The sequence below is a fragment of the Liolophura sinensis genome, chromosome 10 (genome assembly GCF_032854445.1).
Source record: "Liolophura sinensis isolate JHLJ2023 chromosome 10, CUHK_Ljap_v2, whole genome shotgun sequence".
In the NCBI taxonomy this organism is placed as follows: Eukaryota; Metazoa; Mollusca; class Polyplacophora; order Chitonida; family Chitonidae; genus Liolophura; species Liolophura sinensis.
Genome location: NC_088304.1, coordinates 34,281,048 through 34,353,136, shown reverse-complemented (window position 1 = coordinate 34,353,136; position 72,089 = coordinate 34,281,048). Strand labels below are relative to the sequence as shown.

Here is a 72,089-nt window from a genome sequence, read left to right as displayed (position 1 = left end):
TTGTTGAAATCTCTAACGTTGTTGTTGAAATCTGCAATGTGAGGAGTATGGGATTGTGTCCGAAAGTTTTATTTCCTGAAAACTGGATAGTAAGAAACAAGAAATAGAAAAGAAAACAATATACCTGGAATGGAATAGAATACGTGCATATATGTGCAGCGGCCGAGGATTTTGCCTAAAGAAATTGTCAACATAGGCGACAGGTGGTGTAAGTTGGTTAATGGCAAATTTTCCCTGAGTTGCTTTCATAATGTTAACTCTCCAGATTCATTATGATTCTGAACAGGCCCTGACGTAGAGTTAATATCCTGTATAACACGCTTATATCTGACAAGCGAAACAGGGTTGAGTCAGTTCTGTTCTGTCTTGTCTTCACTACGCCATCTTTTCTAACGAAGGCCTGAACAGACCTGTGGCACGGGTGTATCCAAAATACTATACTCAAGAATTGTTCACTTATGCGGCAAAGACCAGTCATCTGGTTGCGGGAAGCATGAAGCACGAATCAGATATCCAAATCCTTGGGTTAACAGGTCTTAGCTTCGCACTATCTTGGCGCTATCTTATCTGACATTTCTTTTCTTGACATGGCTATTGTTCATGTGACTTTTCTGGATATGAAATTCTGACCGTTGACATAAGTTCTGACTTGACGGTTGATGTAACTGCTGAAATAAGTTGTGGCGTGATTGTTGACATAAGTTCTGACTTGACTGTTGATGTAACTGTTGACATAAGTTCTGACGTAACTGTTGACATAAGTTCTGACGTGACTGTTGATGTAACTGTTGACATAAGTTCTGACGTGGCTAAAAACATAAGTTCTGACTTGACTCTTGATGTAACTGTTGACATAAGTTATGACGTAACTGTTGACACATGTTGTGACGTGACTGATGACATGAGTTGTGACGTGACTGATGACGTGAGTTCTGAAATGACTGTTGGCATAAGTTGTGACGTGATTTTTGACATAAGTCTTGATGTGAATATTGACATAAGTTCTGACGTGACTGTTGAAATAAGTTCTTATCTGACTGTTGCCATGACTGTTGACATAATTCTGGCGTGACTGTTAACCTGTCTGCTGACATGGCTGTTGACATAAGTTCTTGCTTGACTGTTGGCATGACTGTTGATATAAGTTTTGACATGACTACTGACATAGATCCTGACATGACTGCTTAACATAAATTCTGACGTGACTTTTGACAAGTTATGACGTGATTGTTGACATAAGTTCTGACTTCACCGTTGACATAAGTTCTGACGTGCATGTTGACATAAGTTCTCAGGTGAATGTTGACACAAATCGTGACATGACTGCTGACATCAGTTCTGACATGACCGTTGATGTAAGTGTTGAAATAAGTTCTGACGTGACTGTTGATGTAACTGTTGGAATAAGTTATGACGTGACTGTTGGCATAAGTTATGACGTGACTGTTGGCATAAGTTCTGACTTGACTGTTGATGTAACTGATGAAATAAGTTCTGACGTGACTGCTGACATATGTTCTGACGTGACTGTTGGCATAAGTCCTGGCGTGACTGTTGACATAAGTTCTGACATGACTGTTGATGTAACTGTTGAAATAAGTTCTGACGTGGCTGTTGACATAAGTTCTGACGTGACTGTTGACGTAAGTTCTGACGTAACTGTTGACATATAGTATATACAGGGATGATAATTCCTACAGATCAACTGCTGGCGGCTAAGATGAGTAGATTTAATTTGTTGATGTTTTGAATGAATAGCCTCCTAATAATCTGTTTATAAAAACACACCAAGAAGTAGAAAATAACTTCAGAAGTAAGTCCAAATCTTGAATTTATGCGTTGAAGCAGCCATAATGGTCAACAATTGCAAGGCCAATTCCCAAAATACTTAACATTTCTACTAAAGAACTAAGAAAGTTTATACAGTACGCAAATGAGACGGAATCATGTACAGTGAAGCAGTCAACAGTTTTCAATGATGTTGGAAAGACGCAAGGTATGCTCTAGGCGATTGAGTGAAATCAGTCTTCAAATCGAGTCCCATTCTAGTAAGTAAGTTGTTAATTATAAAATATGTTAGAAATGCTTCACTCAGAATTAGGTTATGAGGAGCGGAGTGCCATGCGTGTAACTCCCACTCGAGAAGAGCAAAGATGCCGTTTGAACCAGAGATACGACTATCTACAACCTCTGTAATTTGTCGCGAGTTTTTGATTGTGATGAATAGTGACCGATTTGTCCCCGGTTAAAATAATTGCAGTCACATCTAAACTGACCTATCGACACTTACGGCATTTCAGTTTATGGGCGGTAGTCACGTGAGTACATAAGACATGCGCTATGCGACAAAACTGTGTATACGATTCCTGAGTTCAATCTTGCTTAGGTTGCAGCTGTTCACTGTGAATGCACAAACGACACCTGCGACCAAAAGCCTGGCGATTGCTGACGATGTTTTAATTCACAAAATTCACAAAGATCCTTCACGACTTCTCCAGTGTCTCTATAGTAATGTTAAACAATGAATGTTGAAAAGGAATGTTAAACGAAGGATGTAAGCTTAAAGCCTGAAGAGTACAGACTTGTAGGTTTCATGCTCCGAGTTTCACAACTACAACCTACTTCAGTTTATTGATGTATTTATAGGATACCTGTTTTGATTCATTGATTCATTGATTGATTTATTCGATGATTAACTCATTGTTGCTTAACGAAATATTCAAAAAGTCTTCAGTTCTGAGATGTTTTGTATGTGATGTATTTATGAAATGGCGCGTTCCACCCATGCAACAGGATGAGGGCGGATGAGCAATAGATTGACATAAATGTTGCGGGGTCAAGTTGCCCGGCAGCTCGAATGCACAACAAAGCTATGGGTTTCCATAGCTAACTGAAATGAACTCAGTCTTTGGCTAAAACTCCTTCACGCAAGAACCTTTCGATGATCTAATTCTTGATGATAAAATGATGAGCTGCCTACATTTTATAATTATTATACATCTATACGTATCGTATCTGCGTCGTACATGTTACAGACTGGTACTACTCACGCCAAATTGGTTGGCTGTCCCAATATTAAAGATACATCTTGGAATTTGTGATATCTTAGAAAGATATAATTATTATTACACGCGTAAATAAATGGATAACTTTCGGAATAAAAATAAACTTGTCCGACAGAAGAGCAAATAGCCACTATCATGTATCCTTGTTCGTAAGTACCGCACGGGAAACGTACAGCTGTTTACTGCACGTGACATTGTCACTACCACGTGACATTAATACTACCAAATTGAAACCATCAAGATGTAAAAGATGACACGAGTTTTTGAGTGGACTAGATCGCTCGGACTTTTTTGCCAACGTAAACATACCGTCAACAAAAACAGGTCTTTAGAAACTCTAAATCGAGTTTTTACAAAGGTATCAATCATTTGGATGAGTGGACTCGAATCAGTTGGCGAAATGAAGAGGAGCAGATTTCTTAACCGCATCATAATCCGGTTGTTTTTAACGCTAGTGTGCTTTGATGTCAGACAAAGATTAGAGGATTTGTTTTTTGTAACGCCTGAGACAAAACTGATCAGATGACTGCTGTCTAGATTGATTGACTGCATTATTTTGCCCATTGTATCATCACCATTCAGGATGTCCTGGCTGCTCTACCAGTTAGACTCCGTTCTACATGGGGAGTAATTAACATGGACCAAATCACACTTCGTCCTACAGAGGGAGTAATTAACATGGACCAAGCCACACTCCGTCCTACAGAGGGGTTAATTAACATGGACCAAGTGACACTCCGTCCTACAGAGGGCGTAATTAACATGGACCAAAACACACTCCGTCCTACCGGGGAAGTAATTAGCATGAACCATATGACATTCCGCCCTACAGAGGGAGTAATTAACATGGACCAAATCACGCTCCGTCCTACGGAGGGAGTAATTAGCATGAAACAAATCACACTCCGACCTACACGGGGAGTAATTAACATAGACCAAATCACACTCCGTCCTCCATGGGGAGTAATTAACATGGACCAAATCACACTCTACCCTACAGGGGAAGTAATTAACATGGACTATATCACACTTCATCCTACAGAGGGAGTAATTAACATGGACCAAATCACACTCCGTCCTACAGGGGAAGTAATTAACATGGACTATATCACACTTCGTCCGACAGAGGGAGTAATTAACATGGACCAAATCACATTCCGCCCTACAGAGGGAGTAATTAACATGGACCAATCACACTCCACCCTAAAGGATAAGTAATTAACATGGACCATATCACACTCCATCCTACAGGGGAAGTAATTAACATGGACTATATCACACTTCGTCCTACAGAGAGACTAATTAACATGGGCCAAATCACACTCTGGAGAAGTAATTAACATGGACCATATCACATTCCGTCCGACAGAGGGAGTAATTAACATGGACCATATCACACTTCGTCCTACAGAGGGAGTAATTAAGATGGATCAGATCACTTTCCGTCCTACAGAGAGAGTAATTAACATGGACCAAATCACACTCCGTTCTACAGAGAGAGTAATTAACATGGACGAAATCACACTCCGTCCTGCAGAGAAAGTAATTAACATGGCCCATATCAAACTTCGTCTTACGGGGAAGTAAATAGCATGGACCAAATCACACTCCGTCCTACAGGGTGCGTAATTAACATGGCCCAAATCAAACTTCGTCTTACGGGGAAGTAAATAGGATGGACCAAATCACACAGCCCTATGGAGTGTGTAATTAGCATGGACCAAAGCACACTTATTCCAATAGTGGGAGAAATTAACATGAACCAAAGCACTCTCCTTCAGGGGTAGAAATTAATATAGCCCAGAACACACTCCGCCCTAAAGAGAGAGTAATCAACTGTAATAACATAGGCCAAATAACACTCCTTTCTACAGCGGGAGAAATTAGCATGGACCAAAACACACTCCGTCCTGCAGGGGTAGTAATTAATGTTGGACCAATTAGGGGAAACTGAGAAATTCATTAACAAAATGAAAAGCTCTTGAAATAAGTTATCATTTAGTGAAACTGTTTCGTTGTTTCACTTTTCCTTTTTTAAGCATCTTTGTTTTAAAAAATTCAGAACTGATTCTCGCTGAGCTCAAGCACGAAAAGTGCTCAGATAAATACATCAGTTTGTGTGAGTACTCACATGGGTCTTCCATATATAAGCCTGTGGTTTTTGGGAAGCTGTCGTGATCGATAAGCTAAGGTGTTTGCTTTTAAATCGCCAGAATAGCCCAAATCCGGGTTCAGTCCATTAGTAACTTGCCAAAGGCCAATGGTTTACTACTTCGGTTTCCGCCTAACAGTGACGGCCATATACAGCATACCCTAATTCTTGAAATATTTGGGGCAACTGGTCTTCTCTTTTCAGGCGATATACATGTAATTGTAGCAGGAATATTTAGTTTCTTTTTTTTTTCACATGGTTAGTCCATCTAATGAACAGCATATTCATATCTTTTCTTTTCCAAAAAACTGGGAGAAAAATGTAATTCTTTGCTTCCGGCACTACTCATATCTGTTCTAAAATTAGGGAAGAATTAGGGTAGATGGGTGTATTGACGAAACACCTGATAAATATAGAGCAGCTTGATTTCCTTGTTTGATGTTTAGTTGTGACAAAGATTGATTACGTATTGTTTGTTTTTTTTTTTCGTTGACGATTAACCAATTAGTCGATGAAAGACACGGCTGATTAGTGCTGAAAGCATCTTGAATGCATGTTTACTACTGATGTTTTATTTATTTATTTATTTATTTATTTATTTTATTGGTGTTTTACGCCGAACTCAAGAATATTTCACTTACACTTACACTTATGGTGAGAGGAAACCTGGCAGAGCTAGGGGGAAACCCACGACCATCCGCAGGTTGCTGGCAAACCTTCCCACGTACTGCCGGAGAGGAAGCCATCATGAGCTGGACTTGAACCCACAGCGACCGCAATGGTGAGAGACTCCTGGGTCATTACGCTACGCTAACGCGCTAACCAACTGAGCCACGGAGGCCCCCTTACTTATGTTTTATCTTGTTTGGTAGTGGAGGGGATGTAATATTCTTGTGATGTTATGTCTGATCTTTACAGCTCCGAAATGTACACATTTCTACATGTGTCTGAATAGCTCTCATTAAGTTTTATTTATTTATTTATTTATTTATTTATTTATTTATTTATTTATTTATTTATTTGTTTGTTTGTTTGTTTGTTTGTTTATTTATTTCATTGGAATTTTACGCCGTACCCACGAATATTTTACTTTTGTGACGGCGGCCAGCATTGTGGTGGGAAAAGCACGACCATCCGCAGGTTGCCGCACAACGACCGCATTAGTAAGAGGTATCCCTCTCATTAAGTTGTATTTATTTACTTATTTTTTTGATTGGTGTATTACACATTATGGTGGGAGGAAACCCTTTCAGAGCCCAGGGGCATTAAGTTGTAACGGATGTTACAAGTAACGTGCAGATTACTTAGTATTTGAATTAAGGCAGTGCCCCTTTGTGGCGTTATCATTTCGTATTTTGCATATACGCATTGTAGATGTTTCAGAATGCTCGAGGTTTCCCCCGGCCTGCCCGGTTTCCTCCCGCAACAACATTGTCCGATCTCGTATAAGTGAAATATTCTTGGGTACGGCATAAAACACAATCAAATAAATCGAATGATCGACAATGTATTCTTCTTGGTTCCTCAGTATTATATGGTGCAACTGTGTATTCGATCGGATGAACGGATGTGAAGAATTAAAAGCGAAGGGCAAACATTCATGTAAACATCTATATGACAAGCAAAACGTTGGCCAGACAACAAATTTGATAAGATCCGGCTAACTGTACACAAACATATACTCTTATAAACAAATACTATACTCTTACTCAAACGAGGTTTCTTTCAAGCTATTCATCATTTTTTTTTATCAACATTACAAGTTATATGATCGCTTTGGAGGCGTTTGTGAAGGTCTAGTCAGGAATAAAGAATTACTTTACCCGGAAATTCTGGAGACAAGTTCCATGCTGTTCACTACAACAGTGTTTCTTTTGTGCCAGTTAAACGTCGCCACCAGATGGCTACAATATCGCCAAACTATGCAAACTGCAAGCATCTGACATTAATATTATTTAATTCAGTCCATATAAGACATATTTAATAAATGACGAACAGTTTTGCACATACAGGTCAATGATATTTCTATTCAAGATTATATCATTTTTTGTTTTCTTTCATTTTAATTATGCAATGAGGCCAAAACAACTTCTTAACCGCAATTTACATTGCCGATGCACAGTAAGGGTGGTGCGGGGTGCCAGTACAACGTAAATCCCGTTATGTAATATGCACGCTTCACTGAATGTTGCCATACATTATGTTCGTACAGTGTCACATCTCATCCATGCCATTTACTTGATTGACATATAACTACTGACACACAGGGAATTCAGTTAGGTTCAAAGCTGCACAGAGAAAAAAACAACGCATAATATGTTGCTTCTATCTTTAACTATATTAATACTCAAAAACAATTGCCGTTGCCGTTGGGAAACTTGCATTATTACGGCTAACCGTAAGACCACCTGTTAAAGCTGTTCTTATTTATTTATTTATTTATTTATTTATTATATGTGGTTGGAGTTTTACACTATACTCTAGAATACTTCATATATACGACGGTAGTCATTGTAGTGGGAGGAAACCGGGCAGAGCATGGAGGAAACCCACGACCATCCACAGGCTTCCCACAGACCTTCCCACATACGGCTGTTTTTTTAAGACTTATTTTGTTACATATATGTATCTATGCGTCGAAACAGACAATCATATACAAGCCGTGCACCAAGATGGACGTTCCCGTTCAATAATCGCAATGCCAATTAGCAAAATGACGTTTAACACAAACTACCAAAGAAGCAAGACAGTAAATAAAGTGCGAACTTAGGGCAGAATCGTACAGAGAGAGGGAGTCAACAGTTTTCAGTTTGTTTGGAAAGACGCAAGGTATGTTCTAGGTGGCGGAGTGAAATCAGTATTCAAACCGTGTACCATGTTAGAATGTAAGTTCTATAAGTAGAATACATGCTCGATAATCGCGAAGCACAGTGCCAGAGATTCTGGTTGCTCTGTCCATATTTTTACATACAAGAGAATTACACTCATTGTAAAACTTAAGACTGAAGGCGTTTGATGCAATACACTTGACCGCATTTATTTCAGTAAAAGAAAATTTATATTTCTATACAATTTTAAGTTTAAATGGTCTCGTTGCATCTCGTATATTTTTTATAAAACATCAATGGTCTCGCTGTGAATTCAGGCCCAGCTTATGCTGTTTTCCTTTAGGGCCGTACTTGAGAATGGATGGTCGTGGGTTTTCCCGGGCTTTGTGCGGTTTCCTCCCAGCATAGTGCTGTCTACCGTCGTATAAGTAAATATTCTTGAATACGGAACAAAACACCAATAAAATAAATAAATCAAATTTAAAAAAAAAAACAACAGGAAAAAGTCGATGTTTCCTGTCGAATCTTACCTTGAATTACTCTTTTAATGATAAACAAAGAGATCTTAGAACAACAGTTTTGAAAGAGTATTAAAATCTTAATTTAAGAAACAGCAATCTGGTGCAGACCAGCAACTCCGACACATGACTCCATGTAGACGAAGTTTGCACTGAGCCTATAATGCTGGCCGCCGTCTTATAAGTGAAATATTCTTGAGTACGGGGTAAAACACCAATCAAATAAATTTATAAATAAATTTTGTCCGAGCATCAGAACTAAAACATACAAGGTCTGAGTTTCACGACAATAAATGTAACAGAGCGTCAAACATCAGCGGCGTAAGCGTGGGACATGGCCAACCGATCCCAGAGATACGTATTAGTATATGTTAACAACAGATATTAAAACATACGATAGTGTTTCGCTGTGCACTTTTTAAAAACAGGCCGCTAAAATCAACGGGTAAAGCAGTACCCAGTCTCAACAGGCCCATTGGGCATCTGAAAGATATGACAGCAAAAATAATAACGCATGATTCAGTGCAAAAAACGTTCAAGCTGGTGTCAAGTCCACTAGAAAAATAGCTTTAACAACTTCCCATGATAAAATTTTAAATGATAAATAAACAGGTCATTGTGAAGCACTAAGCCTCTCTGCCGACGGCAAGACATACTAGGTGTAAATTAGTACGTGTGTACAGATGACGTCTTGGGGTTGATGAAGTGTGATGATGGTTGGACTGTCACCTTATCCTTAAGGCTAGCAGATGAGTTGATTATGGTAAAAAATAACCACAAGGGATTTTGGTCCGAAATTCACAGGGAGTTCCGCTCACGAGACATGTTATGGTGCGTCGGATCATTGTCAGTGGACAGAGATCCCGTTACTGATACGTGGAGTTAATATGTAAGGCCGTGGGCCGGAGACTAAGGTAAACAACCAACATTCAATCGTGGTCATTTGTCGATGCTTCTGACACATCTCATGTTTTAGCCCCGTGGGAGAGATGCATTTAAAACATATTTCATGTCCGCCATTTTGATCAGCTGTAGGCAGTATCGATGTCCCAAGAAAACAGAGAGTCTAAAGTCATTGTTGTGCGTATGTCTACACTCCGCCGTTGAGCTATAGAAGTAATTCAGAGCCTACATATGTCAAAAATGATGAACTTCATGTCAAAAAGTCAAACACAGCTGCAATTAATTGTTTTACTTTGCTACTAAGTTCAAAATTTGTATTTTGATCCTTTACTCCTTAACTATGAACAATGAAGAATTTGTGCTCTTGTCTGTTCTGAGTGTGGCTTTTTAAGGAACGTAAAGAACTACATGTACAGTAGAGCAAGGAAAGTTGCAAAAGTTTCTAAATTCACGCATGTACATGTATACCATCCTGAAATGAACATCTTCCGTTATAGCTCGTGTGCGTTTATCTTTTTAGGAGAGGCCATTTGTGAATTCCCTCGCTATCACAAATGGAAAAGATTGGGCCAGTAACTTGTCAAAGGTTGGTGGTTTACCCTGGACACTCCGGTTTCGTCCATCTCCAAATGACCGCAATCGTATAAGTCTTATTTCATTATCTACATGGCAGGCTGCGTGTATACGCCTAATGTTGTGTCGTGTTTTACATATACATATGTGATGCCTGTATACCTATAGGGACCCAAGGATAACAGAGCCGATATATGTAACATTAGGACTTAAAACGGCATTTTTCACTAACCTAGGAAGAGAGGTAAGCATACCTTTAGTAAACAGACCTTGACAGTCGCCTGCAGCTTTTATATTAATGCATCAATTTATGTATTTACACTGCCTACTACTTCCTGGCCATATGCACAAGTAGTCTGTTGTAACGGTATACCCCACATGTGATGTGTACACTCGTGTTCATAGACAACAAGCAAGACCATGGCTCTGCCTTTTTTTTCAAAGTCGACATCTTTGTTTTTGTGGCTAAACTACAAGTAACATAATTGAGATGTGCTTAGAAAAGACAAGATTGAATAGGAAAATGTTATCAGTGTGATGATTTGGGGTGTACAACCGCGAAATTGAAGATGCAACGCGTTAGCTATCCATGCATTAAGCACGACAATAGTAGATGTGCAGATGTGAGAATGGGCTAACGCTGGCTAACCCGGTACAAAAGGCTTATTAGTGGCTGGACGACCCCACCCCAACTCACCTGTCTGCTTCAAATTCATCTCAAGCTTCATTATTCTACAGGTGTTTTATTCTTGTGCACATAATCGTTCTGCACTACACAAAACACGTTCTTACAACTGATACTTTAATTTGGACATTTTTTTCTCTTGTGCTTTTAATATCCGCATGTACAGAATCGTTCAGGCATATAAGAGTAACATTGGAAGGAATTAACAAATCGCCTTCATGTTAATAGCACATTACATAAAGTTTTTGTTTACCATGTTTTTGTGTCCTGTGATGTTGATAGCCATGTTATGTTTGAGTGAATGCGAAAGAGCAATGTTGTCTATACATTTAACGCAAAAAACTCGAAAACACAAAAATGGCGTATTCTTTTATTGGTGGAAGTACTAACTAGATATATCTAGGACGATTGGGAATGAGTGCTGTTAAAATTGGCACTTGTTGCTGCCTGGCTTAGCGCTCAGCAATGAGAGGTTAGAGCAAGGAGACAGGACTGGTTGGCCCGGTGTCAATATAATAGAACTGGGTGGGGTGTCATGTTTGATGTCTTCGGCATAATACTGCTTTGGCGGCAGCACTTTGGCAGCATGGACTCGCCCTGCCACAAGAACACACAATATATTTACACACATCTCGTCGCCATATGACTGAAAATTGTTAAGTACGACCTAAAACCCCAATCATACATACATAAACTACCAATATATGTATGAATTGTTCATTTGGAGTTAGCGATCCTCTCTGGCTCAGGCGCAAGGTGGCTGTCCGCGATTGTCAACGGCTTGGCCAACGGGGTGGTTTGCTTGAACGTAGCTCTCGCTGTTTCGTCGGAAACTTCATGTGTTAGGCAACTGGTGAAAGTTGTTGGTTTCCTATCGTCTGCACAAAACCCTGACTGCCGTCATTCGAATTTTTAAAATCTTATCTACTACGTTAAACACCACCAAATCAAATTTAATTTAGTTTATGAATGAATTGTGAACAATGTTAACACATATTCTATAAAGACACTTTTGTTCAAATCTTGATTTCTGAATCTTGATGTAAAAACTTACGGAATGGTGGTCACATACCAGTCGCTGATGCCCGAGAAAACCGATACCCTGTTGAAGACAACTCAACATCTACCGTCGTCTGTCTTCACACTCGTGCGTATGAGGCCCCAGGGCACTTGACGGACAGGCCCTCAGGATCATGCAGCTGTAGCGGAGGTGGTGGACAGGCCCTTAGGATCACGAAGCTGAAGGGCACGTGGCGGACAGGCCCCCAGGATGACGAAGCTGTAGGGTCGGTGGCGTACAGACCTTCAGGATCACGAAGCTGTAGCGGAGGTGGTGGACAGGCCCCCAGGATCACGAAGCTGAAGGGTAAGTGGCGGACAGGCTTCCAGGATGACGAAGCTGTAGGGTCGGTGGCGCACAGACCTTCAGGATCACGAAGCTGTAGCGGACGTGGCGGACAGGCCTCCAGGATCACGAAGCTGTAGGGCACGAATTGGACAGGACCTCAGGATCACGCAGCTGTAGGACCTGAGTGGCAGACAGTTGACAGACCGTTGAAACAATTGTGAAACAGTTATTTAAACAACAACCAAATGAATAAATAAATAAATAAATAAATATAAGTGTTTCGGATTTCAAGGATGTTAATCGAAGTTCACGTATCACGCCGGCCGATATGTTTCGAACCAAATTCACGTGAGAACGGCGCCCGCTGTGGTTGTTTTTGCGGACGTTATGCACATGGCAGAGTCCTTGCTTTGTCTTATGAGTTTTCTTGTCCTTATCAAGGCAGGCTGAACTGGCACATACCTGAGCGCTTTGCTATTATCTGGGTGATAGGAAATACCTTGACAGTGCCCACCACTCCACCAACACAGCCAATATTTTATTCTTGTTTAATGCCATGCTCAAGATTTTTTCATTTATATATATACGGTCAGTTCTATGGTTAAGGCATGAGTGAACCATTGACCATTGCCAACCTACTGACGAATAATCACGTATGTTACGCACAGACGTCAAGTAGGTAGAAGAAAAAAGGTCTTAAACGAACGTTACTCTGCGCAAGCGGCCAAGGCCTCAGTGAATAGTAAGAGAGAGGGGATGAACAAATTCTCTGTCCCAGTTCGGTTTAAAACCGCAGCCCAGGTGTCCTAGGTATTTAAAGAAATATGGACACTATATTGGAGGAAGACAAGTTATACTGATTTTCCTTACTATTTATGTAGTTAGTGTCAACTTAAACCCCCAAAATATATATCCACTGAGGTGTGCGTGGTAACAGTTCATACCACCACATTCAGCTTGCACTCTTCTCTACAATATATCAAAAATCAGCCTAGCATGACCAACAGTTTTGGAGCTGCTGTTGCTGGAGGTGAAGTCATAGCACTGTATCACCGTAGTAACCTTCAGGTGGGTGTGAAATAGCACTGACGAAAACATATTCAGTTCTGTTCAAAAACACAAAATTGTGATATACTGTAACGAAGTGCAACATAATAGTACAGAAAAAGTGTATAAACAAATTAAAATGTCTGCGTGGCAGTTTTATCCAATCAGTGCTTCTTCACTCTTCGCTTGCAACTCTTGAACCCAATTGACGGAACTGCACATGTGTAACCTTAAACGAAGGCTGCGCTAGAGGCCTCACGAGCGTGGTCTATCGCTTTTTGTCACCAAGGCCCCAACAGCTTTACCACAAGTAAATCATACATCAGTACACTTACTTTATTTAGTACTTGAATTAAAATGGTGATCAACTCTGGTAAAAGGCTATAGCTGTGGTACACGTACATTACTGTACATGTAACCGAGAAATACAAAAGCACTTAAATGTCATACTGCAGTACACGCACACGTAGAGAGGCATATATATTGGAGAGGCAACATGCTTTTACATACAGTACATATATGTCCTACGTTGAAACAAGACTAAACTGATCAAGGTCCGCGCACCCATACACGTACGTGTACATGAACGCGTGCAGGTGTATGTCGCCGAGGTAACAATGTTTTGTGTCCGCCATTGACCCCAGACAGACAAAACAGGTTTGCGAATCCCCTGGGTCGTTGGTGTGTAATCCTCCTGGGTACACTAAAGGTGACCATAGGTGCTAAGTTTGTATACCACGCATTTCTCCCCGACGTGTTATGTTATAATCTTTGCACATAAGATTAATGGGTTTAATAAGGAGCTAAATTTAAACTCAACGCCTCTGGAGAAATCGACAACACAAAACATAAGGCACAAAACAAGACGTTTAATTAAATCATGTTTCAAGGCAAATCGTACATGGGCTACACGTAGGCCTAATTATTTTTTAACAACACGCTTTAAATTTTCTGTGTTAATTAAAAGACTCGTCTGATTGTCCCATAGGAGATTGTCCTGGTAAAATAACACTGAGTGACTGATGATGATTTTGTGTGAAAACGTTTGTATGCCTGCCAGTTCGTGCTCTTTAAGCTACTTTCCCAATGGTGACGACTATTTTCCTGGCCTTTGCACGTCTACAGCCGGCTTGAAATGGGCCTCTACTTATGCCAACTTTTAATTCCCCTAGTTATATCTTGGCATCTTGGCGTCGTTCTTGTTGAGGCTTGTATACTCAGAAAGCTTTCCTGACAATTTTGAACATGTTCAAAACTGTCGTGTAACTGGGTCACGACTTTTCTAGCTTGTGCCATAATTTATTCGTGCAATGATAGTGATTCGGTGGCAAACATGGGAATCTGGCCTGGTTTTGTCGTCATTAGGTGACCAAGTAGAGGAAGGTGATTGATAGACCAAGGCTAAGCTCCAAAGGCTGCTAGTTACTGGTCACCGCACACTAAATCTTGGAAACAGACAATGTGATGGCAATGACGGAAATGGTGTGAAGGCGCCAAAAACGTCATTTCGGGTTATGCCTTGAAACAGTCTTTAACGCTCTTGTTTAGTTTTGTTTGCCGAGTGACCGCGATGGACTACGACAAATGGATGGCGAACACTCACGGAATGGTCGTAAACAGTCGGGGAATATTGTCGTGGTCAGTGGAAGAGGGGCTTAAGGCCCAGTCATATCAGAACTAGAACTACCTACGACCTCTGTGGTTTGTAGAGATGTTTTGTTACCGTGGTCACTCGCGGTTGATGTTAACATCGACTCTCGCAGGACTTTATCTAGTGCAGTCATGCGATTGCATGAAATCAAAGCCACTTTGTGACAAGACTATTCATACGATTAACGAAGATCGAACTCGAACACAGCTCATCCGACAAAGCCCGATTGATTACAGTTAGTCAGGATTTATGTTTGTCACAGCTGATAGGGTTTTTGCCCGTGAGCAAAAACTTCCTGTGACTCACGATATCTTCATATTCTTCAAAAAAAGCAAAAATCTCCCTCGATTTGTAGCACGATCGCTCCAAGATCTGCGACCATTACTCTCGAGTATTCGCCCGCAGGTTGTCTTATCTAGTCGTAAGTATCCAGCTCTCGGTGGTTTAGCTCCAAGTCACGCAAGTCACGGGGGGAGGCGGAGCTGTTTCTCGAACCGGTCGTAACGTTACGCCAGTCTGTACACCACAACGTCCCATACTGACGACATCCGCAGATATGAGGCTTAATGATGAAAGATTGGAATTCTTTGCCAGAGGACACAAGGAGACACAAGGAGGTGGTGATGAGGCTGTGACGTCCCTTCGCGTTGCTGGGAACCCCTCCCAGCTGCTGGGGAAAGAAATGTCCAGATTTTGACGGTCGACCTATGTTAAGATTTTACTGCTGCTTTTTAATAAGCTGGGCCAAGTATGTGACAAAGCTTATTGACCAAGGGATGTTTGGGGCTGAGTATCAGCACTGTTAACAATGTCGTTTATGGAAAATTAATAGGTATCAGGCCATTTAACCCGGCGTTTTATATCAAAAATTGTGGTTGTGAAAGTAGAGTGAGGTGAACAATACTGCTCTGCTAGAAGGCTGTATGACTGCTTCTCATGGGTGTTAGGACCTTTAGAATAACACCACACAAACTGTCTCGATTACTTTCATTTTCACAATTGTTTCGTTCATATCTCGACAGTGCCGCCTCACTGGAACGTCATTTCAAAGACACCTCACATGAGACCACAGTCGATCAAGTTATAATGACACCTGGTCGACTTGATCTGTCCCTTGGAAGAGTCACACCACGAAGCGAAAAAAAACAAGGGTAAAATAAATAACACTTTGCCGACATTTAAATTTCATTAAAAGAATTAACAAAGTTACAGTGTTTTAAGTTTTTACTAGATTGAACCAGGACTGTTGTCCAAACCTGTTGTCCAGTTTACGGAAAGTACTTGGATTACATCTATATCATGCTGAGGTCTCCAACTCTTAGGTCTGATCCGAAGCTGAACATTTCCCGGACCACCAGATTTTGAAGTATGTGTGGTTGGGGGTGAACGTCATACTTAACAATTTTTCAGTCACGTGCCTTCTTGTAACAGGCTCCTGCGGCCACTGAAGCATCATCCAAAGACACTAGACAAGACATCCCATGCAACCAATCATGTCTCCTTCCTCTGTCAGTGCTGAGCACCAAGCTCGGTACTACCAAGTACCATTTTTAAAGTCTTTGGTATGAGGAAGTCGTAACCATTAGGTAACCATTATTCAACCGAAGCGGTTAGATTATGACGTACTTATAATAATAAATGTATATTAGTATATTAAATACATACGTTCTTAATTTAAATTCATGTCTAAAGTACCATTGGGCTCTGTCTAGTTTTCTCCCACCATATTTGTTGGGTGCCGTCGTATATATACAATGAAATATTCTTGAGTAGGTTTAATGTCCATAAATAAAATATTCAAATTATCACAATAATTCTATCAATGAAAACTTCCTGTCTTGCGTAAATAATCTGTACTTATAAATAGATACTAAAATTAAAACTAAAGTTTAAGTGAATGTGTAAAGAACGGATGAATGAATACGGTACATTAGAAGCTTATCTGTGAAATCTATTGCTCATGAGGCCGTAACTCCGTAGCCAAACACCTGGGGCCGTAAACACAAATTCAATTTTGACTTGAGTCAAGTCTTGAAATTCAACATGAACGCTTTTTTTTACCCTTAGAATTATACTTTGAGTATTATACTATAAGTTTTATAGACTTTTTACCCAAAAGTGTCATAATTTTTTCAACGTCGACATTCGCTTCTGGTGTCCATTTTTCTACACAGTGTTAAGTTCTGCCTGAAGTACATCAAAGTATTTTGGAGATGTACTTGCACTGTGCAGTAAGTGGTTTTAAGCCTGTTGAGATACCTCAATAAAACTGAACTCCATTGATTTAACACTGATCTATTTTTTGCGACGATGATGTTTATGGGTCAAGAAAGTCTGTAGAAGCAACTAGCCTTCGCCAGATACCTAAATGTGCTCCCCTACCACCTAAAGCCTCAACCGTAACACGCGACCTCAACTCAAGATGTACCGAACGGAAGACGTTGGTCCCATTTGATTCCAGAGCACGACGTAAAACGCAACCACATAAATGAATATTTTTCACCAGTTGGTTTGGATTAATTGGGTTTAATGTGGCATTTTACATTATCTCAGTCAAGAGAGAACCATGAGAGTGTCAGTGGGGATATATTTATAATGTTGACTCAATGGAACACAATGCCGTAGACACAAGACACGACACACCACCCCACCCAGTCACATTAAACTGACACTGGGCTGATCAACACTTGGTCCATTCGCCAAACGAGGTAGGGCCAAGATTATGTACATTAAAATCTTAGGCATGACTTGACTTCAACCCAGCGCCAGTTGAGGAGGGGGAGTCCCCGATATTACAGTGATAAAACCACAAGCGAGATGCCCGTTTATCAGTAAGATCGATTTGTATTTTCGTTCACAACGTACTTTCTGAGATTTGAATCCGCCTCCTTTAGAAAAGGAAAGTTTACATTAGAAAAAATAACACAAGTCAATACTGTCCTCGTATCACACATTTGAACGCGGCATTTAAAGTACGATAAGGTCACTGCAGTTGCGTAGTAAAAAGACAAACTGGTAATGAAGCTGAATAATGGTATTAACAGTCTAAGAAACACGATGATCACTTGAAAGAAGGGCGCCAACCCTAGACAGACTGACCTCTGGCCCCCTGGGGATTATTCTGTCCCTAAGTAAACATGGTATTTAACCCACAATAAAGTCATTTAGATGTTTCGGTCGGGATCGCTGACGATTGGATTGACGGGGCGGGCGGGGGGCGTTGTCATCTTTGGCACTCGGCAATGCTGAAATGGAATCATGTTATTTCTGGCACACTGGCTTCTTGGTAGTGGGGTGGTATAATGTGGATGCCGAGTGTCCGTCATCATCAGGTGTGGACAACACAGCAGGTATTTATGGTGAAACGGATGGAGACGGAGTAGCTGGACATGCAGACTCTTCTTCCTCTGAAGAGTCTACAGGAGTCCAGGAGGTGATCTGAGACTTCAGGCCGAAACACTGTGGCACTATAAAGCACTCCGACCACGATACCAGTCGCCATCCATAGTAGCAACAAGACCTCGGTCCCGAGACTTGTTACGATCGGAATGGAGGTAAACTAGATCGCCGATTTATATATCTGGTATCCCAGATGTTCTACCGGGAGGAGCTTTGGCTGTTTCGCTGTATGAGTAATTTTTAATACGGCCTGCATGCTGTTGCAAAATAAGCTGGCTATCCGTTACTGGAATCGGGGCATTGGTCCCTCTGGAGCGACATTTCTCATGCCCATATTCCTCTGATTCTGGAGTTAAGGCGGGCACTGACAATGGACAGGTGTATGTGGGATATCATACCACCCAACGGGTCCTGGTGTAGTAGCTCTGACTGCGATTCCAGGATGACCCTTTCGGCCACTGGGTTCCTAGTAATGTTTTTGACTCGTCCGAGTTCAATGGCTATTCTGTGTTTCTGGAGAAGTTGGTCATTGACGAGTGGTTTAAAGCCTGATGTATTGTGTGTTCTGATGTTCACCGTAGTTCACCGTAGAGTCGAAGGAGGTCATCACGTATACTCCCGTGTGTATCATCATTCAGGAATGCAGTACAGGTGAAACAAGTCACACATTCTCGGATAAGTAGGATGAGTTGTCGTTCTATCTTCAGTACATCGGTAGCACATGATATACCTATTCCTCCCCTAGGTCCCTCAGTATTCTGTTCCACTACGTGGCGTGATATCGGATGTGTAGTAAGGTGAGTAATCCGTCCAAAATCTGTCGCGGAACTACGATGCATTCACTGTCAGGTGCGAATGGGTCACTGCGGCGAGTAACAAGGAGACCATCTTTGGCAATGGTGATGGAGTCAAGGTATCGCTTTAAGTCTTTAATGACAGTTAACTTCTTGGAAGGGCGGTTACCGTGTTTGGGGTGGGCATGAGCGCGACGTAAATCGGGGCATTCGGACTGAAGGGTCAGTCAGGGAGAGCGAGTTGTCAAAGGGAGTTTAGTCACGCCACTGAAAATGTCTTAGGTGAACGCAGATGAACAAGGGAACTTTCAGAACGCTGCACAAACGAGGAGACTTGACAAGACGACGTGTCACAGCAAGAGGCATTTCTACTGGCGAAGTCTGAAGGAACATCAGCGGAACCAGTTAGGTGGCGGATGGAAGCCTGGTATCGGATTCCTTGGGATATGCTAATTATAAAATTATAATTCTTAAGTTCCAACTCCATGCTGAAAACCATTTAACAACGAGTCAAGGGTCAAATGTTCATATCCCAAGGTATCTTGAGGTAAAAAAAATTCCTCGCATGCGATATGACCGATAAAAGTCATAATTAGCGTTAATTAGACCGTTCTTAAGTGGCTTAGTGCATGACCTGGGGACTTTAGAATTGGTTTTTAGTGAACACGTTGACTTGAGGAATGTATACACCGAGTTTCATCCTCGCACGCGATCCTGACTGATAAAATTTGTTTTGGGGTACTTTCCACCCCGCCTCTAGAGGACTGTGCACGGCAGCCGCACTTAAGAATCACCATTTTGGCGTATTCAATGTGTTAAACCTTTCGTACGCGACCTGACGGATAAAACTCTGCTAGCTCCCGCACTATGTCTTTTGACACAGCCGTCTGTGACTATCCCGAGTTGGTCCTCTGAACGAGGAAGAACAATGGATAAGGCCTGCAGCCCAAATGAAAAGTTTGGAGTTGTTCATCATACCACAAGAGTTTATCGTTTGACTGACGATCAGCGGTGAGAGGATCTATTGGAGACAAGATGCTAGAGCAGCATGGGATTACTCGAGCAAACATCTTGTAAACGCCGATGCATGAGCGCAGGCCATGGACAGTTTGTTAGAACAGGGCAAGGCGCCAGGACAGCTGTACGGTGAAGGCTAGCATGAACTGATCCTTCACGCCAGATCCAACCTAATATGAAGACTGACGAGGGGGCGATGTCTGCCTTGGGAGCGGACAGGCGCAAATTGTTCTTCTTTAGAGTTTGAAGGAGTCTTTCCCATATTGACAGCAATTTGTCTGGTGTTTGTGCACCACAGTATAGATCGTCCACTAGTTTGGCGACTGTGCCCTACTCAAGGAAATCTCCCAGAACGTTGCACCCAAGTTCCTCTAAGGCGGTCTCTGAGCCTGGCCTTCCCATTGCGGACTGGGCATAAACAAGGACGCCACAAAACGGAGTAGCGACACCGCAATATTTTATTGAGCCTTCAGACGGATTTGGCAGAATGCACTTGAGAGATCAGTAGTTATTATATTGAGCCCACGATAGCACAGCGGTAAACCACTAGCGAGCTATCCGTATATCAGTAAGATCGACTTGTATTTTCATTCACAACGTACAAACCCAAAACGTAAAGCAACAACAACGGGAAGAGAGATAGCGCGCTCCTGTTTAAACGGGGGGTGGGGGAGAGCTTATATATATGGCATGTCAAGTTATATGTAATACAAATAACATATTGGCGTAGGGTTTACCTCATACTAGGACGAGGCAAACACTCTATCTACTATGCTACCGCAGCCTGTTGTAAATAAATAAATCACTTCACAAAGAACTGTGTAGCAAATCCATGCAGGAAAAACTAGGTGGAAGACATATTTTAATCGGCATATGTTGTTTTAACAAGTCGAGAAAGAAACCGAGCTGTATAGAGACATTCAAGGGAGGAACTTTATTTGAAATTGTTATATCATTATTACACTCCAGGCCACCGACGTTGTGCAGTGGTGCTTGTAAACAATATTAATATTAACACAAACAATACAGTCTTCAGGGTTATCTCCCTTGTACTGTACATAGACATATCTCATTACAGTGCTTTGCCGTCATGACTGAAAAACTGCTGTCCTCAGGACATTTGAGTCGGTGATTTCAAGCAGTTCTCAAATAAAGACCATTACAGTTTAAGCTATTCAAAATCAGAATGTTTCTCTTTCAAACATCTCCTTTTTTATGCAGTCGCAGGAACGTCAATTTTCGAGAAGCTTATCAGAGTTATCGAGTGTTTCTGTTATTAAATGTTGTCAAACGACTTCGTTATACTGGTACTTAACAATTTCTATATACATATATAGCATGACCTCATACACTTTATTTAGAGATCAACTTTCTAATTCCCTTGCTAACATCTCCCAGCGTCACAGATGTCATAAAATAACTGCACAGTCTTCAACCAGTTAAACATGTTGGAACCCATTGTGGGTAACCATAGTTGATAACAGGTTACAGTGAGAGTAAAACGCTTACTGAACTGAAACAACATGGAGTAGACGATCTTCGGCAGTTAAGTGTGATACCACAAGATACCTCTGTGATGCTGTTACACTGGATTACCTTTCAGGATTAAAGGATTCATGGACATGTACCAGGTAGACGAATTACACGCCATTATGAAATTAGCTCTCATACTTCATGTTGGACATGCGACCTTGTATTGAAATATAACTACCACCTACCTATCCACCCTCCTGTCCCCACCCTTCCTTTACTGTTCCTCAAAAAAGATGCCTTAATGTGGAAGAAGGCAGAGGAAATGTGACGGAAAGACACTGATGTACCTATAGGGGTCTTACTTTTATACTGTGTAAGACTTCCACATTTAGGAATGGCGCCTAGTCTATGCTTGTATACGTTTACCGCCATTTTTACGTGGTGCCTTAGTGCTAATTCCGTCATAATGCATTATCCCACATATGTGATTTTATCTAATCACTTTATTAAGAACCTGATGTGATAGTATACAACATGTTCACTGTTAGCCATTTTTTTTTTACCTTTATTCCTGACAAATAACCATGCCATATGTTTCTGCTTTCTGCCCTAAAACATTTCTCCCTGGGCATCATAGCAACTCAGACGTACTTACATTCACTTGCATTAACTTCTTAATGCCGTAAATTAACTTTGATGTGGATAGAAATGTAGTGTTGTCATTGGTACATGTTTTAAGTGGCTTATAATGTGTTTTAGAACAATTCTTGCGCGACACTATCACATCTAAAAAAAAGATAGAAAACACACAGAAAATTTTTAGAATAAGCTTTATGTGCTTGGACGATAATCGTGTCAAATACCAGTTAGGGTCAGCAGAACAAGGTGACTTGCAGACTAATCTAAGTCGGTATCTGTTGCCTGAAAGTCATTTGTTTTCTGTACTACACATTCTTAATGGCTCGCGCCCCGCGAAAGCATTGTTCATGTTGCAGGCGATGGAGGCCTGGTCAAAGAAATATTGGGCTCGATTCCAGCTCTCAGTTGTTCGACTGCGATATTTAATCCGAATCTGGCTGAACAGTCACATCAGGACCTTGAAAGAAATAAATTACTTGAAGCCAGTCAGAACTTTTTATGAACATTTTATGACTCAAGTTATCCGGAGGGCGTGCTTCACTAGTTACTTGTGGAAATAAACACCACGATGTTGTTGATACTTTAGGATCAAAAAAGTATTTAAATCAGTTTCATATCATCAGATTTATGATTTGTATGGTTGGTAGTTAGCCTTTAGCCTTATTGCATTTATAATGAGATTAAGAATTGCAGCCTGGCTATAGCTGGACAAGTACCTGCAATTCATACTCTATGGGAGATAACTTTGCTGGCCCTCAGTCAATACTAGCAGGTTAATAAATCTCGATTCTTCCATGCCCGTAGACTGAAATATCATTGCATTTATATTGAGACTAAGAATTACACCAGACTTCATCTGGATTTACACTTGTATTTCATACTCTAAGGGAGATAACTTTGCTTTATTTTCACTGGCAGGTAAATAAGCCATCAGAAGTAGTTTGGAGTGAAAGTGGGTGGAATCTGGATGCTATTGTATAAGTAACATGCAGAGCTAATGAAGTAATCTCCAGCAGTATAATTCCTTCAGGGGGCGGGCCGTGGTCTAGTTGTTGGGGGTGCTTTTCTTTAATTCAATCGCTAGGACACACGAGATGCGGGTTCAAACCTAGCTAGGAACTTAGTAGATTCTCCCGCTCTCACTGCTTGTGGAGCCATGGTAACAATATCACCGCCTTACCTGGATAAATAACATCGCAGCCGCTAAATGTTTAATTATGTACATTCCAATGGCTAGAACACATGGGGTGCCAGTTTAAATCAGGATTTTGGTAGGGAATTTGTAGATCCTGTCAATGTTTGATGGGTTTCAGTAACAAGCATTCGACGGCACATTCGCTGAAGACCATTTGTCTTCGATCGATAGTTTTGTCCGTACGTCAGTACTTGTACTTCACAATCAAAACGCCAGATATTTCATTATCGACAATATGATTATATACTAGCATGGTAAACGATTTGAATACTGATTTCATTCATTCGCCTAAAACATACTTTGCGTCTTTCCAACATCATTGTTGACTGCTTCTCTTTCCATGTCCGTTCTATTTGTGTACTCCGTGTACTTTCTTAGCACCTTGGTAGTTTGTGTTAATCGTCATTTTGGGAATTGGCCTTGCGATTTTTGACCTGGAACATACATCTTGGTGGACGGCTCGTATACGAATGAATGTTTCGAGGCATAGATTCAAAAGATATTCCACAGGTTTACGATTGCAACATTGCTTAAAATTTTGGTCATAGAACTAGAAGCTTCCGCTTCTGTTATTTTGTAGTTAAAATTCAGTTTTAGACGTAAAGGTACTTGCTCCCACTTATCAGCATACATTTAAAACTTTAAATTTTTGGGTGAAAAAAATTTGCAAACCCAACAATTATTTCATTAAACGTCCAAACACGAACTTTCACATTTTGTTAACAGAGGACGGCAGAATTGTTTAAATGTTACCACGAATCCAAAGTAAATGTGAAGTTCCCGTCTCTATCAACTCAGTAGTCCATTTGTCAGTTAGCATAGTTTATACAAGACTACAATGGCGTTATTAACTTATTTGTGTTTACAAGCGTATCTTAAAAAGTTAAAAACATGGACACAAATGAGCAAAACTGTCAAAACGAGCATTACAGTAAAGGAAAGACGAAAACAAGATGGTCCATAACAGAAATTATCTGCTGACAAAAAACGATCGTAAAGGTTGCCGACAAAAAATTGAAACATCAAACAAAAACCAGCAGACAGGCATAAGAAACAACCGATGATGAATGAGAAATGCTGATGTCCGAACTGCATAGTCAATAGTGTGCATGGAATGGTAAATCCTAAGGAGAGGGCCAACCCAAGCAAAAGCGTTACGGCGTACAAGATGGTTTCTGTGGGACCCAGAACCAGCAGAAACAGCCCCAACGCCGTGCTCAAGGAACCCACCAAAACGAGACAGAATCCGCATGTCTGTGTCCTAAATTTGTCAAAAACAACCCCAGCGATTGCTCGTCCGGTTATTATGGTAACAGAGAGAGCATATACCAGACGGACAGACTGTGGTATCTTCTGGGCATGCGCTATAGAGGTCACATTGATCATGTATGTGTACATTATACTGTACATTATGACCGACGGCCAGAACGTCAAATGAAATTGACAAGACTTGATCAATGTCCTCACATCCCGATCCGACTGAAGTTTGTCAATGCCCGTCGTCTGGCTGCTGCTGCTATGGTTTTGTAACGACATCGAGGACGCTACATGCCCCTCCTCCCCTTCGCTCGCATGCGCGGGCCTACATCCGCCATTTTGAACACGATGAATGATAAAACTTAATCCAAGGGAAGTGCTTTGGCCAATAGCCGCAGTGAGAAAAAATCCAGCGAGGTCATCGGAAAAGAAATGCTCTAAGATTTCTCCATAGAATATCTTAGCAGAAGAGCTGGCAGCCAAGCTAATTCCCACGAGCTTGCCCGTGTTTTGCTCCGTGAAGCTGTTCACAAGGTTGTCCAACAGTCGTGTGAATCCGTTAATTTCGGCCGCACCTGAAATGAACGAATAACAAATCAAATAAAGCTTCTTCACTTGTGTAATATATACTCCTGTAATTAAGGTACCGGTATATTAATTTATCGCCTTATTCATCACACGTCATAAAATGACATGGTTCCAAAAAATTATAACGGCAATTGCTAGGAATATTTTCCCAAACTTTCCAAAAAAACTTGGGATTGAGTTACTGTAAACTATGAAGTAAAGGTCAGTATAATACGAAATCGTGAAAGGGGGGCATTTTTGAATTATTTTGTTTTTGGCCATAGACAAAAAGAGAATAAAACAATTATCTTCTTATTTGAAAAATTACTCGTGGCAAGCTGGATAACACAGATGAGGAATGGCCAGTGCTGTAAGACGTCCCTGTAGACAACTGCAATCCACATTGATAGGACGGATGCCGTGGTGAAGAACCAAAGGAGAAAGCACCACAGCGCATGACCGAGCCTGGCGTACAGAAAGAGGTCCACCAGTGACAGTCCCAGTCCGATCACTCCAGATCCGGCCACCAGCTCAACTGTGAACAATCAAAACGCGGGGAACGTTTAGTCCAAAACTTTGTCGGTCATACCCCTTACAGCTCATACGTCGCTTTCACTCCTCGCTTTACATAAGTGCCACCACAGAAATTTTGTACAGAGATCTTGAACAACGGCAAGGCCATTGGGGTCACAGTGATGAGGCAGGAAGTTATGTCAGAAACGCCAACAATCCATCTCAACCTTTGTCTCTAACAATACTTCATACACATGCATTCCCTTGATCTGAGTATGATGATCCTAACCCAAAGCTAAAATAATTTTATTGATGAATGTTGATTACATAGTTTCGCGGAAGGATACACGCGATGAAGCTTAGCTTAAACAAAGCTACGAGCTTCCCAAAGGCTCCAAAGGTTAAGTTCGAATAGTGGTGGCAGTGATGTAAAGAGAAAGGTACTATGTTGTTGGGCACGTTGAATATAGCACAGGAATGTTCATTCACTGGGAGTGGAAGTACTTGGGGGTACAAGTGACAAACTGTATTGTGATGAATAGAGGATTTAGTTCTTCGGCCGTAAACAAAGGACTACAGCATAGAGAGTAGCAATGACAGTGTAAAAGTTGGCAAATGGTCACACGTAACGTGTTAAATGCAGCCTATTTTCAGTTTACCTCTTTTAGGAATTTTGTTCCTACTGTTTATGTAAATGCTTTAAAGAGTGGCAACTTATACACTCCCTATAGCACATTGGTGGAAGCATAATAGGTTAAAAGGCAGTGGTTTAATTGCAATTTGTCAGACGGCACCTACAAATGGTCGTCGGTTTCCCCCCAACCGATCACAAAGAGCTAAATCAAACTATTTCACTAATATGGCTGCAGTTATTTTCATGAGTTAACAACCGGCCTTGAACATTCTCAAACGTGAATCAAGGCGCCACAACAGACATTCGTACACAGGCCGTCAACCAAAATGGACGTTCCAGGTCAACAATCGTAAGGTCATTTCCCAACGCGACAACCAACACAAACCAGACAAAAAACTAAGAAAGTATGTAAAGTATGAAATTAATTCATCCAAAGAGAAAGCAGTCAGCAGTTTTCACATAAGCACAGCTGTCGGTATATTCAACAAAAACATATACATTTGTTTATCGTATATTCCCTTCCACACTTAAATCTGTCAGCTTTCCTCTGCATGGACAAAACCCATTCCACTCCTTGAAACGCTTTTGTACTTGAAAATATTATTTGACGATAGATTCCTCCGTCATAGACATGGTGGAAAAGCATTTTATTTCAAATGGTATTGTCATTTTTAATTTCGCCTCGTGGCCTACGTATATATCACCATGCATCACCACTGCGTGTATGATACCGACAAATTTAATGTAGACATTACGGCCCACATGTAGCTGTTAAGCTGTAGAATTCAGTGCCTGATGACCAGTTCAACGGCACCGATACATTAACTTTTCTCTAATATTTATGTTGAAATTACCTCCAGTTTATAGACAGGAAACACTCTCTAACTCTTGTGAAAACTTTTCAAATTATAGTAATGTTATTTACACAAAATATTTCAATACTCTCCCAGAACAGAACCTTTTTAATGATTTGGTCATGTTAATGAGTTACGGAATCACAAGTATCCTCAGTAAGCTATCGATCTTCGCCTTATACGTACTCAGAAAAAACTCTAGACAAAGACGTAGCTAGAACAGCGAGAGCTAGATTCGAACTCTCATCGGTCAAGGTTTTGATAGTTGCAGCCAAACGCCGATCTGGTAGAACGTCCGCGTCGGTAGCGGTATATTCAGGGTCAATCCTGGATCGAGTCACACCTAAGACCTTAAAAGATAAAGTTGTAACTTCCTCGCTTAACGTTCAGCATGAAGGGGATAGTGCAACGATTGGTTGACCCATATCAGTATAATGGCTCGGGCGGGGCTGCATACTTGCCTTCGGTAAGGCGTCTCAGTGAAGCAGCACTAGATAAAAGAGCGGTGGAAATCCGTCCTGCAACAAGTAGGCACATTACATGCACTCTAAGGATTCCTTCGTCGTCATATGACTGAAAAATTGTTAAGTACGACGTTAAACACCAAGCACTCACACACTCACACAAACGCCGATCGGAAACAGTGACGCTCATGCACAAAGCTTGGAGAAACCACCGCCTACGATAGCGATATGCTTCTCCCAACAAAGCCGCTGTCAAGCCGGCACGAGCTGGATTCGAGCTAGCGTTTGTGTAATTTAAGGCTTATCTTGAGTTTGGCTGAAGTTGAACGACTGTTTCAGACGAACTGCGTAGACATTGAAGGTAAGTTCCACACCAAGGTTCATGAAGCCGACTAAGATGACCATCAGTCCAAGCCAAACTAAGCAAACTTTTCCATGTGGAAATTTATTTCTCATTGTTATAATCTGTAACAATCTTTACAGATAAAGAGTTCGTCCTCGAAACTCTCCTATTGTTTTCTTGGAAAATGGTGGGATCAGGTGCTCTCGAAACGTGTGTAAAACCAACATATCACAGAAATTGTTATTCGCTGCGGCAGTTCAGTGTGCTTTTTCAGTATCTAGATGGCAGGCTGCGTGTGTGCACATAATGTAGTGATGTACACACATGCTGTCCGTATGCCTATACTGACCATTATGATCAAAGGGCTGTTAATGTACATGTACTAAGATTTTGACAGTCGCCTGCAGCCCTTGTATTATGCATTTATTTTTGTTTTTTTATTTTTTACAGTTCAATGGTTTCGTCAGAGGACGTTTTTGTTTTTCTTGCTAAACTTCATGAAATTGAGAGGTGTTTAGAAAAGACAGACTGAATGGGAAAGTGTTATCAACGATGATTTGACGACCCAGTGTAAACATTATTTATGGTGTTGCCTCACGGGAAGGCCAAGCCGAAGATACCAGACACAACGCCAAACCCTGACCAATGGTCAAGCTATTCCCCTGAATTATGTATTCGAGGTATTCACATTCTGTGAAATTGTTATATCATTACTACATTTCCAGGCCACAGACGTGGTGCAGTGGTACCGTGCCGTCATGACTCAAAAAAATGCATCCTCTGGGTGGGTATCTTAGTGTTAATTCCATCTGCCTAAAATATGCCATACAGGTGAATTTATCTGCTCTGTTTATCAAACACCTGATATGATAGTTAAGAACGTGTTCACCCTCATGCAACCATTCCTGACCATTAACCATGCATGGCTGTATGTTTCTGCCATAATACATTTCTCCATAGGCAATATAAACACCCAGACGTACTTACTTTCACTTGGATTAACTTCTAAATGCCATAACTTTAAGTTTTTTGCATGGTTCCATTACATTTAGGAAAAATAGAACAAATACAGAAGTATCAGAATAAGTATAATGCGCTTATACGGTAATCGTGTCAGATAAACAGTTAGGGTGAGCGGAGCAGCGAGATTTATTTTGTAGTTAAGCTTGTATTTGTTGTTTTAAGTTTATTTCTGCTTCTGCATGACACATTCCCACGAACTCGCGCTCCCCGAAAGCGTTGGTCTTGTTGCAGGCAATGGACGCCTGGTCAAAGTAACCTCGAAATTATCTCTCGTTTGTTCGACTGCGATATTTAGTCAGAATTTGACAGTACAGTCGTATCAAATAAGACTATGTGAATGTAAATGCTTAAAAAGTAACAACTTACACGCGCCCTAGCGCCAAGGCAGGAAGAGAACTAAGTATAAATGCAGCTATGTTAATTGCAATTCTTTCCACGCCATTCGTCTAGAATTACTCGTGTCATAACACAAAATAGAAGAGCATAGAGAGTAAAACCAGATGACAGTGTAATAGTTGGCAAATGATCACACGTAAAACCTTTGAACTCTCACCTCTTGTCAGTTTATCTCATTTAATATTTTATCCTAACTGTTCATAGGTTTACCAGGGCAGGCCTACTCAGACTTGGATCTGAGATCTGTTGTATTCTTCACATCTTAGCTTTCAGAGATCTGTACACTTCCATTTACTAACCTGGAACTCGGCCCATCCGCGCGTTGTGTTCCTTAACATGTCGAAGCTGTAAGCTAAAGATTCATGCAATCCTTCAGTAATTCTTACTTCACATCATCTAGTCATTCGTACATAATAAAGCTCTTAAATTTACAATGAACACAAATGTAGGCGACATGTTACATCAACAGCAAGACAAAATTGGCTAGCCGCATACTTTTAATTTGAGTCAGCCGCACTCGGCATCGTCCGGGAAAAGATAACCTTTTGTGGGTTGATTTAAACCAATGAGATGTACTCAGTCTGAAAGGCCATTGACAAATTGTATGGGAGTCTGAACTTTAATTTCTTTTAAATTAACTTTAATAATGAACAGAAAGGAAATATCATCAATTATTGTAAAGAAAGGAGATGATCTTAATTTTGGGAAGAGCAGCTGAGTCCACCAGAGCAATGGAGTCACGTGATTCGAAGATGGCGGTTCGCAAAGTTTTGATGCTGTCTGAATGGATGCGTCGGTTACATTTGTGTTCATTGCGGTGATGTGGTCTGTATTATTTCCGCATCATGCGGTGATATGAATTCAAAATTACTTCAAGATCACGGGACACCTCCTTTTCTGGCGTACAGCGTTGGCACCTTGAAGACAAGGCAGATGACATGCAGGACCGTCCCCGTTAGTGAATGGAAGCTAAGCTCTGAACATGGCCAACCGATCTCAGAGCTAACCCAAACTACCTCACTGATACGACTGTAGTTATTTTCATTAGTGAAGAAGCCAGAGTGCCTGGAGTAAAATAAGACACATAGCATAAATGTTCACCCGCAGATGGAGATATCAGGCAGACGAGTACTTCCAGCGCCATTTGTCACTTATTGCAATCAAGAATGCGAGAACAATGGGATTTTCATTCCGCTGCATAGGCCTGTTAAAGGTCTTCCATTTAGTGTTGGCTGGTATCTTCATCGGGTTTTTCAAGTTAAGTTCAAATATATATAACGCTAGAGAGTAGGGCTTCCGTCTTTCCAAAAAGACATTGAACACTTTTGACTACTTTCCTGTGCATGATGCCGTCCTATTTTCATACTTTATATACTTTCTTAGTTCTTTGGTACTTTGTGCAAAATGTCGTTTTGATAATTGGCCTAGCGATTATTGACCTAAAACGTCCATATTGGTTGACGGCTGGTATACGAATATCTGTTTCGACGCTGATTAATGTCATCAGTGAGAGTTTTCTGCTTAAGCATTCAAGATAGAATTGAAGTCACATGATAAAGGATATCAATTAAAAAAATAACATGATATGTGTTAGGAGATTTCATGGGATGAACTAGTCAAGATTAACCTATAAGTGGGTGGAACCACAGTAGAATTGCAAAAACAGTTATGGGAGGCGAAGAGAGAAAGATCAGCAAATATCGTGGCGTTGGAGAATATAGAAATACCCTCTGGGTAAAGCGGAAAACCAGGGCGTCGAAGCATATACCATATCAAATTCAATAATATAAAGACTACAACACAGAGAGTAAAACCAGAGGAGCAACGACAGCTTGGCAAATGGTCGCAGATATTAAGGTAAAATGAGGCCACTTGACAACTGACCTCAGTTAGCGTTTTGTTCTTACTGTTCACGTAATTTCTTCAATGCATATCTGTTTCGCGATCACAAATAGTGCGGTAAAATGCAATTATTAATACTGATTTATTGGTTGAATTTTCCAGGCGTTCAATAATTACTTTAGGGAAGAAATGAAAGATCCACGTAGTAGCAGTATGTTATCTAGACCTACGTCTAGCAGCCCTTTTTAGAGAGTGACAAAAACAAAAGACTGGAGCAGATCGTGGACTAGTAATTAGAGGCATTGATTTTTCAATCGCTAGGACACGTGGTGCGGGTTTAAACTCAATCTTTGATACTGAATTATAGATTCTCCCACTCTCACTGCTTATGGTTCCTTATGCGGACGTTTGCGCACTTAAACATCTATTCAGAGCAACTTCTACCAATATGGTGTGCATTTCTGTGCGTGGAAAGCTCATCAGTAACTTGCCAATTTGCCATGGTTTAAGCCGGGCCCTCTAATTTCCACAACCATTAAAATTCACCGCCATCGCGTAAGTGTATGGCACCAAGAAACAGTATGAGCTGCATATGGAATCTGGACCGTATAAGCACAGCTGTTCGTATAAGTGACAAAAAAGAACATATACATCTGTTCACTCCCTCCAAGCCAATATCTTTCAGTTTTAGGGAGCATGCGTGAAAAAATTATATCCACAGATCGTAAAGTTTTTTATTTGAAAATATTATTTGACGATAGATTGCTCATGTTCGACATCTGCCACTTATAGAGCCAATAAACCATGGACCTTGGATTTGAAAAGTATCACAAGCATTTTATTTCAAACGATATTGTCATTTTTGATTTCTTATATATATATATGTGTGTGTGTGTGTGTGTCACCATATGTTGCCATTACATGCTTGATGACGACAAATAAGACCTAAATGCTACCTGACTTACATGTAGCTGTTAAACTGTCATATTCTAAACATTGTCTCTGATGAACAGCTCAACGGACCGAATACAGTACCTTTTCTCTAACATTCATATAATTACATCAAATCTATAGACAAATAATACTCTCTAATATTTCCTAGTCAAAACTTTCCAAATTGCAGTAATGCTATCTAAACATATAGTTTCATACTTTCCCAGAACAACCATTTTAGTGACGTGTACAGTAGTTATTCCTTTATGGGTGTCTTTTATTCGAATATATTTTGTAACGAAATAATAAATAAAATGTTATGTCAGTAGCATATATGTGATCATCATATCGCAATATATTAGCTGCCGGTTTATGCACATGCTCTTTCAAATTTTACACATTATGTACAAAACATTTCGTAAAACTATTCTGATAAATATCCCTAGGAATGTGCAAAGCCATTTTTAATGTCCATAGGCCTAATTTTAATATTTACACATCTTTTTGAGAGTTTCTACATTTTATTGCTCTTCACTATTGCTATTTATACTTAGCCTACGCTTTCAAGCTTCCGTGACGCTATAGGTTATGCTTGTCAAATTTCACCAGTCATTCATACATGAGCTCACTCTTCTTACAATCTGTACAGATTTATTGCAATTCCTATCTAGCCTGTAAGTGGACATCAGTATGTTCGACCATACTCCTTACAATACATACGTCGCCCTCACAGCCACCACGAGCAAATTTTGTACAGAATTCCTTCAATGCCGAGGTCACTGGGGTCATAGTCATCAGGCAGAAAGTGACGTTTCAAGTTTTGTTTCTATTAATGCTCTGTGCATTTCTCTTTATCTAAAGTATGGTCAACATCATTTTAACGATCACCTGACACAGTTTTATTGATGAATGGTGATTATAGGTCCGTGCAAGCACACCAGTAGATAGGCTATACATAAACGAACCCACGTTTGAGCCAAAGTTTGTCTAGTGGTGGCAGTGATGTAAAGCGAGCGTAATGCGGCACATAACCCTGAAGGTGTATGAAGTTGGACTTGGAAATAAACTAAAATAAATGAATGTTAAAAGAATCCAACTCGTCTGACCAACGAAAAGAAGAAAATTGACAGGAATAGCCAGGTTTAGTGAAACCCTGAATGGTACAGCTGAATCTTTTCATTCCTCCTTTGTGTTGTACCCGACGCTATAATTATTACAGTTATTTCGTAGTTTTCATTTGACTGTCTTTTCGTTTTTCGTATATTTGACGTCATTCGTTTATTTAGTTGCTGGTGGTTCGAGGCCCTATCGTAGAAGAGTCCACCTTTATATCGGTACATTAAAAATAAATGACCTGTTAATTTTAACATGAAGTCTGTTGTTTGAGTGATGCTAGAATCTATTCTGCTATTGCGACACATTATTCTTTTGAATACAACACACACTTTCTGTTTATTCAACATAAGTATTCTATTAGCCTAACAGAAGATTATGTTGAATACGACAGAGTATTATCTTACAACAACAGAATATATGCTATGAGTGTAGTCAGGTTTATAGATGGATTGGCGGATTACCCCGGGCAGAGTCTGCAGACTGACAGATTGATTGATTGATTGATTGATTCATTGGTGTTTACTGCCGTACTCAAGAATATTTCACTAATTTATGTATAGGTTTGGAGAAAAAACCACTTCTGTTAGCTATAGTACCGCTGTCAAACCAGGACAAATTCGATACGAGCTAGCGTTTGTGTAATTTAAACCTTACCTTGCGTTTGGCTGAAGTTGAACGCCTGTTTCAGAGGAACTGCGTAGACATTGAAGGACATTTCCATACCAAGGTTCATGAAGCCGACCAAGCTGATCATCAGTCCAAGCCAAACTAAGCAAACATTTCCCTGTGGAAATTTGTCACTCATGGCTATAATCTGTGGCAATTCTTAATAACTATGATACTACCCGATGTAGGTAAAGCCCTAGATTAGCTGAGCTACAAACATCGTGATTGCTGCGAAATAAAATCAGACGTCATTGGCCCCGGTGAAATGCGCCCATGTTCCCAGATGGTTCCACGCCTACCGGCTGCCGTCGATCATACACGTGGCGTTCGGATAATAATGTTTCTCTGTAATTGATACCATTTTGCAAAAACTTATTAATAAAAGTTTTTTTCCACAACCATTTTTGTTCTATTAACTTAGATTGTGAAATTGGATTTGTGATGAACGAATGATGACTTCAAAGTCTGAATATGTAATTTGATCTACACAAATACTTTGATCTATTAATATACTTCCATCTATACTATACATCATAAAGTGTATTGCATTTTGTGACAAAAGCGTTTTTCTGTAGAAGCCATCTCGCTATATCTTGACAGTATCAAATGTACGCGCGAGTTTCTTTAGAAGTGTATATGAACCAAAATGAACACAACCGTGCTCGAATTCGCTCACGTGCGACTGGTAACGAGCTCACGCGTTTTTGTTTAAAAAAAATGGCACGTGTACTTGGGAAATTCCCCAAAATCCCAAGTGCATACTAGTACGTTGCTCGCGCATGCTTATGCGCCGTTCTGCTTCATTTAAAAGCACAAACATCACGCTAGCAGGATATTTTGATAGATAATAAATGTCCTGATAGACAGATGGCTAGTGGGCGCTACTGGCTGTGCTACATTTCAAATACTTGACTGATAAAAAGGAATAACAACGGCTTCAATTACGTTTTAGCTTGTAGACTTACAGTCGCTTACTAGATGAGAGGTAGAACTTGCTGTCAGCTCATATACTGCATGCCCTCACTTTGATTGCAAACGTCAAACCTAACTACCAATCAGGATTGTCGTTTCAGTATACAAATGAGTGAATTTGTAAATGAGAAATAAATTTTGTTTGGTCGAGCGGTAGGCGGGCTGAGAATATTTGTATCTAGTAAGCCTTAAGTTAGTAGCCTACACGAACTGACTTTTCTATTTTGGCAAAAATCGATGTGAGCAAGCGAGTATGCTTAAAAGGATACAGAATCGTTTCTGACTGGCTGGTGGAAAGTCCCGGCTATGCTTGAGCTAAGCTGAATTTTAGCTATGGTGGCTTTATTCAAGCGTGACCAAAGGTGCAGGGTTTAGCCCAGGAAACCCTATCTCGACTGTCAGCGAATCTGCATCGATTCTGTGTCCCTTCAACGTTCCAAAATACAACCCAGTTAACCATCAGGCGAGATATTTCGTCTTCGCTGACATAGTTAAAGACTGCGGTCGCTGTGAGTTTAAGTCCAGCTCATCCTGGCTTCCTCTCAGGGCGTAGGGGGAAAGGTCAGTATGCAACCTGCGGATGGTCATGGGTTTTCCCCGGACTCTGTCCAGTTTCCGCCCACCACAATGAGAAAGCAGCCATAAAATTCCCGGCATAGCTTGACAGTCCTTCCTGTGTCTTCAGCTGGCAAACCTGCCACTCGCAGCCTCATCACCCACCCGACATCTTATGTTCTCTCGCCAAAAACTTTCATCAGTAAAGCTTATACTTGCCCAAAGTTAAGACAATTTTCGGTATTTTAATGTCAAGCATGCACCTGTACACCAAAACTAGCGGCCTTCCTGTGTCTTCAGCTGGCAAACCTGCCACTCGCAGCCTCATCACCATCCGACATCTTATGTTCTCTCGCCAAAAACTTTCATCAATAAAGCTTATACTTGCCCAAAGTTAAGACAATTTTCGGCATTTTAATGTCAAGCATGCACCTGTACACCAAAACTAGCGGCCTTCCTGTGTCTTCAGCTGGCAAACCTGCCACTCGCAGCCTCATCACCCACCCGACATCTTATGTTCTCTCGCCAAAAACTTTCACCAGTAAAGCTTATACTTGCTCAAAGTTTAAACAATTTTCGGTATTTTAATGTCAAGCATGCACCTGTACACCAAAACTAGCGGCCTGCCATGAAAAAGACTTTATACCCTAAAATACACAGAATTGCATTCGGAAGTTCTAAAAGGGCGAAGAGTTGTGATTCTACAATACTCTTGGTTACTCTTACCTGCTCCCTGTTACTCTCGTCTGCATACAAAGACAATCCGTTTTAGTCATGTACATGAACACCGATTTTTTTTATGCCGTACTCACGAATTTACGACATAATTAACACGACAGTTAGTTTAAAGAGTGAAGGAGACAAAAAAACCCGTAGTAACCCACCACCCTTCGTCGTGAAAACCTCCATGGTCAATCCTCCATATCTGTGTGGTGATCGAAATGGAAAAGCGTCCATATTGTAAACTGTAAACCCTGGTTCAGTCCCCAGTAAGGTCATTTTTACTCATGACAGTCCGCAGGTTTAGTTCGTGTTGAATAGAAGGGCATAGACCGTGGTGGACAGAGTGGCAATGTACTGTACCTGATTTGGAGCCATGTCTGATGTATTTGCTTGACCTTACTATGGCGTACCATACAGGCAGCATTATAAGCATGTCGTCATTGGAACCCGTTTGCTATAATGGCTTATTTATTTCTTAGATTGTTGTTAAAGGCTACACTCTAGAATTTTACATGATGAGGGTTAACTTTATGGGTGGTGGGAACCGGAGTGTCCTGGGAAAACGACGAACACGTCCATGGCGAACTTTCTCACATGTTATACTGTGAGAAAAGTTTGGGTCAGCTGACTCAAAAATTTGAGTTATATAGTTAAACTAATTCATCTCAGAAAACTAAGTCATAAGATCCGATCGACTGGGCCATGAAAGACTACAGTGAGTCTGCAATGTAACCAGATGAGTTTCAAGACTCAGCTGATCTGGTCATATGACCAAGTTTTCTGAGTTGAATTAGTTCAGTTATATAACTCAGATTTTTGAGCTAGTTGACTCAAATTATTCTCTCCAAAAAAAAAATACTTTGCTTTATAAAGTACAGACTTTTGCACGCTAGAAGACTGGAAATGTATTTCTCTGCCCATGGTCAGGATTGAACCCTCGCCTACACTATGCCTTGGGATTAGGAGTCATGATGCATTTTACCATTTGGAGTCTCCAAAGAAAATGACTGCAAGTCGGCTTGGCTATGTATTTAAAGAGGGCACAGACGATTTGTTCTTGCTGACAACAGTCGTCTAGCAGTGCTGATGCCCTTTCATAACGAACGAAAAGGTATCCCGTGGGTGCAAACCACCGCCCCAGCAAATTGTGTAAATTTAACAGGGGCAATACTTTGCATTCCTCACAAACCGTTCTGATATTTATTCTCTATTTATACACTTGTGCAATACATATGGCTTACCATATTCCTGTTCTACATCAAAAAACCGGAGTGAAGAATCGCCTCAGGAGGCTATACCGGCGTTTTCAGACTTTTATTTTAAAGCACCTTAAATAATCACCAGTTACAAATTTTCAGCCTTGCTTGTCCACGTGTTACCGGAAATTACTTCTAAAATTTATAAAGGAGGTTGCATTTATAACTTTTACAAACCTCAGAATCAGTTCAACCCCATAAATAATACAAGTCTGATATTTGCTGAATGACAGTCGTTTGAGCTAATCTTTTGATTTGATAAATGAAAAGTTCATTTGATTAATGAATATGAATTTTGGGTCGTCGAACTCCATGCATTCATCATTTGCATATAACCCTGGACCGGATCAACATCAAATTTGATTGGTGTTTTACGCCGCACTCAAGAATATTTTACTAATACGACAGCGGTCAGAATTATGGTGGGAGGAAACCGGGAAACCCACTCAAAATTTAGGTTTGTTTCTCAGCTCAAGGTCAGCCTGTGCACAATATTTCATCCAAAAGCGTGCAAAACGTTTCCTTTAACGTTGCTGACGATAAATAACCATCACATCATACATAATTTGATTCACATTTTTTATTAAGCCGTAAAATCTTTTAAGAATGGAAAGACATAATTTCTTCCAGCAACAGAATAGGACCTGCGCTGGAGCTATACAGAAAGCCATGCTTAACACCAACTGGGACTAGACTACATGCTGGGACAACAGAGCACGAACAAGGATGGCTTAAGTTGAATACTCCTCGTCACCTGAACTAATTTGCATAAAGTGACAATCTTTTATATGAAAAAAAATATATATATAACCTACAAAGTTGATAAATAATACATCGTTCGAGTTCAAACATTTGTCAGGAAGAGTAATCTTGTCAATTTTTGCTGTGTACTATTTAGAAAACAAGCCCAAATTAGCCATAGCCGCGATATCGTGGTACATGATTTCCTGTCCCCTTACACTAAGTCCCTTGGTTATGTGAATTGGCCATGCTAAACGGTAGGAGGCCCATTTTGAAAAGATACAATGTCAACAATTGAACTGTTCAACAGGACGACCGACTGACTTACAAACCGCATTTTTAGTCACAGTTGAAATTCTCTTCAAAGTGTACACCACGCGAGCGGCAGAGACAGCTTTCTATCAATACAAGAAATACCTAGGCCATTTCAATTAGAAACATGGGCTGTACACGAACCCATGCGCGCCATAACATTTATTCCGATTTACAAATCCCCGCCAAAATCAAAACGGTATAATATATTACCGTTTATACGACATATTGGTCTAGAGCAAAAACTAAACGAAAGATATATTCCACAAGGAAAGAGATCAAGAAGGACCCGGATAAAAGGTGGTGGACAGTTGTCGGAACATGTATTATATAGACAAACATTTGAGCAGTCCTGTGTCAAGCAAATCGGGACTGGCAATGCGGTCGCTTTTTGGCGGAAATTGGAGATTTATTTTTAACTTTATTTAAACGAAAAAAAAAAAAACAAAAAAACTCACTGATGACCGCTGAAGACAACTGATCATGGTTTAACAGATGTTTGATTAGTACAACCCAAACTCTATTTATTGGGGGTGGGTGGGGGTGTTACCCAGTGACTGTGTACGAACACGCCAACCTTTATTGCTTGAGGGGGAGCATCTTTGTTTATTTTTTGTTTTGTTTTTACCTTTTTGTCAAAAGAAAATTGGTCTAGGAAAGGAAAATCGCATAAGCATGTCTAATACTGGTACATAAATTAGCTTGACGTTACATCTAGCAAGTTTTAGTATGTTGGAATTAGGAGTTAAATTCGTTTCCTGTAGACAAGTTTTGACAGTCAAATCACCTTAATTTTCAGTCCTACTGGAATCATTTATTAGGCCATTTTTCACGTTATTTTATCAATATGGGATATAAAGAAAAGTATTTGATCCATGTAAATAACAAGCCACTTATTGCTTAAAACGTTCAATTATGGGTGGGTTTGTCAGGTGCATTTACATTGAGAAAAAAAGCTTCATTTGTACTGGACACGCTTGCTCACTCCTCTTCCACCTGCTTTAATTATAACCATATACAAGTACTAAGTCAAAACACATTCCAATCTTCTTAAATATGCACCCAAAGTATTTTCATTCACAAGCTTGACATATGGGCACAAAGTCATACTAATGGAACACTTCAAACTGAAATTCACATGTGTGCAAATATTATATTTGGGTAAATAATTTTGTTTCACTGTTTGGCAATAACACTGGTTTGACAATACATGACTTGGAGACCGCCTCCTGGTTGACCGTCCCCCGTGGACACAATGGAGCAGGAGAGCAACGGATAAAGTACAATTTTAAGACTTAAAGGGATAGAGAAACGTTTCTGATTGGCTGTTGTGAGACGTAAACAAGTCCAAACTATGCCCAGCCTAAGCTGAATTTCAGGTATGGCAGATTTGACCACAGAACCCAGGAAACCCTATTTCCATTGTCAACCAATCAGTGTTGATTACGTATCCTTTTAAGGGTTTATTTCAACCTTTATTTCTGCAAGGTTCAACGTTTTGTAGACATGTCCTGTGTATGAGTGCATGACACTGTTCACAACCCAGTAGCAACCCCTGCACCCTGTCACAGCCCAGAAGCAACCCTACGCCTTGTTCACAGCCCAGAAGCAACCCCTTCGCCTTGTTCACAGCCCAGAAGCAACCCCTACGCCTTATTCACAGCCCAGAAGCAGCCCCTGTGCCTTGTTCGCAGCCCAGAAGCAACCCTGCGCTCTGTTCACATCCCAGAAACAACCCCTGCACTCTGCTCACAACCCAGAAGCAACCCCTGTGCCTCTGGAAGCTACCTGACAACCTATTGCTGCAGCAGAGAAAATTAAGTTACACATTTTTACCATGCTGGCTTGACCTCTGAAGAGGTTTAAGGCCATACTGACAGTATTTAAGCCATACCCTGGGCCCAGATCTTCAAAAGCATATTAGCAGTTATATTACCTTTAGTTTGAACTAAAGTGTCATTAGTCTTGTATTAGGCCAACACTGGTATTCAGCTTAACGTTTAATACAGTATCGAAGAGCTGGCACTTACAGACTGAATTATGAATTCCAAGGTGTAATTTGACAACGTAGATCAAGTAAAATGTGCTAGAACAAATAGCTGAGTAAGCTTATTGTTAATTACAAAAGTTGTTAAAAATAAAGCACAACACCTACGCAACTATTTTGACATTTAGCTTGAAGGTAAGAAAAATGGATGATTGTCTTGAACTCAGTTTGAGGTAAATTAGACTTTTTATTCTATAGACATTTTAATATTTTTATTTGTATGTGCTGTATTCATAACATCCCCATGTCCAAGGTGGGAGAAAAGAAGACTCAATTTGAGAATAACTGGATCTATAGACCAGAGTTATGGAAACTCTACTAATACAATGGAAAAGTGTGAAGTAATTCAGGTCCAAGCTGTAGAGTCTGCTATTCATGCCTTCCCCTGAACTACTACAGGTGTTAGCGCAAACATACCAACAACAATCACTACTAAACCATAATGAAAAAAAGATCTATTAAAACACTTACTACAAGAAAACTCAATATTCACACAAAAGAATTTAGTTATCATTTATTTGATAGTTGTTCAAAAGCGGTGTGTTACTGGGTAGAATGGGAAATTTGAGTCCCAAGGCCCATGGTAAACTATACTGACCTTCGGTAAGCTACTGGCAAACTTTCTCAAACACCACATACAGACTTGCATACCATACAAGAGGGAGGCAAAAGTTTGCGCAAACAGCCCTGCAAGTGCCTCACATCACATGATGATACAGCAAGAGACAATGTAGATTTTCATGGTATGTTACCATGCTGATCAATTCAGTTTTTCATTAAAAAAGTGCACTGTTATACTGAAGACGCTCAAACTGCCAGATTGGAGTTCGGTTAATATTATCACCATTGAATAATTCAGAAAAAATCAGTGGCTATCAGCAAACTGATCAGTCTCGGATTTGAACTCTCTTACAGTAAGAGTGCTCTATAGAATTATGCAGATCACAATATTGATAATGTTGAACACAGTTCGTCACCGGAAATGGCTTCATAGAGCACATAAAACTAAATGCAGTTTCTGTTCATGCACAGGTATGTCTGGGGACACCTCTAAAGTGAAAACCCTTCATCAGACCAGCACAGTGTGCCTCAGCAATGTAAAAACCACTTGGATAGGACAAATATGGATTAACTGAGTCAGAAAACTTGCGTCTGTTCAACAAAGGAAAGCAGTCTATGCACTTCAACATCCAGTAGCTGTACATTGATGGAAAAAAAATTTTGGCTGTAAAACTTAAAAGCCTACCTATCTACCCTAATTTTTTTCAGACTCTCACACAAAACCAAGAATTTATTTCACTCGGCCTTACCCTTTAGTGACCAAGAATGGACAGACAATCCTGTAACCACAGCGAACAGATACAAAACAATCGGATGCTAGCCCACTTGGTTCAGGGGTTCTACATGTAACTATACGGATTAGGTCTTCCCTTAATCACATTGTTGCCACCTTTGCTATACAGTACCATTAGATCTATATTCTTCATACATAGATGTACACATACCATATGACAAGAGGCAGCCAGCTATTAACACATTATATATCACCTCAAAATTATAAGTACGCAACGAGTCAACATTCACTGCACACCAATTTGATAATACATGCACGCATCATACTCAGTAATCGGCATTAGACATTCCATAAGTCACAGGTTTATTTGCTCATGCAAGCACCATAGCCAATTTAAAGAAATCTCTGCCCAGTTTCCATAACATTTATCAAGTCATATTGATCATTCTTCACATATCTGAAGCATGAAAACTGTGAACAAAAGTGGACATGAAATATCCAGAACAAGGCATTTCATTTTGTTGTAGCTTTCATGTTACTTTACAACACAACACAATATTCTTTCATTCCTCTAAACAAAATAAACCTTGTTTCAAATACACACTTTAAAGAAGCCAAGTAGACCGGCTACTTGTTCAAAATGCACAAATACAATCATTTGAACAGCACGCTTACCTACACTTAGGCACATGAACACAATGCGTTATTTACAGCATCAACTTAACAAGTACAGCATTGTATTGGAAGGTTAAATTATTTACAGATAGGAAATTTACATAGGGCCGAAGAGTGCTGAACAGGGGAGATAATAACCTGCGGTCAATGTACTCTTCTCTAATATAGGGGCAGGACTTGTACATGTACAAAAAAATAAAAAAAAAAAAATAGGTGAAAAAATAACACTTTTTTTATCAACCTTGATAACTTATTACTTTTGCCATAAACACAAAAAACAATCTTATGAAGTTGATTCCTTCAAAAACAAATTTTTTATCAACTAGCATAGCAAAATTTCAAAAACATCATAATGGGTGCTCAGATAGAGTAAAATATTTGCATGTTGCGTAGCATGTAACATTTACATGTTTAACAAATATATATATATATATATATATATATTTACCTAGACGATCCATAACTTCAACATTAACACAAAGTTATCCCCCTTGTTAGCACTGACATGACTAACAACTGCATTTAAATGCGATTCGCATCAGTGAATATACCATACACATGTACTGAAGGGGCTCACGGTTATCTAAGGGCCTAAAGGCACATTAAATAGTTGGAAGTGTATTAACACAGGCATAACAACATCCAAAATGACTTGCATGCCAACTTATCAAGGGGACACTACCTGCTACATGTACTTCAGCTCAGCAAAGGGACATTACTCCGCTAACTCATCTTAGCAAGGGAGCAATACTCTGCTGCAACAGCTTCAGGGGAGACTACCCTGCTACTTCAGCTCAGCAAGGAAGTATAATGCTTTGCGTCATTCAGCATAGGGTTGAAGCCATCCACAGGTAAAAGCCTATTGAATAATAAATTACACAGAAGCAGTTTTTCTATTTAAAGCTATTTACAATGATTGAGGAATTTAATTTCAATCTTGTACAAGGTTGCTGGGCGTGGAATAATTTGCTGACATAAAGCTTTGAAAGAACTGGCATTTTTACTTGTCTTATTTTTTCCTCTTATTCACATAACAGTTAAAAGCTAACAGTCACCCCAGAATGGCAGGCATGAGAATTCTTGTTCATTTCGACCATTCCCTGCCATACATTTTGTCATAGTGCCAACTTGCTTGCTGTCTCTTCAAAGATGTCGATGTAGCTGGGGATATCTCATCAAGCTGTAGAAGTGACTGGTATATTGCTCACAACACTGACTTCTGCTGATGTCAAAATACTGAAGCCCGCCCTGTTGATCCTCACAAAGACCACATAGAAATCCCACAGACATCTGTCAACACTGGGTGGCAGTGACTGAGTACGACAGGTAATCCAGCCTGAAAATGACAAGGCTGCCTGTCTGTTGTCTGGTTAAACCAGAGCCGGCAGCTCAGACAGAAGCAGACGGATGCTGCAGGACAAGTTCTGGAACAGCCTGGTATAACAGCAAATGCTCACAGCAATAAATCACATGTTTCTGCTATCATCACCGCAATCCAGCCACAGAGAAGGCTGCATGAGATCCTGTAAGAGCCAGCCAAGGGAGATAACTCTTACTGCAGTTGGGAGGCAAGGGGGGATAATGCTTACTGCTGACAGACTTTAGCCTCTGTGCTAGCATACAACAATTCTGTCAAGTTACACTCCCAGTACAGGTCTCTTGTCACCCGTATATATTTGGGCAGCAGGCCCAGTCTTGTTTCTCTTTATGCTGCCAGTAGCTTTCACGGTAGAGGTGCATCAAGCCGCCATGGTGCTTGTCCTCGACCTGCCTGAACCACAACGGTTCGTAGGACGGGTAGTCTCGCCCTGTGTAACACAGAAGAACTCTTTTTTATTATTTATTCACTTGATTCGTGTTAACCAAAGCACTCCACAGTTTTTCACTTGTATGACTTCATTTCAGAAACCAAATTACCTGAAGTACCCTAACTGACCTAAAAATTCGACCACAAAAGAGCATTTTTGGAGGTAAATAAATGTCATGAGATATTACTTCTGGTCTTAAAATTTACATTTTACCAGTAGAACATCTCCAAACACCTCTTCAAGTACCTTTCTAAAATTGATAGAATTCCCAGAATCTGGAAGAATCAGCAACTTAATCCCAGACGAAATATCAGGTCATTTACGTACCTGACAAATTTCCTAACTAAAAGCCTCAGTTGGAGCAGCAAGAGCTGGATTCTACTGGATTCAGCCTCATTGACTGACAAGAGGCCCGACAGTCTCAACAAGTCTGAGCTGTACCCCGGCGACACGAGTAATCCGCACAAAGGTTATTTATCAAGGATTTACACATAATCACCGCCTATATATATGTAAGTGTTTGTTGTTTCATCCTTCAAAATTCAGAGAAAGGTTGTGGTTAAATGAGTAACCCAGTCTAACATCTGCTTACAGCTGATGCTTGTTCGCATGCTTTGGATTTAACAAAAATACATCTGCTGACAAAATCTTATCACACTCAGACAATATCAGAAGCAGTTACTGTACTGATGATGAATCAGAATCAAGAAAATATCTGAATACACAAAAACTAAATCAAGAATTTTCAGGAAAGAGTTCAACAAAAATTTTTATCAAAACTGCACAATATTTTAATTGAAGATCAATTGAGTTATGATCTATAAACATCTTTAATGACGGCCTAGCATAAACACATAACTACCGCTCCCACCTTCTGCTGCAGCTTTCTCCGCCTCGGCCTCTCGTTTCTTTCTCGCCGTCCTCTGCCTCTCCTCCAGCACCACCTTAGTTTTGTTGGCCTCGTCCCACCGTCCCTCCTCCATTAGGCGCTGGTCAGGGCGTCGTCGTGAATCAGTGGGTGCAGTGCCATCCTCCCACTCGTTTAACTCTATGGCCAGCTGCGTGAAGTTGTACATCTTCTCACTGTTTGGTCTGAAGGGCAGTGTATAATCTCATTAGGCAGTTTACTCCAGTCTCAGGAGTTCACACAGGTTTAGGCATGACAAGCTAGAAGTTATCTCAAGTTAGGGGCCCTCGCAAACTAACAGATTTCATCACAATTAATGTAGTAAAGTGTGCTATTGAGTTGTCGGATGTTTCTACTACTGTAAAATCATGTCTCTTAGACTTGTTAGTTTGTGAGAAACCCCACCCATGGGAATTCACAAGGTTCCATACTGGTGGAAGACAGCAGCCACATAATACAGGTCAGACGGCACGTTTGGCCACATGATCGTCATGATATTTTCACTCAGTTACATGTAGATATCACTTTTGTTATTACATTTTGATATCTCACACATAAACACCTTGACGTTTAAAACACTTTGCTTTGTGACATTCCAATCCGAGCTCCTCGGAAGACGTCACAACACAAGTGTACTCAACTCAAACACTGATTCTTACATGGATGTCACACAACAAGATATCATAGAAGACGTCAAGCTATATACACAAGTCTGTGAAGGCCTATAGTTAAAAACATTGTTTAAACTTGTTAAAATGCACAAAATCATGACATTATCAAAATAAAAATAATAAATAGCATATTGCGCAGTGAAGGCTGAATACCACAAATATTTTTCTCATGAAATGTGGAAATAACCCACTCAACGCTTTGTGTCATCTCCATATATGGTATTAATATCATGATATTAACCTTCACTCTGCAATATCCTCTACATACTTAGGTCTATTTGGAATTTCTTGGCATATTCCTATCTATTATAGAGCGAAGCTTATGGAGAACTCTTCCTGCTTAAAGAAACTCAGGTCCAAGGTATGAACTCTACTGTCCATTTCAGACTTTGCCTTGATGTTTTGTGGGCAGGCTGGTGACGTAGGTTCCATGCATTATAATACAACAATGGTCAATTCACCTCGGGGAGCAAATTGTCCAGAAAAATGGTGCCCTACGTAACTTACGGTGGAGGTTTGCGTTTCCACAGCAGTTTATGAGGACCTGTCTCAAACACAGGCTTGCCCTTGCTTTCCTGAACGTGGAGGATACGGGCCCCTTCCATGTGATCATCCCACGTGCCCGTCAGCACCCACTGTGGGTTTCCATACTTGTCAGTCACCACACCTGTCACCTAAAAGGCAGGTCAGTCTCGCTTATAGTTATCTATATACTTTAATCTTCCCCAACTTCCATAATGACACAACAGTTCTGTGGCTGGAGAAAAATGGCATCAACAACAGACATTTAGCAAGTTGCTAACAAACTTTACCACATGTGACGTACACACATTGTATATTAACACAACATCAGACACAGTGTAGGAGTCAAAGACAAGCAGACTGTAATTAACGTTAGATTGTGCAAATGGTCACATGTGCGCTATCAACTGCTTATGACACCTACGCTCCTTAAACAGGTCGAACATCCACAAATACCCTGTGAATGGCTGCGTGTTCCAGACATTCTCAGTTAAACTTAAGACAAATGAAATCACAATCAGACTGAAGTCATTTTGCAAAGAGAAAGGTAAAATCAGACAGCACAAGTCTTCAAAATCTCAATTATTCAATAACTTTCGCATAAAGCAACTTGTTGAGAATGACAAAAGAAATAAATAAAAACGAGTTTATTTCCTGTATAGTTTTTCAGCGTTTTTTTTGGTTCTTTGTTTTTTTCACGTGAAGTTGCTTAATTAATAACACCATTTTGTTCACACAAATGTACACTACACACACCATCAGCACAGAAGATTAAATGCCTCTTGTGAAAGATCATCAACAAAGTTCCTCACAAAATGACAAGGCCATTAGAGTTAAGTCTCACTTTTTCCAGAATTCATCACACTATACAGTTATCATGTAAGATGTTACACATGTACTGTTTGTGACAGATCATAAAAAATAAAATGAGCCCACACTCACATGCCTATTAGGACGGCATTTTACATTTTCCAGAATTCATCACACCATACAGTTATCATGTAAGATGGTACACTTGTACTGTTTGTGACAGCTCATAAAAAATAAAATGAGCCCACACTCACATGCCTATTAGGACGGCATTTTACTTCCCCTGAATTCATCACACTGTACAGAGACAAGATCCTAGATGCTACAATTGTATCTCTTGTGACAGATCATGAACAAACTGAGCACAAACAAACACGCCTAATGTGGGGTTGTCTTACTTTTCTGGGGGGTTCCTTGGAGAAATAGCTGTATGCCGAGTAGTTGAGGTGGCATTTCTCCCCAGTGTTGTGGTTAATGATATCCATGTCTCCGTGGTTGTCCACCCAGAGACGCCCCACAATGATGTTATGGACAGTGGAGGTGACTTTCCTCCAAGTAAAGTGACATCCTGTCTTTGTAAACTCCAGGTGAGTGATGCCTGCCCACAAAAACAGTCTTTATTAGAACTCACTGGAGATTTCAGCCACCCTATTCAGATTATTTGAGATATGTGATATGAATGTTTGCTTTAAAACATGTAAACGTCCATGCTGGAAGTTTTTATATTCTTGCATACTGGAAGGTTGCAGAGATTTGCTGCATAAATCTGTTCTACATTTCGCACATAAAAGACAACATTCGGTGCAATTTATAAAACTTCCATTTATTTATTTGATTCACGTTTTATTCATACTCAAGAATATTTCACTTATACGACAGCGGCAAGCATTATGGCGAAAGGAATCCAGGTATCATGTAACTTTCAACTTTTGAGATAAAAGTAGATTAGACGGGTTGGCCAATTCAGGACTTATCTACATAGTCTACCCCTGGAATATGTTTCAATAGACACATCGCAAACATGCACAAAAGATCAAAAAATTACAATTGTGCATTTCGTTTCCCTTACCATTTCCCCCTGTTATCGTATTTGTGCCTAACACCTGGTTCCCCTGTTCATGACTTGGTTCCCCTGTTCATGACTTGGTTCCCCAGTTCATAATCTCAACACTGTTTTTGAAGCACATGGATAGTTTCCAGCCCTCAGCCTTAAAACAGGTCTTTTTTTTGTTCATTTATTTATTTATTTATTTTTCCATTTGAAATATTCTAAAAAATTTCATCCTTATGCCTAGAATGCAGCATCAATATCAATATTTATAGTGCTACCTAGCTGTAACACCATCCTTAAGACACCTGACAAGACACTTGGCAGTGTGGCAATGTACTGTGGCCCATATTCAATAAAGAAAGAAAGGCTGAGCAAGAAATAAAAACTTATGGTCACACTAGGACTTCAAAACCAATTCACTTGACCACAATTGGAAGAGACTAAGTCTCTTTTCCTCTTTCTGAAATATATAGTCTGATTTCAAGAAATCGAAGGCATGTCGGGATGTTGGAGAAGCCAACAAAGCTACAGCAGGAAAATACTAGCACAACGCTAATGTTTTCGGAAAGCAAAAAGCACACTGAAAGACAAGTATCCAATTTATGGCATAGATTTTGTACTCACCTAAAGGCAAAATCTGTAGGTACTTCCCCCTGAATTTACTGGTCATGGCAAACTCTTGCCACAACTTCCAGCCTCTACCTTCAGCGTGCGTGGCCGCGATTGGTGGATGGTGACTCACCTGTACACAACAAATGAAATGGATATGATAAAGCAATGGAGGCAACGAAAGATCATGCAATGAATGCAAGGCGAGAGATAAAGTATTACGTTAACAAACTGAAATAACAAATCAGTGTTTTAATTAGCCAGCTTGTCATGGTACATTTACACAGACAGGGTTTTTACACATCAAATTTCCTGACTAATTAAGATAAATACCCTACACTACATATGCCTACAGCAATGTAAAATGATCTTATTGAGTCAAATTCACGCATACAAAGCAGTTTCAAACATGTAGGAAAACATTTTTCTCCACAAGAATGTCAGCACACTACACACAGTAGCTGAGACTGCTTCTGTAGTTTCCATTCCAAGGCTTTTCAAGGCTCAACTACAAACCCATACTCCCTACAGCCCATACGTTGCTCTCTACTTTTCACTTTATATCACTGCCACCACTAGACAAGCTTGAACTTTGGAGCCTATCAGACACATGTCCAATACTGGCTAGTAGTGGTAGTGATTTAAAAGCAAAAGGTAGAGACTGATGGATGCATCCAGGTTTTGCAAACCCCGGAAATGTTACTTTCAAATTTCTGTGTTTTCAAGGCCGTATACAAACCTGTTCTGAGATGGCCCTCCAGCCGAGGTCATCCATGCGGTCACACTCATACGTCTCCCCGAGGAGCGGGTTGAATGGCTTGCTGGTTCTGTTGGTGGTGGTTGAGTAGGCCGATATAGTAAAAGCGGCCAGGTAGGCCATCTGCTCGTAGCTGTCCTCGCAGCGAGCCGCAATGTCAAGGCACTCCGTGTACTCAAAATCTTCTGTCAGACGTTGTAATAACGATAAAGGTTCACTGAAATTTACCTGTGAATGCAAACATGAAATGGTATGTGTTGTCATGCGCTTAAGTACAAGATGCTCACCTGGAAAAACAGTGATTCCAGGTGGGGAGGTGGGGGGGTCCTCTTTTACCTGATTTCATTTTCTGTCTTTTGGGCAGAATAAATAAATTGTGGCCATAAACTAATAAGAACTCTGTACAGAAGTGTTTGTGGCCACCAAGTGCCACAAACAATGAAAACAGAGAACAGCTACAAATTTCCTGTCCAAGGCCGTTCTTCAACTTGTCTCCTAGCAACTGAAAAAAAGATCCTCAACCACAAAGCCACAACCTGCTCTCTATCTTATTTTAGCACGCATCTATGCAGGTGATCAAACATTACAGATGCCAGAATCATCATGGTAACTGTAACTTACAGGCATAGGGATTTTGGACAGCTCCTTGCCAATACAGTTCTTCATGATGCTCCACAGGTTTAGGCTGTAGTTGGGTTTCTCAGGTATGGTTGTCCGCCGGGGTTTCCTTCTCTGGACTCGGGGTGAGGGCTCTGGGGTGTGCACGTCACTCGCTGGCCGCATAAGCTTATCCTTACTGGCCTGACGTTTGTGTTTTGCGCCAAGACGTAACTGAAATCAAGAATTTATATCATAAACTAAACATAAAAAGGGTATGCATCGATCAAACTCGTTTTAGAAATTTTACAAGTTGCCACAGAACATTTTATCAACCACGGACACACTTATATTGTACAGAAACAATGATTGATCAGAATAAAGGAAATTGGTATCAATCCAAAACTTATGCACATATTCACCTGATTTGCGATCTTGATCTCAGAAAACACACAAAGTGGGCCTGCAGGGATATGCCTTGCAGCCCATATAGCACAAAAAGAAAAGTGTGACGGATGGACACAGAGACACACATACTGATATTAATACCCATCCTTTTGCTTTGGGCTGAGGCTTTGAGATAAAGAAATGGGACTCAATTTTGATGATTTTTACTGTTGTCACTTTTCACATGAACTGAACATGAAACACTTTTACAAAACTTATATGATAAAAACTGCCTCAGAGTTTATAAACTGGAAAGGCGCTCAGTCTCCCCCAACCCCGAGCCAACCTGTTGTACACTCCTATCCTAGCAACCTAATGCCTTGTCTATTCCTTCCTCCCATGCTACCCAACAGAAAAGAACCCTGTTTGGCATTACATTCAGCACACCTCCCACCCCATCCAACAGAAAAGAAAATTGGATGAATTGTCAGCACACCACCTCATCTCATCCAGTAAACATAAACCTGGTTTGACAACAATCTGCACTCCTTTAATTCTATTTATTTATCTGATTGGTGTTTTACGCCGTACTCAAGAATATTTCACTTATACGACGGCGGCCAGCATTGTGGTGAGTGGAAACCGGGCTGAGCCCGGGGGAAACCCACGACCATCTGCAGGTTGCTGGCAGACCTTCCCATGTACAGCCTGAGAGGAAGCCAGCATAAGCTGGACACAGCGACCACATTGGTGAGAGACTCCTGGGTCAGTATGCTGCTCTGGCACGCTAACAAAGTGAGCCACGGAGCCCCCCCCCACCACCTTTAATTCTACCCAATACAAAGGAACCTTATTTGGCATGCCCGTCAGCACCCCTCGCAATCACCCACTGTCTATTACCACTGTCCTCCCATCACTCGACCCCACATGTATAACCCCATATGCTCTTTACCACATTCCCTTGTCCATTCCTCACCTCCTCCTCCCCCCAGCCTACCTTAGCATCCTCCTCTTCAGAGTACAACACCCTTGCCTCTTTACCACAGCACTCTGTCTGCCCACCCAGCCTAACACTTCCCTCTGTCCATTCCCCTCCTACTTCCCCAGAGATAGCTTACTTTAGAGTACAACACCCTCCCCCTTTGCCCCCGCACTCTGTCTGTCCACCCACCCTAAAACTTCCCTCTGTTTATTCCCTTCCTACTTCCCCAGGGATTGCTTACTTTGGAGTACAACACCCTTACCCCCTTTACCCCCGCACTCTGTCTGTCCACCCACCCTAACACTTCCCTCTGTCCCGTTCCCCTCCTACTTCCCCAGAGACAGCTTACTTTAGAGTACAACACACTCCCCCTTTGCCTCCGCACTCTGCCTGTCCACCCACCCTAACACTTTCCTCTGTCCATTCCCCTCCTACTTCCCCAGGGATAGCTTACCTTGGCGTCCTCCACTTTAGAGTACAACACCCTCGCCTCTTTACCACGGCACTCTGTCTGCCCACCCACCCTAACACTTCCCTCTGTCCATTCCCCTCCTACTTCCCCAGGGATAGCTTACCTTGGCGTCCTCCACTTTGGAGTACAACGCCCTTGCCTCTTTACCGTGGCACTCTGTCTGCCCACCCACCCTAACACTTCCCTCTGTCCATTCCCCTCCTACTTCCCCAGGGATAGCTTACCTTGGCGTCCTCCACTTTAGAGTACAACACCCTCGCCTCTTTACCACGGCACTCTGTCTGCCCACCCACCCTAACACTTCCCTCTGTCCATTCCCCTCCTACTTCGCCAGGGATAGCTTACCTTGGCGTCCTCCACTTTAGAGTACAACACCCTCGCCTCTTTACCGTCGCACTCTGTCTGCCCACCCACCCTAACACTTCCCTCTGTCCATTCCCCGCCTACCTCCTCAGGGATAGCTTACCTTGGCGTCCTCCACTTTAGAGTACAACACCCTCGCCTCTTTACCGTGGCACTCTGTCTGCCCACCCACCCTAACACTTCCCTCTGTCCATTCCCCTCCTACTTCCCCAGGGATAGCTTACCTTGGCGTCCTCCACTTTAGAGTACAACACCCTCGCCTCTTTACCGTGGCACTCTGTCTGCCCACCCACCCTAACACTTCCCTCTGTCCATTCCCTGCCTACTTTCCCAGGGATAGCTTACCTTGGCGTCCTCCACTTTAGAGTACAACACCCTCGCCTCTTTACCGTCGCACTCTGTCTGCCCACCCACCCTAACACTTCCCTCTGTCCATTCCCCGCCTACTTCCCCAGGGATAGCTTACCTTGGCGTCCTCCACTTTAGAGGACAACACACTCGCCTCTTTACCGTGGCACTCTGTCTGCCCACCCACCCTAACACTTCCCTCTGTCCATTCCCCGCCTACTTCCCCAGGGATAGCTTACCTTGGCGTCCTCCACTTTAGAGTACAACACCCTCGCCTCTTTACCACGGCACTCTGTCTGCCCACCCACCCTAACACTTCCCTCTGTCCATTCCCCGCCTACTTCCCCAGGGATAGCTTACCTTGGCGTCCTCCACTTTAGAGTACAACACCCTCGCCTCTTTACCGTGGCACTCTGTCTGCCCACCCACCCTAACACTTCCCTCTGTCCATTCCCCGCCTACTTCCCCAGGGATAGCTTACCTTGGCGCCCTCCACTTTAGAGTACAACACCCTCGCCTCTTTACCGTGGCACTCTGTCTGCCCACCCACCCTAACACTTCCCTCTGTCCATTCCCAGCCTACTTCCCCAGGGATAGCTTACCTTGGCGTCCTCCACTTTAGAGTACAACACCCTCGCCTCTTTACCGTGGCACTCTGTCTCTGATTCGCTAGAATACTCTCCATCGGCAGGCACACCAAAACTGTCCATGGAGAAACCACTTGGCGTCCGTCTGTGACAAACAAAAAAAATGGAAGGTTTCTGTGATCAGCATTTGAATATCCTAACATTTTCCACTATCCACATATTCTCTGATGATTACCGAATCAATCTTATCAATTGGGCCAATTCTGGGAATTTTCCAATTTCGAGGTTACAGTGGAGAAAATCAGTACATCTTAATAAGAATGGGTACAACAGGTTCCTCAGTTTTAAAGGTCTGGCATAAAACAGGAGCATTAGAATGAAAATTGTACAAAAAAAATGACAAACACACGTCTTACCTTGTAAATCCTTTACAATAAATATTTCAGGAAATATGTCATATTTGTGGATAATATTAATTACCGTACCCACAAACGTTCAAATGTTCCAATTAAATGATCTGTCCCACCCTGACATAAAGCAACCAATGTGGACGCATGACCTTGATTGGTCCATAATTGTTCAAAATGTTCTGTTCACAAAAACAGGCAGGGCACAAAGTGAACAGTTCAATATTTCCTAACAATTCTTGTGGTGGGAGACAATATCACAAACTGATGACAACTAAATTCCACAGTCTGCAGCTTGGTTAATTCAAGAAGTCAATCAGAAGACTGGAGATACGTGTACTTACTTGTGGACTTTTTCATTGGAAGGCAAAGCCACTGTAAACTCTTCTACAATGTTCTCCACAGCATCCACAAAGTCCATGTCTTCATCAGAGGACAGGTGAGAGGCTGTGAAATAAGCAGAGGACAGGTGAGAGGCTACGAAATAAGCAGAGGACTGGTGAGAGGCTATGAAATAGGCAGAGGACTGACGAGTGGCTATGAAATAAGCAGAGAACTGGTGAATGGCTATGAAATAAGCACACAGTCAGTGAGTTGCTGCAAACAGAATCGTGTCAAAGAATTTTCTAGAAAACCTGATTACTGTCAATGAGAAATTCAGATGTTAATTATTATGATCACATTATTAACTCTGAAATGAGCACAAGGAAAATTTATCTGCATGTCAAACATAAATTATGAATATTTACCCAGGTTATCAATGTGACTGATATGGGCTCACTTTCAGGTTATCACTTTTACACTGAACCTCTAAAAAGGAGTTAACAATTTTCTGGATGAACTCTCACCTTCTTCCTTCATGGTGACCTTGGAGCCGGCAGGGATAGACTTGCGCACCTTGTTCTCAAACGAGGCCTGTTGTTTGGCCAGGTGTTCTACCATTTCCTCTAACTTCATCCTCTGCTCGTGCTCGCTGTGTAACATGCGTTGCCAGCGCCGACCCTGCGCCTGAGCCAAATCCAGGTAATCAGAGCAAGCCTGTTACATGAGAACAAAGACAAAGATACATGAAAGATGAGTCACACCAACCTTTTCTTCAAGTGCTGGGGCCAGTTTCATGAAGCTGACTTAGTGTTAAGTTGCCTTTATCTAAGTGCACTTTTTATGTCCACAACATGCATTGTCATGGTATTTCATGGCTTACTTAGCTAAGTGAGATTCATGAAACCCGCCCCTGGGGTTATATACTTTAATCCTTTTGAACCTTTTTTCATGTTCGCAAAGCATTGTTCTTTGTGAACTGTTATAATTATATTTTTTGTGAAGCCCTGAAATTGGCCAATCCAACCAATGAAGTTATATCTCCAAATTCAAATTACAAATAGGCAAAAAATGCAATGAAAGTTCTTCTTGCACATGTGAAATGGTTGAGGAATTAGGGAAACTACTTTTTCATGGTGGTAACAACAAAGTAGTTAAAATTCTTTCACTATCCCTTGAGGGATTGCTCATTTTTCACAAATACATTCCAATACAAAATCCTCTTGAGTTACCTTTGTTTACCAATAAATATTACCAATGTTTTCCAATACAAACTCCTTAGGAGTCATCCTTTGTTTTCCAACAAATGTTATAAATATGTTCCAAAGAAAAATCCTCAGGTGTCATCTTTTATTTTTCAACAAATGTTATAAATATGTTCCAATGAAAAATCCTCAGGTGTTATCTTTTGTTTTTCAACAAATGTTATAAATATGTTCCAATACAAAATCCTTAGGAGTCATCTTTTGTTTTCCAACAAATGTTATAAATATGTTCCAAAGAAAAATCCTCAAGTGTCATCTTTTGTTTTTCAACAAATGTTATAAATATGTTCCAATACAAAATCCTTAGGAGTCATCTTTTGTTTTCCAACAAATGTTATAAATATGTCCCAAAGAAAAATCCTCAGGTGTCATCTTTTATTTTCCAACAAATGTTATAAATATGTTCCAATGAAAAATCCTCAGGTGTCATCTTTGTTTTCCAACCAAACGCTACAAAGGACAATGATCACGGAGTTTAACTCATGCGAAATACAACAAAAAGTAATACAGAGTTTCTAAAAGAAAATTTGCTAGAAAAAACCTTCATTAACTAACTTGTTTGTGACGTCCATAAGAATAGCTGTGGTACATGCGAGTAGACTCATTGAATGTAACCCAGTTGGGAGCCAGCCTCACCAGCCCTATACAAAGGGAGGCAAATCTTGTAACTAATGGAACAGCTGCTTCCTCTGCCTATAATTATCTAAACATTTTGACTGGTGACTTACACCATACTCACTGTACTTAAATAACAATACCAGCTCTGGTTACTCCTCATCACTTGAGTTAGGGTACCACTATTCCAAGATGTACAAGATTTGCTTCCCTTTGTAGAGGGCTGGTAAGCAACACTGCAGTTGTATGCCATTTTATATATTTATTTATTTATTTATTTATTTATTTGACTGATGTTTAGCCTGTACTCAAAAGTATTTCACTTATAAGATGACCGCCAGAATTACAGTGGGAGGAAACCGTGCAGATCCAAGGGAAATCCCACGACCATCCACAGGTTGCTGACAGACCCTCCCACATACAGCCGGAGGGTAAACCTGCATGAGCCGGGCTTGAACTGACATCAACCTCATTGATGAGAGGTTCCTGGGTCATTGTGTCGCGCTCGCACGCTAACCACCTAGGCCACAGTGGGCCCCTCTTCCATTTTATCCCGCATGTAGAATTTCCCTCTAATATGAAAAACTACGAAGAAATATGACAGTGTTTGAAGACTCTGAAAACCATTTATAGGATTAAGATATTGTGCAGAGCCTGAAAACTTACCGGTACTTATACGTTTTCACCTCATGTTTGCCCTTAGTACATGTAGGGGTGATGGAAAGCTTACTACTAGTTTGTCTGACTGGTCAGTATTTACATGTAATTACCGGTAAAACTGTATGTAAGGACACCATAAACTGTATTTACATGTACATGTATAAAGCTTCAGGTATATATACCCAAATTCTTTTTTGGCCAAAATGAAACCTTAATGGCTACGTCAAAAGGTGTACTGCTTTTCCATGTGCTTTCCTGAACACCATTCCCCTACAGTAATATACAATACGACTGTGCATGCAGCTTACAATGAGGTCCTGATAAAACTTTGCTGAAAATGTAGAATATATCAGAATATTGTAAGATATAAAGCAAAACCAAGTGTCTTTGCCAACCCATACTCTAGCTGCCCGTCCAGCAAAATACCTGTAACCCTTCATATAAAGCTGGACTTTTAGTCAATAACTTACTTTTTGACACCTGGTCAGGTGTGATGGTTTAATAACTTCATGTCAGGATGAGCAGGACAGATACATGTCATGTGACAATATGTGGGTAGAGCTAATTTTATCACGGTGACATACATGTGATTATCAGTCCAGCCATAAAAACATTCAGATCCTGCTTAACAACACCTGATAAATCCAAGGTCAGTTGTCAGGCTGTAGGCTTAAGCGAGACTTCTTCCCTCAACAAGCTTCACAAGCTGATTTCAGCTTAAACATGGGTGTGTAACTGTTCTTGGTAACCTGCTGTGAGTACAGTAGAAAGGGTATGAATTGTGTGGGACTAAGAGAAAGAAGGCAAGGGATTTCTTCTTTTGGCTAGTACTGTAATTCTTCAATCTGTATGATTGTTTGCAAAGTGTTTATTCAAGCACATTCTGAAAGAATTATTCTGTTTTGACTGACAAAATGTCACTTTTTGTAAAGTCCTGAAACTGGCCAATCCAACCAAAATCAAACTAAACAAGTATAAATTGCACTGAAAGTTGCCCTTTGATATGCCAACAAAAAGTTGAGGGATTAGAGTTCTACATGCTTGTACACTTGTACTCTTAAACCTTACAGTGAAGGTGCATAAGTACTATTGTCTTGGCAATCAAGTCTTGTGACCACTTTGAGAGAGAGCAATTGGTATACAGTTAACACAACGCAAAACCCTGAGGTGAAGTTTGTTTAAAAGTGACACATGAAAACGAGTTTCATAACCTACAATTCTCACTCTTGAGCCTGCACAAAAGTGTGATTTTCACGCTTAGAATTTGCTTTCTATGTGAGATCTCAACTCAAGACTTAAATGAGCCTGGAAACACATGTTTAAATGTTTTGCCACAGTAGTTAACATGAACTCTGCTAAACCACCAAAGCTTTGTGAAACTGAGAACTTGTGTCAGAATTCATTACACTATAGACACTTACATTAGCCTGACTGAACATATTAGAGCATCAATTAACAGAGGATTTACATCCAAGATTAAAAAACAGGTCATCTTAGAGGTGTGTTGTGAAATTGTGAATAGATTAGTACTAGCCTAATTCTACAACTTTTTCACTCAGTAATATGTACAGTTCACGTATTAATTCAGCGAGTCAAGTTTCTGCTGTCATTGAGGGGTGAAATCTTGCTTCTTAACCAGGCCTGAAGTGAATCCATAAAGTCTTTGTACATGTATATTTACCTTATCATCTCATAAAAATTACATTCAAGTGTATAAATGTTCATTAAATTAGTGTGAGAAGTCATATATGTGATCAGTGTGATAAGTCATATATGCAAGACAAAGCGGAAAGTGTTACATGTTCTTTGATATGTTACCCTTTCTTTTGCCATAGCAAGCAGCTTCTGTCTCAAACCTCTGCGTGCTAATCTTCAGTGAAAATACACTAAAACAGTACACTTAAACAGCAAGTGTCTAGCAAACTAGACAGAAAAACAATTCATTTTTGTGTTTATGTTCAACCTTCACTTTGCTATTCTAAATGTCCTTTGTCCATTAGCTAATTCTGTTCACAAATTTTAGGTGCATAATACCCTTTTGTCAAGTGCATATGTTCATGTATGCTTGGGGTTTAATGCCATACTTAAAGAATACATGAAACACTTTGGTTTTATTTCTTAATGTGCAGATTGTCATGTGTAATAACATAGAATAGTACAAACAAATTTTTCAACTTTCACTTTGGGGGTAAAAATGGCTTCAAAGTACAGTTTTCTCAAGGCCCCAGAGGTCAGTACGGAAATTACACTTTGGGTGATAAAATGGCTTCAAAATACAGTTTTCTTAAGGCCCCAGCGGTCAGCACGGAAATTAAGTAGCTTGCAGCTGTGACGTCAACAATGATCCCTGTTTAAAAAGTACTCTGTTGGGGGACAGACCGAACAGGTCCGGCCACATAGGGTGGGGTGTGGGGAAAGAACCGAATGGGGGCGGGGTGTAGAGGCGCAGACGGAACAATAAGCTGGCCTGAAGAAGCCATGCAGTCTATGTGTACATGTCACCTTGCCCACATTGTAGCAAGCTCACGAGCTCAGAGCACTTCGGGGGGGGGGGGGGGGGGGGGGGACATGCACAATATAGAGGGGTAACTATATGTACAAAAATCCCCTCAACATGAAATTTTTTTTAACAAAAATTCCAGGGCATAATTTTTTATTCATTTCACATAGAAACATAATCTTTCTTTTATACTATGTATGTATCCATGAACAATTGTAGCTGACTGTACATACACTGTGTACTCCTGTGGCAGGGCCTGTCCATGTCACAAAGTGCTGTCACCACTTAAGTGTTATGCTGAAGACACCAGACATGACACTGCACCCAGTCACATTATACTGACACCGCAACAACAAGTCCTGTTTCCTTACTCTAACCTCTTAGTGCTGTGCACCAACAGAGGTAGCAACAAGTACCATTTTTTAAAAGTCTTTTCTATGACTTGAGCCTGGTTTGATCCCGGGTCTACCCACTCCCAGCCTTTTGCCCCACTACGTGATACACCATCCCTTCAGAGTTTCTATAGTGTAAAGCATCCCATTCTTCCCCTAGTGTCCACTGTCCACCAGAACATATAATACTGTTTAGTACGAAAGGATCACACAATGTGTTGGCAAACTGGGTTACTTTGGTATTTGGAATCTAATGCCTTGACACACATACAGGACAGAAGTACAAATAATCATGTCCATGTAAATTTCCAAATTGACAGGAGAACTGACTCCAAGCCAAGTCTGAAAAGCTTCAAGAAAACTTCCATGTAACATGGAAGTACACGAGTACACATATGTATGCATTTCTGCCCTGGTCTGATCGTTTGTACTTACGTTGATCATTGCGTTGGATGTTATCCGGAACAGAGTGGCTCTCTCATTGACAGACTTGATCTTGCTGGACAGGTCTCCGCTGTGGTCCAACTGCTCCAGCTCACTTAGGGCTTTCTGCAGGGCGGTGCCGTGTTTGGCTATCAGGTCGTTACATGTGTTCAAGTCCTCCAGTTTGGACGTCAGCGTCCTCAGGGTTGTCTGAAGCTCGTTCTTGTCCACCTTAGGGTGATCGTCTTCGTCGCTGTCTGTAAGTAGGCACAAAAACGGAAGTGGTCTGAAAACTTCTTTGATTTGTGTTAAACACCATTGCTGAGATTATCGGAAGAGGACACTGGGAAGAGACCTGGGGAAACTACTGCTCTTCTTCAGGTACCTGTCAAAATTCCTGACATAAAATTCAAGAATTTGAAGGAAGAGCTGGCTTTGAACATCTGACCTAACTGTTTCGTGAAATGGGAAATTCATGCCAAAGTCCAGTTAGCCACTGAGGGCTCCAAAAAAGGGGTTGTTTCACATGACTGCTTCAAGAGCGCACTCCGGGATATATCACTGCTACAATGGGAGTAAGATTCATGGGTGGAGTACAGGAATGTCCCATGCCAGGCAGGTGAAGTAAAGCCACAGCCAGGACAGTGAAGATTACAAAGTTTATAGGGAAGTTTCTGAAGTCTTTCAGGATTGAACTACATACCTGATTCCATAAGTTTAATTGCTTTAGCTTTGGCAAGCTCCAGAGCAGTCACCCATTTTTTGCCTCTCGACCTCGGAGCTGGCCTTCAGGTGGAAGCTCTGGGTGCCTCCGTTAGAGATGACAAAGGTGCAGGAGTCAGAGTCTGTGTGGATGAAGGCGTTGGCCAGGTTGATAGTACCACGGCAGGTGTGAGCCATCTCCGCCTGTGTCCTGGAAACGTGCAAGTACAAGTATACATTTCACATGAGTAGAGAACATGGAAATGCCTCAACAGCATACATATATATAGTTACCTTTCATTTTCGGTAGACGTTTACAATACATGCTTACAATATGACTAGATAGCCCTCAGACAAAGAGTAAAGCAGGAATCCCTCAACAGTGTACAGAGTGAATATTTACTAGCACATGTATGTGTATTTGCATTTAACTTTTGGAAGACCTTCACAATGTGCTTACAACGTGGCCAGATAATACTTGGACAAGAAAGGACTTCAGCTTGAGCACAATGCACATGTACATGTATGATGTGTCTTCGTTAATAATATTCCACTATTTACCTTGAATTCAGAATTGGCTAAGCGAGTAGTTGTACATATGACACCAGTGAGCTAGCTTCAAAGATCAAAATTTAAATTAACAATATAGCCAAATAATTTAAATAGTTAGTACCAATACTGATCCTGTACAACACATGTAAATGTCTCGGCAAATTACATGTATGTTTTTTTACCTTTCCTTTTTTTGTTGTTGAGGGGTGGGTGGGGGTAGGGAGGGTTTACATGTACAATGCACCACAAGATTACCAATACTGTACATCCCCTTTACATTAGTTCTCTTGTTTTTAGTGAGTAGAACATCTAGTAATCAAAATTTCGTCCATGGCTAAATTGCTCAATCTGACAGATTCGTCATGTGCCACTGATGTTTAATATAAAGGGGTTTTGATGCCTCTTCGGAAGGACAGGATGAGATCCTCCTACCAATTACCTTTGGTACTGAGGCTAACGAGCTCGTCTGTCGGAGATACATGAAAGCAAAAATTTAGCTCAATACATAAAGTACTGAAATCTTGAATTTGATAACTTACGGTAATTAATATGTACACACAGCATCCCCTGTGCCACAGTGCTTCACATGCTTGTCAATATTGACTTCAGGTCAATACACGCAGTACATTTACGAAAAGTCACCCCTAACATGTATTTCAACACTGATTCTACACAATGCACTGTCATGAATTTGGTCATTTACGGTAATTAATATGCACACAGCAAATCAACAATGGAGCATTTCCCATATTTTAATCAATGTCACTCTTGTGTTCAACATATGTGCAAAACCTGAGCTCAATACATGTGGTACTTTTTAAGATATCACCCGCTGGCGTAACATTATGTTTAACACACATTAATACACAATACAACAAGGTCATGAATTTTGTAACTGACTGAAATTAATACGCACACAGCACACTTGTAGGCCAGTACTCGGCCCATCTCCTGCAACAGCTGATTTTCAAGAGATGTAGAACATATGCATGTACTACAAGTAATTGTAAAGTCTTCAACCTGGCCATTCTCACAGCATGTGTTTTATGACTTTTTGTTAATACACACAACCTTTGTAACATGAGACTGCATGTGCCAAGGGGTTCCGTTTGACTTGCTAGATATACAGGAAGCATCACATTAACAATCATCAAGTACATGTAGATGTACAAACATGTATGAAAAATGTGCTTCATGATTAAAAACAGACACTCTGTAACTGTTATTAAAGCAGTTATGAATTACAGGTACTTGACTCATTTGTGACAAATATCCCCTTAATCTGGCAGTCTGAGATAAACTTTGCATTCTGGACAGGTGACAAATGTACACCTGAATTGGGAGTACAAGTTATTTATTTGATTATGCCTTATGCCATATTCAAGAATATATCACTTATATGACAGCAGTGAGCATTATGGTGGGATAAAACTGGACAGAGCCCCTGAGAAACCCGTCTGTAGATTGCAGGCAGACTTTCCCAAGTTCAACTGGAGACAAAGCCATCATGATGCTACAAATCGCCACCTGTGTGCCTGTACAAGACAGGCATAATTTGCTTGCGACAGTCACAACTGGTATGATGGCTGTAGAGGAACAGGTAGTTTCGTTTAGTTCAGATGTATATTTCTAACACTGAGTGGTTTTATCTTGAGGACAGGTGAAGTCTGTTTATGGGGTGATCAGGTAAACTATTTATTTTCCAGCCTTGTGAAGTTATTAGATCACAGGTAATTGCAGACCAAACTGGAGATAAAATCTTTCGTAGCGCGGTAGCATGGACTAATGTGCCATCTCCTGTGTACTTACAGGATGAATGTATTCATGAATTACTGTGATGCAACACCACACTGGCAGTATTTCAGTCATACGAGCTGTAGTTAGTGTCTGTCTAGCATATGTCTTCAGATAATACTGAACAATACACACATTCAGATATTAACACTGGTATGTGTATTAGGCTAAGACTGGTACATTATTAGCCCACGACTGGTATGTGTATTAGGCTAAGACTGGTAGATGTATTAGCCCAAGACTGGTATGTGTATTAGGCTAAGACCGGTACATCATAAACTATGCTAAGACTGGTGCATCATAAATTATGCTAAGACTGGTACATCATGTATTAGGCTAAGACTGGTGCAGGCATTAGGCTAAGATTGATGTATGTATTTGCCCAAGACAGGTATATGTATTAGGCTAAGACTGGCACAGGCATTAGGCTGACAGTGATACATGTATTAGGCTAAGACTGGTACAGGCATTAGGCTAAGATTGGTGTATGTATTAACCCAAGACTGGTATATGTATTAGGCTAAGATTGGCACATGTATTAGGTTGACAGTGGTGCATGTATTAGGCTGACAGTGGTGCATGTATTAGGCTGACGGTAGTGCATGTATTAGCTTGACAGTGGTGCATGTATTAGGCTGACAGTGGTGCATGTATTAGGCTGACGGTGGTGCATGTATTAGGCTAAGACTGGTACATGTATTAGGCTGACTGGTGCATGTACAAGGCTAAGTCTGGCACATACATTAGGCTGACAGTGGTACATGTATTACGCCAACACTGGTGCAGGCAATAGGCTAAGATTGATGTATGTATTAGCCCAAGACTGGTATATGTATTAGGCTAAGACTGGCACATGCATTAGGTTGACAGTGGTACATGTATTAGGCTAAGACTGGTGCATGTATTAGGCTAAGACTGGTACATGTATTAGGTTAAGACTGGTACATGTATTAGCCTAAGACTAGTGTGTACCATAGGAGAAGACTTGTACATGTATTGGACATGTCAGAATAGGATTGGTACATGTACCTACATCACTAGGTCAGCACTGATAAGCGTAGAAGTATTTAACTGGAGAAGAACTGACCGTGCATTAGTTGGGAGATGTACAATGCACTTGTATGTATGTCAGGGTCAGTCGTTGAACTCCGTAAAGCTGCTAATGACAAGCAGGTTGTCTATTTTAACCCATGGCCTCAGTGATAAGAAGAAAGTGATATACACATGGTACTGTAGCACTATGACCTTAATGTGACTTTAAAAAATAAAATTTCTTACTTCTATTGATGAAAGAGTAAATAGTAAAGTTGACGTGCAGATATGTATTAAACATTTCATTTGCTGGCTGCTTTTACAAACTCACTTTCCTAAATATCGCATTCTGTATTTCATTTTTCATCGATACATTAACCATTACAAGGGCATATCTAGGAAAACATTAAAGGTTCTGATGCCAAAGAATGAAAGGAATTTGCATAAAAACTTTTTAGTGGTAAACCATCATATTTTTGCTTAATTTACTTGCTCGTTTTAATACAGCTTGTTCAGTTTGGTCGGCCAACAGTTTGGTAGCCCAAACTTTGTCCAGAACCAAAGTGACTCCAGGTATGGCTCTGCATTAAAGACACTGTCACCTTTGTATGTATTTATTTATTTATTTATTTGATTGGTGTTTTACGCAGTACTCAAGAATATTTCACCTATACGACAGCGACCAGCATTATGGTGGGAGGAAACCGGGCAGAGCCTGGGGAAAACCCACGACCATCCGCAGGTTGCTGGAAGACCTTCCCACGTACGGCCGGAGAGGAAGTTGAACTTGAACTCACAGCGACCGCATTGGTGAGAGGCTCCTGGGTAATTACGCTGCGCTAGCGCGCTAACCAACCCTTTGTCTGTATAATATGTATATAAACATACCACAGGTATATAACAGTTGGTATTTGTCATAACAGAGCAGTGTTACATTGGTATTGTATACCACACAGAGACATTACCAGCCCTGTATTGTTATATTAATTCTCTTCACATGAATGATACCTGGACGTCATCCTACAGAACAGTGAATAGCCCCATACATGTATCTGTATTAGGACAGCTGTGACCTCACGACATGTTCACCCAGAGTAATATCCAAGATCAAGGCAAAGCATCCCCACTTCATTTACACTGAAAACATCCGGCATACAAAGCCAGTTCACGGTTCTTTCACCAGTCATACAGCTGCAGAGAGGCCATGAAAAGCTAAGCTGTTCAAATTAGACACCTTTGGCGCAATACTCACATGTGCATCCACACATGAACACTGATATCCATTTCTTTTTTTTTTTATTTTTATTCATTTCATTGATGTTTTAATACTCTAACCATGTGCATTAATAACTCAACAACATAATGCATTAACAGTATAGGAAACCAATGATTTTCTGTGTTTACACAAAAATAAACAATAAATAATGAAGTCATAATCAGCTCAGGAAAATGATTTAGGCAATATAAAAGATACAGCTGATTGCTGACAGCTCAAATTTTAATAAATGTTGCATTTTACTGTAATAAACCAATCAGAAGATATGAATGTCTAATCTTGAAAGACCTGGAAAACTGGTGACCACCATGCATTCTCAATAATATCAATCAAATTTTTAGAAAATGTATACCATGATGCCTTGCAGGGGCCGTTGTCTTAAGTTGAACACTCTGTGGGGAGTAGGGGATTACTGGTAGTTGATCAGTGACATCAGTTCACATCTCCGTCACACCTCATTGAGCCTCACCAGATTGGCATGACGGGAAGAGACACTCCCGAGTTTTGAAAATATTTAACTTTTTGTGTGATTGGACAGCTGTTTTTCAATGGTGCCAATCGGGACCGGTAGATCCAGGATCAATCCTTGGTCGAGTCACACCTAAGACTTTAAAAGAGGAAGTTGTAACTTCCTCGCTTGGCATTCAGCATGAAGGGGATAGTGCAACGACTGGTTGACCCGTATCAGTATAATGGCTCTGGCGGGGCGGCTTACTTGCCTTCGGTAAGTCGTCTCAGTGATGCAGCACTAAATAAAAGAGTGGTGGAAATCCGTCCTGCAACAAGGAGGCACATTACACGTGCTTGCACCCTAATGATTCCTTCGTCGTCATATGACTGAAAAATTGTTGAGTACGACGTTAAACCCCAAGCACTCACTCACTCAATGGTGCCAATGTCGTTTAAAACTCACGTTGTTGCTGCACACAATGGTAGACTAGAACCGTCATAACAAGCATCATTCGTAACTTTTGAGCATACCTTCAGAGTGATTAGTAGATAAATACACGTGGGAATTTGAGAATTCTTCTCTTTATTCTAGACATTTTTTGGATGCTGAACATCCAATGCTGGTATGTATTGTTTTGCATCTGCAAATAACTTTCCATACCTGCAGGTATCAGATGAAATCTACATGGTTTGTATTCTCGTCTGGGAACTGGGAAATCAGACTTTTCACATTTTCAGTTGGATCTAACCACTTGAACTTTGTTTTCCAGAGCAAACATTGTTTATATATTTTCTGTGGAATTACCGATGCCATTCACAACAAAAGGTACTTCTCAGAGCTCGACATTCTCTCAAGGTCGTCTGCTGCGTATATCAGTGGGTTTTGAAGGCAATTGTATGGTAAAGAAGTTTAAAGGACGGTTCAGCTAATTTAATGAAACATATACATGAACGTACATGTATTACTAACTTTTTCTTGAAATGCCCGTGGTAATAAGTTGCAAACTATCTTTCTAAAATGAATCTAAAAAGAGTGTAAACCGCCCCCCCCCCCCAACCCTCCTCATTCCCACTGAAGAAGACACGTGGTCTGTAATAAATGGAAAGTCTGCCTTCAAATCGATATGTATGCTTTATCGTTATGGATGTGTTATCCACACATGCAAAGCACGATTATTATTTCAACGATCAAACGGCAATCATCCATGTGCCATTCTTGTATGGACCACATACACGAGTGGGGAAGACGCGGTCGGTAGATTCAAGACAATCTTGCGAATATAAAGCCTAACGCGGTGAGGTGTTGAATGCTTCCCTGTAAATAATGCCACACAACCATCAACTTTAAATATTGGATAGCATAGTTTGTAGAATACAACCTGGAAAACAGCATGGTAAGTGTTTTGAGAAGGGAAATAGCAAAGATATATTTTCACTACATTCATGATACGGTATCTATATTTTTATCTTTTTTAAACAAGCTCATATACTGAAAAATGACAATGTGAGTTGCCTTGTACAACCTGTCAGGAAAGGCTGGCTTTATAGACCAGGGTAGGCCTATGGGCCAGCTGGCACAGCGATGTCACCTGCAGTGAGCGCTTCAAAGGAGACTTCTCTGATCTACCAGCTTACTTTCAATGTGTCTCAATTAGCGAGTGTCTATGATTATTGAGAAGGTATGGTAAAACTGTGGCTAGGAAGACTTACAAATGACAGTTTTATTTAACTCATTGGTGTTTTATGCTGTACTCAAGAATATTTCACTTATACAATGGTGGTCAGCATTACGGTGGGAGGAAAACGGGCGCAGCCCGGAGGAAACCCACAACCATCCGCATGTTGCTGGCAGAAATTCCCACTTAAGGTAGACAGTTTTCAGTCATCTCTAAATATTTTAATCGTTATGTCTTTTCAGAATTCTTGGAAATAGAGAAAATGGACAAAATTACTGTCCCCATAACTTTTTATCACCTGGCATTCAATAAAACTTCTCCAAGTTTAGTCACTCAAGCAGTGCATTTCATTAAAAGTGTAGGTAATGTCTTACTTCACTTGCATGAAACCAATTAGTTACAAATACAAGAATTTTTTTCTTTTTTCTTTTTCCCAATAATACTATTACTGTGTACAAGAACAGCTTACCTCACTTATACTAAGTGATCCTGGTTTATTCACATGACCTTCAACCTAATCAAACTGTCGTATTTTTTAAACATATTATATACGAGCATCAGCAATGGTGTCACAACGTTCTCAAAACAAGAGACACATGTGATAGTCTTTTTCCACGCAACATTATATTGCCTAACTGTAAAGATTTATATAAAAATACCTAATGAGTCATTTCACACATAAAACTTTCTCAAGATTGTACAGAAATTTTTTGCCAGAAATTTAAAGTGTTGCCAGTCCTGGCCCTGAAAGGTGATTATTTACCCTCACCTTTTTTATTTATTTGATTGTTGTTTTATGTCGCTCTCAAGAATACTTCACTTATACGACCGCGGCCAGCATTACGGTGGGAGGAAACAGGGCAGAGCCCACTGGTACCCAAGCCAACCTGTAGGTTGCTGATAGACCTTTCTACGTATCGCCTTCATCCTGTCTATTTTATTTTTAGGCCAAAAAAATTAGGTCAGTTTTTGCCAACATCTTCTTTCATCAATGTCAATGAATCTTTTCATCACCTAGAATTAGAGCTAATCTTTTCATCTCAAATAAGGCAGGAGATCACAATTTTTTTCTTGAGTGAGTGAGTGCTTAATGTCGTATTTAACAAATTTTTCAGTCATATAACGACGAACAAATCCTTAGAGTGCATGTAATGTGCCTACTTGTTGCAAGATGGATTTCCACCACTCTTTTACTGAGTGCAGCTTCACTGAGACGCCTTAGCGAAGGCAAATAAGCTGCACCGCCCCAGCCATTATACTGATACCAGTCAACCAGTCATTTCAATATCAGCTTCGTGCTAAACGCCAAGCAAGGAAGTTACAACTTAAGACTGGAGCTATCTTTAAGGGGGTGGGGTAAAGCATCAGATAGGTCACATATGGGAACGTGGGACCATCACAGGTGTGTAGTCACAAAGTCATTAACGGCTGCTAAACTTTGACTTGTCTTCAGTCTTCACCTCAGAGGAGAAATCAAAACCAGGAGAGCATTCGCTTCTGCTGCAGAGGGAAAACAACTCAATTCCCACCCCAATCCAACACCATAATCCTTCTAGGCAAACAAATTCATTTTTTTTTCCCTTTCCAAATCACTAATACAAAAACACAATTTAGACTGTGAAAAGGGTCCACATGTCTCCATTCATTCAAGTCTGACCCCTTTTGTTCAACTTGACTGATGAATGTCAGAAATTTAAAGTAGCACATTAAGTGCACCTAGATGGACAACACACACTTGGACAGTCTGTGTAAGTTTACTGAGGTTTTAAGAACTGTATTTGAATCTATATTACTGTGCAACCCAGTGCAGTGTTCTTGTGTCACCTGATACAAATTTGTAAAGCAAATCGTTTAGGTGAACCTGAGCAAATCTTCTCCCCTGACACACCAATTACAATGCCTTAAACATTAACAGTGCAATAAGTTTAAAGGCACTGAATTGATGCCTAGTAGCAATTCACACCACAAACCGCAGAATGGTCAACAAATATTTCAACCCTTAACCGGATGTCAGTGCTCTGCTCAACACCCCCGGGTATTATCAATGAACACATCTATTGCATTTACAACAACAACACTCTGCTCACCTGTAGTACGAAAGCAACCCATTCTGCAGAACGAACCACCGCTTCTGGTAGCCTTTGATGTAGTTTGTCCATTTATACAACCAGCCCCTGTAGTGATCGGGGCCTGCCGGCAGATTTTTGGAGTCTGCCATAACCGCACGCACCGGTGTATCCAGGATTACGCCTACAGACTCGAACTTCAATAAGTCCCAGCCGTCCTGCCACAATTTTTCCAAAATGGCTGCCTACCACGTCACATTCCACTTGTTGCTCGCATGCGCCATCCGGTAGAAAATAAGTGCCCTCGTTTTTTAGTCTACTTCGAGCAATTCTTGATGCCATACAGTACAGAAATCAGACGAGATCTCTTTAACAGAAAATTAAGAATGAAATTAGCGCACTTTTGTCGAAAATATTCGATATTACAATATCTTGTGAAACTATGACGATTTCGAGCGCATGAATTGTGCCTGAATGAGGTCATCTCAGGTCACGTCAACTCGGGACCGGGGTGTTGTAATTGGCGGCTCGATTAAACGATAAATAGCTGTGAAAAAGCTCACTTTATTGTAGGATAACTGCCGATAAGGCGTGAAATATTCACAATATATACAGGTGCGGTGATTTAAAACTCTGTTTTGTCTACCTCGAATGAGTTCTGCTTATTCAAGAATGCTTTTTCGGTAACTTTCTGAAAATTGAAAACTTCAAACCAAACACGGACCATCGTTCAAGCAAATGGCAGATGCAGTGCATGTTAGTCGGATGGTTGAGTTTTGTCTGTAACACCATATGTTGAGCATGCTTCGGGAAGTATGAGGAGTCAACCAGGCTGTTATGCAGTGTATGTTGATCCACATGTAATCCCGAGTTGTTTTATGTTGAAAAGTGAAGACTTCAATCATAACTGGTGATGATGTGAATGGGACATTTTATTTTCAGGTGTGTTCTACAAAGCTGTCCAAATGCTGCGTCTAGACCATTTACCATGGTGACGTTTCTCTAAGTGTTATTAATACTGCCATGGAAATTATGTCAGGCGTAGATTATTGAGGAGGCGGCGGCATATTTTTTAATCCTGTGAGGTGGCTCTAGTGTGAAGCAGAACTTCGAGCCATTGTTACGTCAAAAATGGATTGCAGCGTAAAGTTTACGTCATTGGGAAAGAGACATTTGACGTCAATAAAATGGTGTCAAGGTCCCTTTTGCCTGGCGTTTGACATCCCCATTGGGCCTGCTTCTTAACATAGGAGTCATTCAGATGAGGTAGTTCCATCATGGTTTGCCTGATATATATAAATGTTAAGATTATTAACTGAGATTAAATCCTAACTGGATAACAGTCTGGCTTAGGCCAGCTAACATGTTCATACCACAGCAAGCAGATGGGACTCTAAATCAGTTATGTTGCAGCCACAAACTAAGTTCTTGCAAGTTTAACATCAGCTTCCAGTCAAGAAGTGTGTCAGGTACCTGGCTATTTACTCCAGCAGCCCTGTTTCTGGAACTGTTAAACCTGATTGTAATCTTACGTAGTTACAGCATTAAACACCAATCAAAACAAATAAATGAATACCTCCTAAGCACACAAACAAATAAGAATATTAGCATAATGATTGCACATTATGTGTTCCTATAAAGGCAAATCTCACTTGATTCCTTGTTTCCTGTACATTAATACCCCACCCCCCATCCTCTCACCAACACACACACAATGGCAATAAATATTGTTCCACCACTAGCACAAGTTTCCTTAAATATTATGATGTGAAACAAGGAAGGAGTAAACACATTCTTTTCAGTGTAAGTAATACATCCTTCAATATAGATTTTTTGTGTTGACATAGGAGCTGACCCAGAAAGTGACTTTAGATGGCGAAGAGCCAAGTGCTGAAGTTTACGCTTGCCAGTAAAAATGTGCTGACGTTAGAGGAGACAGAGTTGTACGAGCTGACACAGCTGGCTGGAATCACAATGGATCCTAATGTTTTCAAGTAAGACCACAATCTTTATCGGGGTTATATCTAGAAAAGGATGGAAGGTTCTGATTCCCAACTTTACAGGTGACATTGTAACCCTGCATAAATACACTTTACAAACTGCAACTTAATAATGATGATTTTTGAGAGCGAAGTCTGTGAATGAAACAAATTTGTATGAAAATTTAAATTTTATTGGTGAACATAAAGCCATCATTTTGTTGTTCAGTTTATTTGTTAGTTTCTACGCAGCTTGATTAGTTTGGAGGCCAGCAGATAATGTTTGGGAGCCCACACAGTTTCCGGGACTAAAATGGCTGAAGATATGGCCTAGCATGTTCTATTAAGCATACATGTTGCACAAATCTATTATTTTGTCATTTTAGAGGCATGTTTTTTTTTTAGACTGACACTTACTGTTTTACTGCTGCAGATTGAGATGCATTAATGAACACACTGTACGAAAAGACTGTGTTAATTAAAAAGGATACAGGTATTAATGCACATCTCTCCTTCTATACACTTTGATGTTCACAGTTACATGTGCTATACTGATTGTTTTGTTTTCACATTACCATTATTTCTAGTTTTTAGTAGGCGTACTTCATAAAATATTGGCCTTTGAACTTGTTCATTTC

General features: G+C 40.6%; 1 protein-coding gene across 1 annotated transcript; it reads right to left on the bottom strand.

Annotated features, from left to right (window-relative positions):
* Nucleotides 1-42,934: 42,934 nt before the first annotated feature.
* On the bottom strand, nt 42,935-69,624 carry LOC135476322 (oxysterol-binding protein 1-like). The gene is given in 14 exon segments (XM_064756316.1): nt 42,935-44,278; nt 45,150-45,370; nt 46,364-46,530; nt 47,587-47,786; nt 48,864-48,981; nt 49,588-49,833; nt 50,227-50,436; nt 53,357-53,486; nt 54,093-54,195; nt 54,597-54,786; nt 59,937-60,181; nt 60,628-60,685; nt 60,687-60,837; nt 69,494-69,624. Coding segments are annotated over 14 exon segments (2,316 nt in total). The 3' UTR covers nt 42,935-44,132.
* Between the last annotated feature and the right edge of the window lie 2,465 nt (nt 69,625-72,089).